Consider the following 72,089-nt stretch of genomic DNA (forward strand, 5'->3'; position numbering starts at 1 on the left):
GCCCTAATTAAGAGATCGAGCTCCAGTAGTGCTCGGCCTCAAAGAACTCTCTCTTCGAGGTAGGAATGGAGGTTGGCTGTGAGGTAGAAGGGGGCTTTGATGGTTCTCCCATTTGTGAAAATTGGAGGTCCCCCGGCTCGAAGGTGATTGTCACTCTAAGAGTGGGATCGATGGGAATTGGCCTGGGCTCGGAGTTTGGATCCGGGTATACGGCGACCCAAAGTCTCTTCCTCTTTCCCTCCTCGACCTCGTCGATTTGGCGCCGAAAATGATCTCGGGTGTCTTCTTATTCGCGCCTTAGTTGGTGCTACTGAATCAGATGCTGGTTCCGGGTGGAAGGTGATTCCAGGCTCATAGTCTTCGGCGAATAAGGAATTGTGAGCTTTGACCCCCACTGCTTTTTCGAGTTCTGCGGTATCTAGAAAGAGAAAAAAAGGGTGAGGGCCAGACGAACAAGCGGTTAAGAATGAAAATCAGAATGACCTAAGCTCGAATAATCGAGGCTACAAGGCAAACTCGGTCCAAAAGATGGGGCCAGTCTCAGAGCGTATATTTCACGAAAAGAAAGGAAGGTGGATTTATTTTGGAAGATCCCGATATTTCAGGGAAAAAAGTTGGCGGTAACTCAAAAAGTGACATTTTTGGGAAACGTGCAATTTACAAAACCCTAATTCTGTACCCAATAACTTGGTGTGCATGATATGTCATTCGAAATTCAAAAAACTCAGTAAAGGAACCATTTTTGGGCCTTCTACGCATGATCTGGGTTTGGAACTCGTGATATCAAAACTTAAGGCTAACATTTACTAAAACACTCTAATGTGCAAAATTAGTGAAGGGATCAATAGTTCAACAATACAAACATGCATGCATGAAAAATATACGGGCATACGAAGCTATGAACAAGGACTTACACATTGTAGTAGGTGAAAGCATGGAGATTGATGACCGAACAAGCAGTTTAAAAAACGCTCTCATGGAGTCGAAGAGGCCAACATTGCTCTGTTTTCTGGCTTGGAGAACATGCAAGAACTAGGGAAAATTTTCTGGTTTCTTCTTCTTTTCTCTCTACGAAAGCTTGAACATGAAAGTAAAATGGGGAAGACGAGTGAAGAAGTATTTATAGACCCATGGGAATGTAAAAAGCCAAATTAATCTGGACCATTGGCCAGGTTCTGTATTAGATCCGACGGTCAGGGACCTGTGAAGTGATAGTACCATAAAGAGTGGCAGGCGAATGAGCGTGGGCAGGTTTCCAAGGTACTCAAGTACTTTGATTGACCAATACCCGGTTGACGCGTGTCCACACTCAAGTGTTTTGATGGTATAGTTTCTAAGAGGAGCAGTTCAAAAGTTTCCTTCTCATAGGATTCAAACTGATACTTTTGAGGGGGCAAACTGTTACACCCAGATTTCGAGACCAGAGGCTATGACCTCAAAAACTGGATTCGTCAAGTGTGAGCTCGAAATGTATGAAACGTGTATGGTCTAGCTGTGAAATCTCTGAAGTAAAATAATGACCTCCAAGATGTGTAACCTCAGGAAGCTTTCTGAATTCGAAATAGTACGACGTTAGGATACATCAGTTATCGATTGTCTTCGGATTAAACAGTCCGAGCTTGGGAAGTGCAAGCTCGAGTGTGATAGCTTCGACAGTGTCTATCTATTCCGAGCATGTCCTGAAGTAGGGTGGCAAGGTCATAGCAGTACCATAAGTCTTGACAGCCACAAGGCCGATTGCTGATCTCGAAGATCCGATGGGTTGCCTGGGATATCCCGTTACGTACGAACACATTTATTGATGTATAATCCCAATATTTAAGTGATATCATTTAGTCTGTTATCCGTTCCCGATTCTTATGGGACGTTTCCATGTATATAGGAGATATTACATTTAATGTCATTATTTAATTTGATATATAGAATATCTTCTCGAAATATGTGAGAATGAACTCTGTAACCTCCCCTATAAATAGAGGAGGAATGCCCACTAGTAAATGATCGATTTATTTTGACCTGAGAGAAAGCTCTGGGTAATTCATCTTTGAAGAATTTCCAAAAATCTCTAAGTCTTAATAACATAGACTCGTGGACTAGGCAGAGTTAACTACTGAACCACGCAAAAACCCTCTTGGTTTTCTTTTTTATTCATTCGCTCCATAGTTTATGTTGTTTAATTGCTATACGATTTAAGTAGACGAAAAATGACGTCAACATTTTTTAATCAGTTTACCTTATTTAGATGACTTTAAAACTAACTGTGTTAGAAAATAATAGAAGAAAGTGGTAAATCTAATAGAAACCAACAATTTTCGTTAAACTCACATTTATAATATATAAATATTTTATTAGAGTGCATTCTTTAAAACAACACCAGTGATGCATTTTTTTAATGTTTTCGCCACTTCAATAATCACTACTGCAAAAAAGGCTTTTTAGGGCTCGCATGGCACGAGTCCTCTATTTGAGATCCTTAAAAAGTGAGGTTTTTTAAGACTCACGTTGTGAGCCTTAAACTGAAAGAATGTTTTTAAGGCTCGCATTGTGAGTCCTGAAATGTTTTATTTTTAATTTAAAAAAAATTAATTGGTAGCCAAAGCTCCCACGATGACGGTGGCGCTACCACCCCATGGTAGTGGTTCGATTCAATCCTTTAGTGGGTTTTGAAGCCCAAAGCAAAAGGACTGCAGTGGTGGTGGTCATTTGGCTTGGGGTGGCTCGAGGTGGTCGTAAAATCCCCAAAATGTTTAAGAAACCCACATGGTCACCGAACTTTGGAGGCTCCGTTGAGAGGGCTAGGGGGTGCGTGAGGCTAGGGGCTCGCGTGTCTGGGGGTTTCGGGGGTCGGGGAAGATGGTGGGCTGGCACGTGTAGGTGGTCAGGTGGCAAGAGATTCATCGTTCATGGCCTGGTAGCGGGCTTGTGTTAGAGAGAGAGAGAGAGAGAGAGAGAGAGAGAGAGAGAGAAGAGAAAGAAAGAGAAATGGGGGAAGAGAGAGGGAATCCAAGGAGAGAGAGAGAGAGAGAGAATGGGATTTTTTTTCTTTTGTGATTTAATATATAATAAAACTTTAGTTAAAAAATATTCAAACTTTTAGGACACATATAAGTTTTTAGGGCTCGTACTGCGTGTCCTAAAAGAAATTCTTTAAGTACTCTCAATGAGTTTCCTAAAAAGTCTAGGAACTTTTGTTAAAAATAAAAATTCAAATTTTTAGGACACACATCAGTTTTCAGGGCTCGCACCGCATGTCCTAAAAGAAATTCTATAAGGACTCTCAATATGTGTCCTAAAGAGAACATGAACTTTTGTTAAAAAACAAATTCAAACTTTTTGGACACACATCAATTTTTAGGGCTCGCACCGCGTTTCCTAAAAGAAATTATTTAAGGACTCTCAATGGATGTCCTAAAAAATACAGAAGATGTTTTAGGGCTCGCATCTAGGTGAGTGCCCTAAGAAATTGTTCTGAAAGCATGTTTTTGTAATAATGAATTATAATTATATATATAATAGTGTGCATTATATTTATTTAGAACTTCCCACAAATTTTTTAGAAATTCTAAATAATATATTGAGTAAAAAATAGTGTTCAAGCAACTTATTGCACACATGTTTTCTTATATGCATATGAAAAATATTATTTGAACCATCTCTTCGGTACAATAAATTATTCAGAAATTTTTGAAAATTTATGGGATGTTCTAAATAATTTCAATGTACACCATCATTTAAAAATGTTAGAACTATAATATCCAAGAGCCAAAAACAAAAAGGAATGCACCAGTACTATTTTTTTTTAATGAATGCAATATAATCGTCCCTTAAATATCCATAATTAATTAGAAGAATTCTCAATGGTTATGTAACCATGGCGGTTACATTTTTAACAACTTGCTATAATATTTCTATTTTAAAAATTAAATTAAATAATTTATTATTATAATAAATATGTAATTATAATTTATATAATTAAAAATTCATTAATTATTTTTACAAGTAAGCACCTTCAATTACTTTATATTTTATGTTTTTGTCCTATTCAAATAAATAAATAACTCTTACACCCCCATAAGACAAAGGCAAATTTTATGGTACATTTTAAAAAATGGGAGTACCCGTGCACCCTTAATAGACCAATTTTCTTGGTCACTCATATGAAACTTATGAAAGTTTACACTAGGCTGACTTTCTCATGTTTGCAACATTTATTTCAACTATTGTATATAGATTTATTCTTTTGTTTGTTCCAGTAACTTTTTATAAGCTTATTTGTTTCTGGTAGCTATTGAAGAAACAAATAGCATAAGCGAAACACTTGATTATTCATAGTAATTATATAGCTTTAAGTTTTCGAGTGAATTAAGTAATGTGTTGCAATTTTGATAAACTATTGGTTTGAATTGTGATTTCTGAACAAACCAATTGGATGATGAGATACTAATGTTTGAGCTCTTCAAATTTGAAGTATTTGTTTTGTGCACTCCAAGTGTATAATAAAAATGTTTTTTTTTTCAGGATATTTTATTATGCTCTTGGAAGACCGTACAGGACTATTAGGATCACATAAATATTTGGGAGGAAAATGCATAATGGTTAAAGAGTAATAATTTTTCAAAGTTTGCTGTAATAATGTGAAAATGAAATTTCTTTGCAGCAAACACTATCTAGATTGTCTTACATTTTAGAATGGGTTACCCTATCCTAAAAATTATGAAATTTTGAGGCAGACTAAATTAGATATGATTAAAGATCCTGGTAAGATTTTATGAAAAACTGGGCCACGGTGTAAGAGAAATAATTTTTGAAAAAACCCTAAAAATCTTAGAAAACCTCCCGGGCAGCAGGCATTGCCCATATTTCTTTAAATGGTTTAATGGGTTTTGCCTTCCCAAAAATTATGAAACTTGGTGAGATATTTATTAAGATAGTTATTAAGGCCTTAGTAAAATTTTAGATTTAAAATATGTCATGGTTTAAGAGTAGTAATTTTTCTAATTTACCTAAAAATGGGGCAAATTAGTAATTTTGAACCTTAACAAAAAGTGAGTTTTATGAGGTTAGTTCTCCTAAACTAAATTAAATTTTTGACGTGAGCCTTTGCCTAGTAACCGTCATTAGGACTCATAACACGTAAACGAAATTTTAAAGGGTTGTGGTTAGAGAACCTAACATTGAATATGAGCTTAAAAGCGAGATTTTTATCACGTTGAAATGAATAGTGAAAAAGTTAGGTTCAGAATTGGAAATGAAGTTGTTTTAAAAAATAACTAATGTTTTGGATATCTAAGATTGTTGAGAATTATTTTTACCATTTTCTAAACACAGGGTCCAATTGCCCTTTCTTTTCGAAAATGACGTAATAGAGATCCTAGGTTATGGATTAAAGATTGTAAAATGGGAGTTAGGTTTTATAAAACCGTAAATCGAAAAGTATTATCCTTAACGGATAATAAAATGTAAAAGGTCAAAACGCGGTATTTTTGGGTAAAGAATGGAAAACGGTAAACTCCGTACTTGAGTAGAAAGTGAGTGGTTTTCTAAGATTAAGAGTCATTTAAAACATCCTTTTATAAGTAACCAAAATACGCGTAATACGGTTGAGAGAGTTTTCTAGAGATAGAATATTAAAGTGCACAGCACGGAGAGCATGTTCGGTATGGAAGATTTTTCTTAGGAAACCATAAATTGATTTAAAGCGGAATATGGTCTTATACTGTTACACCCAAATTTAGAGAATAGAAATTTTGACCTCGAAAGTGAGGCTCATAAAGTGTAAGCATGAAAATATGCAAGCTGGTTATGAGAATAACATTAATGAGAAACAAGTTGATAGTCTCGTTCAGTATTAAAACGACGATGTCGTAATTGGTAAGCTCGGAACCACATGATCTCGAGGTGTTTCGAGGTTACGAGACAAGCTCGAAGCTACAGTTACAAGGGTTCGACACTTGTTTCATTTTCCAGGTCTATTTGTATTAGCATCAGTCAAGAAGGTTCGAGCCTGGGCAATGCAAGCTCGTAAGAGACGACCTCGATAAAGTTACTTAATAAGACCGAGGGAAGCCGAGCTAGCAAGCTCGTGATGATTGCTGATCTCGAAGACATGTAAGTCGAAAGTTCGAGATCGATAGCCAAATGTGGATGCGGTTAGTGTTTAAGAATCCCTATATCTAAGGGATTGGTTGTAAACTGTTGATAAATCCCGAATATCATGGGATTTATACGCGCATTATATATTCATATGCATTTAATTGTATTTATTTTGAGATTTGAATAATAACTCCCCAAAATGTGAGAGGAGATATTATGTAAACTAGTCTATAAATAGATTGGAGAAATTCATTTGTAGACACACTAAAATGGTACTGGGAATACTCTACTGAATTTCTTTCTAAAAAACTTTAAGAGAATTCCATAGATGAATAGCATCGACTCGTGGACTAGGCAGATTTTAACTGCTGACCCACGTAAAAAATCGTGTTTTCTATTGTTTGTTTCTTTTGGTATTGTGTTTAAGTGCTCTCCATTTCTAAGTTGATGAAAATGACATCAATAGTTTGGTTCTTTCATTGAGAGCCATTAAACAAGGCACTAGCCGGTTTAATCAGAAAACCTGCTGAATCATCTATGGCCGCCGCAAACAATCCCAACACTGGTGGGCGACCATTGCCCCAGATACCAGAGGAGCAAACTCCTCATACTAAAGACTATCCGCGACGACCTGGAAAGTAGCCCATGGCTGACCCAGAACCTGAAGAAGGAAGTGATTTGTCTAATTGTCAGGGGCTTCCAGCTCCCAGGCCTGATGAGGATCTTTACTACAATCCTGAAAGGTATGTCCCTATCGTGGAACTCGAAAATCGCCAATTGTGAAAGCAGTAGGCAGAGGCGACAAAGCATAATGAGGAATTAGCCAGGTAGGCTGCTGAAGTCTAGGCACCTCCTCGGAGGCCTAGAGGACGTCCACGTGGGAGCACGACTGCCTGGAGGGCGGAACAAGCATCACAGCCGAATCAGTTGTGGCCCCGGAGAAGTACCTGGGCTGAGGCCACTACCAACCCGACTGCAGAATTATCAACAGGTTGGGGACCCGAATCCTGAAACTGCAAGAAACAACACGGAGCCTGTCCAGGAAAACTTCGGGCCATCCAGGTCCGACAATGGGAGACAGTCGTCGTCGCCCATAAGGCATCCATCGTCACCAATAAGGCACCCCTCACCAGTCCGAGAGGTCCCCCGTTCTGCACCACGAAGACCATCTCGCAGTGGCAGTCAGGATGGAAACTGACAGGCCATGCGTGGACGAGGAAATGAAAGGGAGGCTACCCCAGAGCATAGAGCTCCTCAACCTTCGAGAAGCCAAATTTCAAGATCACAATCTACTGAGGTAGGGAGACCAGCTGGGGACCCACGTCGTAATTATCGAGCCTAGCATCCAGAAAGGGCTACACGTTATGCAAGGAGAAGTTCAGACTACACTCGGTCCGTAAGCATTTATAATACTGAACCAAGGCATATGGGGAATCGGGGGAACCACCCTGATCTGCGGGATCATCTGAACCATAATCGGGGGCGAGCTAATCCCCCTAACCCTGATCTGCGAGACCATCTAAATGGTCGTAAGAAGTTGGCAGATAACCCTATACCAAGATAAGGAGCTGGGGTTTTTATTAACGATAACCAGCCCCCTCAAATCTAGGCTCCACCTCCAGTGGATCTGGTCCAGGAAAGGATTGATCAGTTGGAAAGAGCCTTCAGGCTCCTACAAGACGAGCGAAGCAGCGATAAGGCTGAAGAGTCCGACAAGGAGCTCGAGCCTTTTGCCCCACGTATATCTCTAACAATCTATTTCCCCAAGGATTCAAAATACCTCATGTAGCACTTTTCGGTGGAAACTCAGACCCGTAAAATCATCTGAGCAACTTTAATACCATTATGCAAGCCATCAATGTTGGCTACGAGCTCAAGTGTGTTCTGTTTCCAGCTACTCTCACGGGACCAGCAAAAAACTTGTTTTAAAAGTTTCGAAGACATTCGATCTCGTCCTGGGATCAATTAGCAAGAGAATATAAAAAGCAATTCAAGGCTATGGTTGGCGTTAGGCCTGAAGCTTCGACCTTAACCAATGTCCGACAACAGCAAGACGAGTCAGTAAAGAGTTACCTTACGAGGTTTAACCTAGAAGTGGCCCGAGCCCGAAATGTCGATGATAGTGGCCACCTGATGGGCGTTAGAGCTGATATTTTACCAGGGAGTCCCCTTTGGGATGATTTACAAATAAAACCTATTAGGTCACTAACCGAGTTCAATCGGATGGCCCAGAGGTTTGTTAATGTAGAAGAGGCGAGGTTAGCACTAAACCTGACTTCTCAGCCCATAACTACAATGACAAACATGAACTCTGCCTCGACCTCGGCAGCCCAATTGACTTCAAAACCCTCTTGGGATAACCATTGTAGGGGAAACAAAGGAATAAAAACAAAGGGAATAACCCCGAGGCTGATGGAGGGGAAAATAAGAAAGGAGATAAATATTTCTCTGTTTACATGATATATACTGAGGTCAACGAGGCTCGAGAAAAAATATTTTATACCATTGAAAATCAGGTCCCGTTCAGACGACCTGATCCCATGCGAAATCAAAAGGCGAAGAGTAATTCAAATAAATATTGTAGATTCCACAAGGGCATCGGCCATACAATCGATGATTGTCGACAATTGAAGGATGAGATCAAGGGCTTGATTTTAAGAGGATATCTCGGGCAGTATGTTAGAAACTGAAATTCCAATCAAGCCTCAATAAGCCAAAGGGCAGCAGCTACACATCCTGCCCAAAATCATAACTCCCGAGTTCGAGAGGATGAGCGACCCCCTCCGATTGATGGAGAGGATGTAGTAACCATCTCGGGGGGACCTCATAATGTAAGTTTGGGTAGGAATGCCCAAAAGAGATATGTAAACGAGCTCAAGACTGGAGACAGTTCTCCCTATGAACCCAAACTACGAGCTCCAAAACAGAAGAGGGTTGAGACTCAGCCCATTACATTTACTGAAGAGGACACGTCACACGTCCAATTTCCTCACAATGATCCCCTAGTCGTTATTTTCCAGCTCACGAATAGGAGGGTACGTCGAGTCCTAATTGGTAACGGGAGCTCGGTGAATATCCTTTACAAAGCCACTCTAGAAAAGATGGGACTTGAGCTTCGCAATCTGAAAGTGTGTGCAACGACATTGTACGATTTCTCAGGAGAAGGGATTGCCTGTACGGGATCCATTGAACTCCCCGTGACCTTGGGAGACTATCCAGTCTCAGTAACCAAGATGACGGAGTTTGTAGTGGTGGACCTCCCATCGCCTATAACGTATTGTTCGGAAGACCTGCCCTGATTAGGCTGGGGGCAGTGTCGTCTGTCAGGAACTTGGCCATCAAGTTCCTGAATTCTAGAGGCATCGGGACGTTGAAGGGAGACCAGCTCGCAGGAAGGGAGTGCTACAACATTTCCATAAGAGGATAAAATCAAACGAGTGGTCCCGTCTTTGAGAGAGATGAGGAAATCGACCCCAGAGTAGAAGAAAGGATCGAACTCGAACCTCTGGAAGAGCTTGAGGAAGTAATGCTCGAAGGAACGGATGCCGCAAAGATGGTAAAAGTGGGGAAGAATCTTTCTGAAAAGGCGAAATAGCAATTAATATGCTTCTTAAAACAAAAGCAGGACGTGTTCGCATGGTCACACTCGGACATGGTAGGAATTAGTTCAAGTTTCATAAGCCATACATTAAACATTGACAAAATCTTCCCCCCGAAGCAGCAAAAACGAAGGCTCCTAGACGACGACAGAAAGAAAGCCCTCAAAGAAGAAGTTGATAGGTTAAAAGCAAATTGATTTATACAAGATGCCTTTTATCTAGATTGGATCGCCAACCCAGTGTTGGTCCCAAAGCCTAATGACAAATGGAAAACTTGTATCAACTGCTCAGATCTTAACAAGGCGTGCCCAAAAGACTATTTCCCCTTACCTCGGATAGATCAGCTCGTAGATGCCACTACAGGTCATGGCATCATGTCATTCATGGATGCTTATTCTTGATATAACCAGATCGCCATGCATGCACTAGATTAGGAACAAACGAGCTTCGTAACCGACAAAGGGTTATGCTGTAACAATGTCATACCTTTTGGGCTCAAAAACGCGGAAGCCACGTACCAAAGGTTGGTGAACAGGATGTTTGCCGAGCAGATAGGAAATAACATGGAAGTTTATGTTGACGACATGTTGGTGAAGTCTAAACATAACAATAACCATGTGGATGATCTCGCAGAGTGTTTTGCTATGCTTCAGAAATACAACATGAAACTTAACCCACAAAAGTGCTCATTTGGAATGTCTTCGGGAAAATTTCTTGGATTCATAGTAAATGCACGGGGAATAGAGGTGAATCCAGACAAGGTTAAGGCATTAATCGATATGCCTTCACCTTGAAAACATAAGGATGTCCAAAGCCTAACTGGATGAATGTCAGCTTTAAGTAGGTTTATCTTGGAATCTACATATCGATGCCTCCCATTCTTTAATCTTTTGAGAGGGAGCGAAAAATTTTGATGTACAGAGGAGTGCGAGCTCACATTTCAGAATCTTAAGAAGCACCTCGCCGAGCCACCAATCTTGTCCAAGCTGATCACATGAGAGATTTTGTATATATACCTCACTATAACCGAGCATGCCATTAGTGCAGTACTAGTGTGAGAAGAGAAGAAAATACAAAAACCTGTGTATTACGTCAGCGAAAGATTACTGGGGGCAGAATCGAGATATCCATCAATGGAAAAAAATGGCTTTGATCCTGATACATGCATATCAAAAGCTCTGAGCTTACTTCTAGGCACACCCTATTCATGTGTCGACCGATCAGCCATTGCGACAAGTTTTGTCCAAGCCAGAGGCGTCTGGAAGATTGCTAAAGTGGGTTGTCGATCTCGGGCAATTCGAGATCACATCTCACCCAAGAATAACTATCAAAGGGCAGGCCCTGGCAGATTTCATTGTTGAATGTACTGGGATCTCAGATGACGAAGTTGTAACCCCAGCCCACGAGTTGTGGAAACTTTATGTCGATGGATCCTCTAATGAAAACAGATCGGCGGTATGCATCATCTTGATTACCCTGAAGGGAAACTGATTCCACTCGGCCTTAAGGTTCAGCTTCGAAGCGTCAAACAACGAGGCTGAATACGAGGCATTGCTAGCAGCACTTCGAATAGCCAGAGAGCTTAAAGCAAAGGCTATAGATTGCTATAGTGACTCACAGCTAGTGGTTAACCAAGTCTTGGGCGAATATCAGGCTCGTGGCATAAAATTGGCTGTGTACCTGGAAAAGGAAAAAACTGCACTCGAATAGTTCGAATTCTACACTATAGAGAAAGTCCCCTAAGAACAGAATTCAAATGTAGACGCATTGGCCAAGCTTTCCACAACTAACGAGGCCGACACACTGAATGTGTTTCTAGTAGAGTTTCTACTAACCCCGTGTATTAGCGAGCCTGACGATGAAGACATATGCATGATTGACTCACAACCAACCTGGATGACCCCAATAGTTGACTACCTCGAAACCGGAAGCCTCCCAAAACACCAGAACGACGCTAGAAAGCTGATGTATCAGATCCCAAGATACACTATTGTGGAAGGAAGGTTGTATAAAAGAGGGTACTCTATGCCATTGCTTCGATGTGTCACTCCTTCCGAGGCAAAGAAAATCTTGTATGAAATCCATGAAGGATTGTGTGGAGACCACACTGGGGGGCATAGTCTATCAATAAAGGTGATAAGACAGGGTTATTTCTGGCCCACGGTTAAGGCAGACTCGTTTGAATATGTCAAACGATGTGATAAATGCCAATGGTTTGCCATAGTTCCACGAGCCCCACCTATCGAACTAACCATGATGAGCTCCCTATGGCCATTCACCGTATGGGGAATTGACCTCATAGGATCATTGCCAACAGGAAAGGGGCAGAGTAAGATATGTTGCTGTCACAATTGACTACTTCACGAAATGGACCGAAGCTAAACCATTGGCCACTATTACCTCTAAACAATTCTCAGAATTCGTTGTGAAGAACATCGTTTGTCGTTACAGGATGCCCAGAAAAATAGTATTAGATAATGGAACTTAGTTCGACAGTGATCTTTTTACCCATTTCTGTAAAAAAAATGGGATAATAAAAAGTTTCTCCTCCATGGCCCATCCCCAATCAAACGGCCAGGTTGAAGCGGTGAATAAAACCTTAAACATCTCCATAAAGAAAAGGCTGGAAGTGGAAAAAGGGAAGTGGCCCAACGAATTGCCTCAAGTCTTGTGGGCTTATAGAACCACCGCACAGACTTCAATAGGGCATACTCCCTTCTCCCTAGCTTATGGATGCGAGGCCATGTTACCTATTGAGGTGGAAATACCTACAATATTGAGCCATGCATATAATCAGGCCTCAAACCAATCTTAGCTCGAAGAAAGTCTAGACCTCCTCGAAGAAAGACAAAATGAAGCCCAATTGAAAAATGCTGCATACTAGCAACGGGCTACTAGATACTTCAACAAAAGGCTTCGAGATAGAAAATTCGGATTGGGAGACCTAGCACTAAGGTGTGTATTATGAGCTACACGAGATCCATCCGCAGGGGTACTCGGACTTAACTGGGAAGGACATTACCAGATCGAGTCTATCGTTCGACCTGGAGTGTACAAATTGGCAAGGTTAAATGAAGAGTTGGTGTCGCGAGCTTGGAATAGCAGACATCTATGACCTTATTATTAATAATGTAGGAATGATGTTTTCATTGTAACCAAGCATGTTTATTTTTTTCAGCTTTTACTCAATAAAATTCAAAGTTGTCTTAAAAAGTTGTATTCTCTTTTAATGCTATATTTTTTGCAAACTCTCTTAATTTAATATCCTATGATCACGCTCATAGGATATTAAGGGGGAATAAGTGGTATACGATCATCCCATAGGTTTAAAAAAAAAAAATAACATAAACCAAAAATGTCTGGATCATTAACACAACATGAAAGTTTATAAGTGTACACACTAGCAAATGTCTGGATCATTAACCCGACATGAAAGTTTATAAGTGTACACACGAGCAAACGTCTGGACTGGACTTAACCTGATGTTAAAATTTTCAAATGTCTGGACTTAACCCGACGTTAAAATTTTCAAGTGTATGGGTCATTAATTAGACACGAGCTAAATTATTTTGGAACAAATCAACCTAAGCGACAGATAAAAGAACTTGGAATTTAAGACCAACTGTGAATTAAAGTCGATCTTAAGGTTGAATTTTTTTTTCAAAATAAGTCTTGACTTTGTAACCTCGAGGATATATTCGAGGATGAGAAAAAGGGACTAAAAAAGCAAGAAATAACTAAACTACCAAAATTACAAGCCAATTAAGTACTTTCGAGTACATGGTAAAAGTAAGGTTCGACCTTGACATTAACGAAGTCGAACATGGAAATTTTAAATAAACCGTGCATGAATGCATTGAAATTCGAGCCTAAATCCAACAGATGTATTTGTACAAATAAACAAATATAAAAGCAAGTCTTTAATATAACACACTCGAAATATTTCGACCCAGAAATGTAAAGAATATATTAAGGCACGAAGCTAAAAATAAAATCAAATGCATAAAAGACTTTCGAGTCAGAAAACTGTATGAATACAAATTACATGTTAATACTTAATAAAAATAGCTCTAAATTGAGCAATGTATTGTCTTCGCCCCAAGGGCACATATAAAATAAATAATATATTACAAAAGTTTAGTGGGATGCAGCCCATGATCTCGCCCTCACGAGGTAGACGCCTCCCACCGGCAGTGCCGGGTGCGTCTGCCGTCTTCTCAGCTTCGAGCTTGTCCTCCTCTTCCTCTAACCGAGCTTGCCATTTTTCAATGAACTTGGCCTCTAATTTTTCCAAGAAGTTGGTGTTGAGGTCAGGGTTGTTGACCCAGATTCGATACATCGCCATGTCTACGTCGTAATCTTTCTTGGTCTTGAACTCCTCAAGTAGACAGGCTTTCTCACCTTTGATTATCTTGAAGGTTGCTTTCTTATCCTCCTCCAACATGGCATTCAACTCCTGATCTCAAATCTGATAATCAAATGTGAGACACTTTATCGATCAGGAGGCCTACCTTGATCAGGAGGCCCGCATTGATTTTGGAGTCCTTCTCCTTGATCTCGGAGTTTTTGGCCTCAACTTCTTTCAAAGTCACTGCCATTGTTGACTCGAGGTCAGACACTTTCTGGGCGGACTCCAGGGCAGCCTCCAGCTTCGTAGCAAGTTCGAACACCTTCAGCGTTTCTACTTTGAGCTCGTCCGCAAGCTTTAACTGGAGGTTCTTGGCCTCTTAAGCATGGGCCCAACTCACAAAAACCTCGTTGTTCAACTTAAAATTATGTTGAAGAAATGAAGCAATTGCCTGTACACAAATAAAATACGAGTTATTAAACATGCAGGGTAAGTCTGTATAAGCAAGGTTATAGTACAAAATGACTTATCGAGGTTAGAAGCTCGCTACCTTTGTCGAAGAAAGTATTTGTGTCACGAAAGGAGGTGAGGACCTCCCATTGAGGGGCGCCAAGATTGTTGAGACTTTGGCCAACTCGAGATAGGACATCCGAGCCTAGACTAACTCCATAAGACCTTGCAGAAATATTAAGCACGTACTCAGGGACGTGAGTCGAAATTGATAAAAGACGTTCCCGTGTGGGGACTTGTCTCTTTGGGGCAGCAACGGATTGTTGGGAGACCCGGACAGGGGGAGGAGGCAGGGGGTCTGTGGGTGGCACCAGCTTGATTTCAGGAGTGACCCTATTCTCGGGATTAGGGTCGGCGGCCTGGCTCGAGCCTTGAATAGCCGAGACTGGGGGGGTCGCCTCAGATTTCTTGGATACTTTGGAGGGACGCCCCTCTCTTTGAGACACCCTTGGACATTTGCTTCCCTTGGCCACCGAGGGACGATTGATCACGTTATCAAGGTTAGAGTCCATATAGCCTGCGGATAAAGCTAAGGATACTAAAAGAAGCAAGACTAAGGATGAAAGAATCCTAACTTGTACTCTCAGCCGAGCTTGAGCTCGGCGACCAAGAAATTCCCATATCTTCTGAGGATGCTGGGGGAGCCTCATCTCTATAAGTAGGAGATAGCCTCGAGAGGTCTCTATAAATGTTGGTTTTGTATTGGCCTAACCAGCTATCGAACCTACGAACCCTATAATCTACCCAAGACCAAACATAAAAATTATCCCTAGGATCCAGAAAGAGGATCAGACGTCGGATTTGTACTTAAGCAAAGGGGGCGACCACATGGAGGAGTTGAGCATTACTTTACCTCCATCATGTAAAATGCCCTCATCTAGTACTTTATAAAACATTCTCATACTAATGGATTTATAAGAGAAAAGACGCTTATTATAAATTCTCAGTGGGGTTTTGCTAAAAACATGCAAGGTGGGCCCAATAGTTTAAAAAGAAAATAGTAGTTTTCATGAAAAGTTCTTAAAACAACCAAAGTTCAAGTCCCACTGATAAGTTTAGAAAGTCCAAATTAACATAACATTATTTTAGAAAATGGCGTTTAAACTGATCGTTTCTCGTCCATAGGATGCCCCCACGCTATACACACCACGACGATAGAATTCCATACATCAGCACGCATGCCATAGAGAAACCTATTTGCTACCTGGAAGGGAAAGTAAGGGGGTGAGCTAAAAGCCCACTAAGGAAGTACAATAGCACACAAGTAAATCACAACAAATCATAATCGTATCATACATCGTCACACATCATAGCATCATTATCATAACAACATCAACACCATAAACATAAACATAATCATAATCATAATCATAACAACATATGCAAAGTCATCATCATCAGAACATCATATCCTTGTGATCATGACCCGCTAACTTGTCCATGTCACCCTTTGAGGTAAACAAGATCTCTGGTCCTTGAATAACCTCGGCGCATCCGCCCATTGAGCTACATCTTCGTATCCTTAGTAACTCGGGTTACGTTTTCATATCCTTAGCAACCCCTTTTTGATGTGTCACATTTATCACGCTAACATCCATTCATATCATACAACATTCAAAATGACATACAATCCAGTCACATCATTAAAATAAAGTATTTCATAATTCATAACACATAAATCATTACATTCTCATTCATACAAACGATCTGACCATTCAGAGCATAAACAAACAAAATTCTATCTAACTTCCTTACCTCAGGTCCAAGCAAGGTAAAATGACAACTTCACTACAAGAAAAAATGCTCTTAATAACACCAAAAATGTGTTATCAAAACATACCATAACATGATGTGTTAAGACCGACTATGTTATCGTAGGTCAGGGTACTTTACATAACACTTTATCATTGTTATACAGATGTGTTATTATACTGTCAACGATAACACACTTTCTGTGTTATTTTAATAAATAGATAAGTGTTTAATTATATTATTTATAGTCAATTATATAACACATTTTTTGTGTTATACTACATTTTAGTATAACACATTTTTTGTGTTATATAATGAAGTTTGCATAACAAAGTTCTTTACTTATAAAAAGTGTTATTGTAATATATATTATAACACATTTTTCGTTATTATTTTAATATTTAGATAAGTTTAAATTCTCATAATATATTCATTTAGATAACACTAATTTATTCTATTATATTTTTATTTTTTATTTATATAATTAAAATTAGTTTTCTAATATATACTAGCATCATCAAATGAACTTGATTTTCACATAACAAAAAGTAAAAAGCATTCAACATTGTATTAACAATTCACAAATTAGTTTAAAACATTCAACACTGTCATCAAATTATATTATAGCTCTCAGGGGACAAAGACTCGAAAACTTAAACCAATAAATCTTAAATCACATGGTAAAACTAACATGCTATACAATTTCCAACCAACATACAAGACAATGAGTATCTATCCTAATAACCACCAATCTAGTGCCAAATATTCGATACTGTTGACTTCCCCAAATATCAGATTTATCCAGATAATGAGATTTTAGGCAACATTGCACCCATGGTGGATATCTAGCATCTTCCTCCACTTGCTTTCCATCATCATTTGTAGCCACTCCAAGCAATGCATTTCGCTTCTAAATCAGTACATCAATGGCAGGTTGATCACCAAAAAACTTGTGAAGCCACAAGTTGAAAATAATACAATCAATTGAAGATAACAATGGTAAGGGTGTAAAATAAGAGTAATGCAGGTGACATTTTACATAATAATAATAAAATTGCACAGCCATCCATATGACTTCAAATGACATGTTCTATTTCAAAAAGGAAATATATATATATATATGCAACATTATGTGGTGCAAGATTTTGGTATGAAACATGTGTCCCTAGCAAATTCCAGAAAATAAATAAATAAATAAAATAACATAGAATGCAGTGTGACAAAGAGAAGAATAAGTTTTTCTAATGGAAAAATCATTTTTCAATGCACTAGAAGTTCCAAATTTTATTTTGTCAGTCTGCTGGAGGAGAGCATAATGTAGTTCAAACATGTTCCATGTGTATTTTTAATAGAACAATTTCTCTATAGCCAAAAGAAAAGAGCAGAAGAAAGTATAACAGGGGACAACATCAATGGTTCAGTTAACATCATTGTTATAAAAAAAGTATTAAGATTAAAAAGAAAGGCTAAAAGAAGTATCATTGAAAAATACAGGACCCAGATTAAGAGTAGAATTATAAATTATAAAACAGAAAATTTACAACACAAAGTCTGTAAATTTGTATAACCTGAGACTACTGACCAGGGATCTTATAAAGTGCATTCACTTTCTGTATCTACATGACAGGTACCATATCAAGAAAATATACTAATGTAAGCTCTCCCATGAGTTATGAGGACATTACCAGGCTTGTGTAGGTTGCCAACAGAAATATCTTAATGAATTATTCCGGATCAATTTCAGAATTTCTTTTTGCAGTTCCAACAGTGTTTAAAATACATTTTTTAATCAAACATTATGAAGTTCAAAATTGATATTGCTACTATAACCCACGAAATAATTGTTGCTAAAAAAAATTAGCATCTAATTCATTACATACAGAAAGAAATATCAAGTATGCAGCCAGAAAAAACTGGTGCATACAGGGTGGCATGCTTACTAGACTATATGCAACAGAGACAAGAAATCTAGGACCCAGATAAGAGCCAACACAATTTTAAGTTTCATGTTCTCAGGACATTCCTAGCTTTTTTTTAAGAGGCATTAACATCATGAGTTCTACGTTTTCTTAACCAATCTCAAGCTTTTGTCAAAATACAAGAGCCACCTAACTGAAAATATTATATTGTAATTTAATCTAATATTTTGTATCCATTCATGATAAGCAACCAATTAATGAATAAACTACATTTATACAAAGAAAAAAGAAAAAGACTCACATCTAGAACAACAATCTAAGCATTAAAGTTCTCAATCAGTGGGGCATTGTATGAAAAGCTTCGATTTCCAGCACTGGCAATGAACTGTGGCTGCTTATAATTCGAACCTGTCACTGCCATTGAAAAATAATTCATGCCAGTAAAACACAAAGATTAAAATGAGGTTTTAATTCAGGGAAAAGACATGAACGAGTCTTGATAGAACTAGCTACATGCCACTTCCCAACTGAAACTGAAAACAAAAGACTTTCTTCCTCTACATATTTATATTTAAATATTGCAAACAAATTCTGTTTTGTATTGTTTGTATATGTATAGAAAGAGAAAATAATAAACTATAATAATAAAAAAAAAACAGAGGAAGTGGGTCAAACAAAAGTTGTCACAGTATAAACAATAGATAGTAAGTTTTGGGAAAAACTCACTGGGTTTTACGAATTCTGTTAACTGTGACATAAATTGCTGACCCATTGCTAAGGCATTGCTGTAGCAACTGGAACGAACAGAGGGGAATTAACCACCCAGATCTATTTTCTCATATTTGAAATTTGCACAGAATTACTTCATTTGGTCTCTGATTTTTAGCTTAATTAAATTTGCTTATTTACAATTAATTCCAGAATTAATTACACAACCTTTCTCTTGATTTGGTTACTGTATTATAAACTATTTTTGGTTGATTTTACATTAATTTAGTTGAAAAGTCCCTGTGGAGACGAACTTTGATACATTGTCACTGTATTACTTGTTGTCGATTGTGTATACTTGCGCATATTTTAATCATTAGAAAATTCACAACAAGTTTTTGGCGCCGTTGCCGGGGATTTTAAAATTAAATTCTGTTTTATCAACTATTTGACAATTTATTTTCGTTGTTTTTAACCTTGTTGGTTCGGGTTGTGCAATCTCAGGTACCTACAGTGTATGAACCAGCAAGAGGACAGTGAACTTGCTCCTATTGACCCCGAGATCGAACGAACTTTCAGAAAAAGGAGAAAGGATCAAAAGGCTAAAAGCTGAGGCACTATGGCTGAACGTGTTGATGATGAGGGGGATGGCCAGCAAGTCACTAATCCCATTGTTTTGGCGGATGACAGAGCCAGAGCAATATGGGAATACGCTGCCCCTATGTTTAATGAGCTAAATCCAGGCATTGTGAGCCCAAAAATACAAGCAGCTCAATTCGAGCTCAAGCCAGTGATGTTTCAAATGCTCCAAACTGTGGGGCAGTTCAGCGGGATGCCAACGGAGGATCCTCATCTCCACCTTCGTTCATTCTTGGAGGTGAGCGATTCCTTTAAGCTACAAGGAGTGAGTGAAGAAGCATTGAGGCTGAAGCTATTTTCGTTCTCTTTAAGGGACCGAGCTAGATCATGGCTCAACACTTTGCCCCCTGATTCCGTCACAAATTGGAATGATCTTGCTGAAAAGTTTCTGCGCAAATATTTCCCTCCCACCAGAAATGCAAAATTTCGAAGTGAAATCATGTCATTCCAGCAGCTTGAAGATGAGTCCACTAGTGACGCGTGGGAAAGATTCAAAGAGCTTTTAAGAAAATGTCCACACCACGGCATCCCGCACTGTATACAGATGGAGACCTTCTATAATGGCCTCAATGCAGCTTCTAGAATGGTGTTAGATGCCTCGGCCAATGGTGCTATCTTGTCCAAGTCTTATAATGAAGCATTCGAAATTTTGGAGAGAATTGCCAATAATAATTATCAATGGTCCAACACAAGAGCTCCAACAAGTAGAAAAGTGGCGGGGGTTCTGGAAGTAGATGCATTGACTGCTTTGACAACCCAAATGGCTTCCATGACTAATATTCTGAAAAATATGAGTTTAGGGAACAACATTCAGCCAGCTGCTGCCATCCAAAGTGGGGACATTTCCTGTGTATATTGTGGAGATGGGCACATGTTTGAGAATTGCCCTTCCAATCCAGCAGCAGTTTGTTATGTGGGAAACCAGAATTTTAACCGAAACAGTGGCCCATACTCAAATTCGTACAACCCAGCTTGGAGGCAACATCCGAATCTATCTTGGGGGGGGGGGGGGGGGGGGGTCAAGGAGCAAGTTCCAGCAGTGTACCAGCACAAGGGAAGCAAGCTTATCCACCAGGTTTTTCTCAGCAGCCAAGGGCTCCACAACCGCAACACCCTCAAGGCTCTCAATCCAATTCTTTGGAGAGTCTAATGAGGGACTATATGGCAAAGAATGATGCAGTGATACAAAGTCAGGCAGCATCCCTTCGTAATCTTGAAATGCAGCTGGGACAATTAGCCAATGATCTGAAAAATAGGCCTCAAGGTTCTTTGCCTAGTGACACGGAGAATCCAAGGAGGGATGGGAAGGAACATTGCAAGGCTATCAATCTAAGGAGTGGAAAAAATTCTGGAAAATTCTGAGAAGGAAATAAGGGGCAGTGGGGAGCCCACTTCAATCCAAACTGAAGGTGAATCTAGTAGAAAACCAGCAAAAGAAGTTACTGAAACTGGCCCAGTTGATACAGCATCGGGTCAGCAATCTGTTCCAGTGAAATCTGCACCAAAGCCACCCCCACCATTTCCTCAGCGATTTCATAAACAGCAGCAAGATGGGCAGTTCAGGAAGTTTCTGGATGTGTTAAAGCAGCTTCATATTAACATTCCCTTGGTGGAAGCCTTGGAGCAAATGCCAAACTACGTCAAATTTTTGAAAGATATTTTGACGAAAAAGAGAAGGCTGGGGGAGTTCGAAACTGTTGCTCTTACAGAGGGTTGCAGCGCTATGCTGAAGAGTAAAATCCCTCCAAAATTGAAGGACCCTGGCAGTTTTACGATCCCTTGTTCTATTGGGGGACGGGATGTTGGAAGGGCATTGTGTGATTTGGGCGCTAGCATTAATCTTATGCCGATGTCGATTTTTAAGAAGCTTGGTATTGGTGAAGCGAGGCCTACAACTGTTACATTGCAGCTGGCGGATAGATCTATGGCCCATCCTGAAGGAAAAATTGAGGATGTTTTAGTGCAGGTTGACAAATTTATTTTCCCAGCCGACATTTATTATCTTGGATTATGAAGCTGACAGAGAAGTGCCAATTATATTGGGGCGGCCGTTCCTTGCTACGGGGCGAACATTAATTGATGTACAGAATGGGGAACTCACTATGAGAGTCAATGATCAGCAAGTTACATTCAGTGTATTCAAGGCTATGAAATTTCCTGATGAAATCGAAGAATGTTCAAGTGTGGATGTGATTGAGACGCTTGTGGCTGAGCAGTTTAATACGAAGGTTGATATGGCTGAGTTGGGAGTTCAGATTTTTGAAGATTCTGAAGATTCTAGCAGCGAAGAAGAACCTCAAGTTACTTGGGTAGACTCATGTAAACCAGCCAGAAAATTCAGTAAATATTTTGAAGCATTAAATCTGCCTGAAGGACATTTTAAGCCGCCAAAATCGTCCATTCAAGAACCACCTCAATTAGAATTAAAGCCGCTGCCCAGCCATTTAAAATATGCTTATTTGGGGGACAATGACACACTTCCAGTAATTATCTCTTCCTGTTTAGAGGTTGATGCTGAGGGGTCTTTGCTGGAGTTATTGAGAAGACATAAGAAGGCTATCGGCTGGACTATGGCTGATATACAAGGAATTAGCCCAGCTTTGTGCATGCATAAAATCTTGTTGGAATCTGGCTGTAGCAACTCTGTGGAGCAGCAAAGGAGGTTAAATCCAGTGATGAAAGATGTAGTCCGAAAAGAAGTAATCAAGTGGCTAGACTATGGTATTATCTACCCTATTTCAGACAGCTCATGGGTAAGCCCAGTGCAGTGCGTGCCTAAAAAGGGAGGGGTTACAGTGGTGACAAATGATAATAACGAGTTGATTCCTACTCGAACAGTGACCGGTTGGAGAGTGTGTATGGATTACAGGAAACTTAACAAAGCCACACGGAAGGATCATTTTCTGCTGCCGTTTATTGATCAAATGTTAGACCGCTTGGCTGGGAAAGAATTTTTCTGTTTTCTCGATGGTTATTCAGGTTATAACCAGATTTCCATAGCCCCGGAAGACCAGGAGAAAACCACATTCACATGCCCCTACGGGACGTTCGCCTTTAGATGTATGCCATTTGGTTTATGTAACGCACCAGCCACCTTTCAAAGGTGCATGATGGCAATCTTTTCGGACATGGCAGAGAATATTTTGGAGATTTTTATGGATGATTTTTCAGTCTATGGCGATTCTTTTGTGAGATGTTTAACTAATTTGGAGAAGGTTTTGGCAAGGTGTGAAGAAACCCATTTGGTACTAAATTGGGAAAAGTGCCATTTTATGGTGCAGGAAGGTATCGTGTTGGGTCACAAAGTGTCTAAAAAGGGGATTGAAGTCGATAAGGCAAAGCTGGAAGTGATTGAGAAGTTACCAGCCCCCACTACAGTAAAAGGGATAAGGAGTTTTCTGGGGCACGCTGGTTTCTATAGGCGTTTAATCAAGGACTTCTCCAAGGTGTCCAAGCCGTTGTGTACGTTGCTGGAACAGAACCGCCCCTTTGATTTCACTGCTGAGTGTCAGGAAGCATTTTTGAAGTTGAAAAAAGCATTAATAACGGCTCCAGTGATTGTGGCTCCTGATTGGTCTTTACCATTTGAACTCATGTGCGACGCCAGCGATTTTGCTATTGGAGCAGTCCTTAGGCAGCGAAGAGGAAAGATTTTCCATTCAATTTATTATGCAAGCAAGACGTTGGTTGATGCTCAAATAAACTACTCCACCACTGAAAAGGAACTGTTGGCTGTGGTATTTGCCTTCGAGAAATTCAGATCTTACTTAGTGGGCACAAAGGTTATAGTCTACACTGACCATTCAGCAATAAAATATTTAATAGCCAAGAAGGAGTCCAAACCAAGGCTCATTCGCTGGGTCTTATTGCTGCAAGAATTTGATCTTGAAATACGCGACAGGAAGGGTACTGAAAACCAAGTGGCGGATCACTTGTCGCGGCTGGAAACCAGCATTAATAGCAGCGCTACTAGTGAGGTAACACCCCAGATTCACGATTCTTTTCCAGATGAGCAACTGTTGGTTTTAGACCAGGAAAGTGTCCCATGGTACGCCGATGTTGTGAACTATTTAGTAAGTGGAGTACAGCCACCTGACTTCAGCAAACAGCAACTCAAAAAGTTCTTCCACGACATCAGATTTTATTACTGGGATGAACCGTACCTTTACAAGCAGTGCCCCGACCAGATACTGAGGCATTGTGTTCCTGAAAATGAAGTGTCCAGCATCTTAGAGCACTGCCATTCAGCCCCATATGGTGGCCATTTTGGTGGACAGAGGACAGCAGCTAAAGTGTTCCAATCCGGATATTATTGGCCATCCATTTTTAAAGACGCTCATGAGTTTGCCAAGAAGTGTGACCGCTGTCAGCGTGTAGGCAACATTTCAGCAAGGAATGAGATGCCGTTGAACTGTATTTTGGAGGTGGAACTATTTGACGTCTGGGGAATCGATTTCATGGGGCCATTCCCACAGTCCTTTGGGAACTTATACATTCTGGTGGCTGTTGACTACGTGTCAAAATGGATAGAGGCAGTGGCTAGCCCCACAAATGATGCTAAAGTAGTGATGAAGTTTCTGCATAAGCATGTGTTTACAAGGTTTGGGACTCCGAGGGCTTTGATCAGTGATGAGGGAACCCACTTTGTAAACAAAATATTGGCTGCCTTGCTAGCCAAGTACAGCGTCAAACACAAGATAGCCACAGCCTACCACCCTCAGACTAACGGGCAGGCAGAAATTTTGAATAGAGAGATAAAAGGGATCCTAGAAAAGGTGGTGAACCCAAGCCGCAAGGACTGGTCACAGCGGCTGGATGATGCACTTTGGGCGTATAGGACAGCTTTTAAGACTCCTCTAGGCATGTCACCTTATCGCTTAGTCTTCGGGAAGGCGTGTCATCTTCCTGTGGAGTTAGAACATAAGGCATTTTGGGCACTGAAGAAGTTGAATATGGATCTTGTAGTTGCTGGAGAAGCAAGAAAATTGCAGCTAAATGAACTGGCCGAGATGCGGCTATTTGCCTATGAAAATGCCAAGCTGTACAAGGAAAAGACTAAGCGGTGGCATGATCAGAAAATTCAAGAGCGAGTGTTTGAGAAAGGCCAGAAAGTACTGCTGTTTAACTCAAGGTTGAAGTTGTTCCCTGGGAAGCTCAAGTCCCGCTGGTCTGGTCCCTTTACAGTGGCTGAAGTCTACCCTTTCGGAGCTGTTTTAGTTCGAGAAGATCAATCCGGGAGGGAGTTCAAAGTTAATGGGCAGAGGCTGAAGCACTACTGGGGTGGGGAGGTCGACAGAGACAAGACCTCCGTCAGTCTGAAGGATGATTGAAGGAGAAAGACTATGGGTTGCCCTGCATTTCTTGTATCACACTTGGGCAGCCCATGAGTGAAAGAGGCAGTTTGTAATTAAATAATGGATGTAACTAAGTTTGGGGTGTATAACCCCTTGAAAAAAAAAAGAAAAAAGAGAGGAGCATAAAGAAGCAGGTCAGCCAGGAGTTGATAAAGCTGGGAATAAGCTGAAAATAGAAGTCTGGGCAAAGGCGTTATTTTTCTGGAATGGTGGATTGCTGGATCATTGCTGCAGCATTTAGTAGGGTCGCAGGGAAAGAGTTGCTGCTCCGTTGCTATAGCACCCAGTCAGCAACACTGGGCATCAACTACATGAAGCTGGGTCCAAGAGAAACATATCGGGGCTTAGCACGGGATGGCTTGGTTCGAAAAGAACAATCGCACGTGTTTGAAGAGACAAAGAAAAAAAAAAAAGTGCAGCAAATGATTAAGGAATTGAATGGGCAATCATTGGGGCGTTTTACATTTTTCAGACCAAGTAATGGTATTATTTTGTCTATCTGTGGACCCAGCAGGCCTGTTGTTTTCAAACCAAAGAAAAAGGGTCTATTTGACCCTATTACTTTATTGGGCTAATTGAGTAAGTCAACTGGGCTTATTGACTCGGTCAGCCCACCACCCAGCATTAGCCCACCAAACTACAACCCTACCCCATTTTTCCACCATCACTTTCATCTTCCATTTCTCCAAACCGCCGTCTGCCACCACTTCACCTCCACCACTTCATCTTCCATTTCTCATCACATCAATAATGGTGCACTTTTTTTTTATATATATATCTCTTTATAGCTAAAAACAAAAACCCATTTTATATATAAAAAAAAAACAAAAAAACAAAACAGAGTGTACTTTATTATTTCGGTTATATATATTTTATATATTTACTGTATTGTTATTTTACTTTTTCTTTTATTATATATCTATATATATATAGTTAGTGCACCCTCAATGAATCACCCAAGCACCTCATCGACCACAGCCGCCTCTGCCACCAGAAATCCCTCTGCAAACCACCTTCGAGCCCATACATCCCCCACAACCCGACCACTAACCCACGGCCACTTTCGGCAAATTAGACGGACACAGCCCAGTAATCGCTCCGCCTCTTCCCCTCGCACCGACCCCAGGCGGCCCTTCCAGTGCGCCCGAGAGTCCCTGCCTCCATTGTGGTCCAACGAGACCCGCGCCGAACTTTCAGACCCAGCCCCCAGCCGAAGCTCTTCTCCTTTGCCCGAGCCCTCACCGTCCGCCTCGATCGTGTCCCGCAATGCCGAGAATTAAACTGGTAGCGCATAAGGTACGGAGACCTTTAAATGAAGTCCAGAAGTTTTATTGTAACACGGCAGAGGCCAAATACCACAACACTGTAGCCACCAGAGATTTCTACATGGAGAGGGGGTTGGTCACCAATGCCGCTGGGATTGAGGAGCTACCCGAGTGGGTGAGCACCATGGTTCGCGATCGTCACTGGGAACATTTTGTTGTGCAACCCGAGCCCGCTGTCATGGAGATTGTGCGAGAGTTCTACGCCAATTTTCTTTCTCATGAATGGCCAACCGAGGTCATTGTACGGCAGGTTGTGGTCTCATTCTCGGCTGCAGCCATCAACAGTCTGTTTGCATTGGAAGCAGTTCAGTGCAATGTTACACCTAGAAAAGGGCAAGTGCCCGATGATGAATTAGAAGAAGTTATGCCAGTAGTAGCCCACCCCGACTCTGTTTGGGATTTGGATGACCAGGGCAATCTGCGTTTTCGGAGGACTGAGCTGGAGCATGATATGAAATGCTTATACTCCTTTGTCCAAACAACTCTCTGCCCCACATCGCATGATTCTACCGTGAGTCGTGATCGTGCATACATGCTCTTCTGCCTGCAGCGAGGACTCCCTATTGATGTTGGGACCGTCTTGGCCCACGAGATCTTTGACTGTGCACACCGAGGCAAGGGGAAGCTGTTCTTACCTGCCACAGTCACTGCCCTTTGCCGTGACGCTGGAGTTCTCGTTTGGCCCGAGGAGGGGTTGCTGCATCTAAAGGGGCCCGTCAGTTTTGGCCTTTCAAGAGCTCCCAAGGCAACTCGAGCCTCAGCCTCCACCTCTGCTTCCGCTTCTGCCTCGGCTAGTGATCCCCTCCTGGAGCGCTTCACTTAGTTCGAACAGATGCAGCAACAAATGCATCTGCGGCAGGAGGAAATGTGTGGCCGATTGCAGTCTTGGTGGTCGTATGAACAGCAGCGTGATGTGATCCTGGAGCGTACGTTGAAGAAATCAACACCCCGAGTGGTTCCCCAATTCCCTCAGTTCCCCCAGCAGATACGCCACCCGTGGACAGATTCATCGGTTCCAAATGCGGATGATCCTCAAGAGGACTCCGAGTAACAGGGGGTTTCCTTTCCCTAACTCTATTTTTTTTTTATTTTTTTTTATTTTTTTAGTTCTGTACTGTGTTTTGTATTTTTTTTTTTATTCTGTCTGTTAGTTGTTAGTATCTAGTGTCCAGTAACTGTTTTTGTGGTTCTGTTTGTGTGTGTTGTCCAAATGTGTCTTTGAGAGATTTGTTGATTTAGTCTGGCTTAGTGTACTGCTCGATGATGAATTTATTTCCGCTCACTCCATTTGTGTTTGCTGCCTGCATTTTTTATGTTGTTTATGCTTGATGATTTGCTAGGATATCATTGATGCTTCCTCTTAGTCTCTAATCAATAGTGATGTACTTTTGTTATCCTACCTTGTTTTGAGTTTTTCAAATGACTGCTGTTTGTGAAATTTTAAGCATCTAGAATTGGTTAGTGCACCCCTTGAGGAGAAATCCTAGCTAATCTTATCCCTTAGAAATGATCTAGGCCATCTTTGGACGCTTGAGCCTTTCTAGCCTCCCTTATATAACAAATTCCCTTAGTGACCCCGTCTTTGAGCCTATAAGCCTATTTTTCTTGTTTATCCCGATCCTACATGCTACATATCCCCTCCTAAACATGAACCTTCCACACACCTCCCAACCTAGTTGCGTTCACTTGTCAAGAATTAATTCTTCCCACTAAGTTTGGGGTGAGTGAGGTGAGTGTAGCTTTGTGGTGAGCTAATCCGAAATTTCAATATCAGCCACATTGGGGACAATGTTGGGATGTAAGTTTGGGGTGGGGGAATTAGCTCACAAGACAAACACATATATACAATCAAACCAATTCTCTTGCTATATGTTATACAGTATTTTACTTTTCTTTAGTGTTTTAATGCATATAAAAAAAAAAGAAAAGAAAAAGAAAATAGAAGCAATAAAAGAAAAAAAAAAACAAAAAGAGAAAGAAAAAAAAACAACAACAACAAAAATACAGTAGAAAAGTTCAGAAATAATAGCAAGAGAAGTACATTAGAGCAATATGTCTTTGTGAGTATAAAAGAAATGTTGGGGAAGTGAGTTTGAGAGATATGAATCATAATAAGGAGGCTCGGTTCTTGACAAGTGAGGTGGTTAGGTTATGAGCTAGTTAAATGACATACTTTACCGTACCCTAACCCAAGCCTTACATTACAAGCTTAATAAAGTCCTTTTGATCGAGGGGATAAGATTAGACTACATTAGTGGAGAGGAGTGCACTAATTCAACTTATGGGAGCAATAGTTAATTTTGAGGATCAAGGGGCAGTTGTTAGAGGAATTCAAGGTGTAGGTGGGAAGCTTTTGTACATACTATTGGCTAGGTGACTTTAGGGAGGTATTACTGATATCCTAGGTACTGAAATTGAGAAAAACAGCATATAAAGTCAAGGCATAAACACTGCATCATTTCATTCCATTCCACCTTTCTGAGAGCAACTTGTTCACTAAGCCATATTGAATTATTTAGATCTCTCTCTCATGTTTTGTGTGTGTGTTTATTTATTTATGTTTTTATCATTACTCGAGGGCGAGCAATAGGTCAAGTTTGGGGTGTTGATAACTCTAGAATTTAGAGTTATTTTTATAATCTTTGAACTTGCTTTTCAAAATTAAAAAGAGTAATGAGTCTTGTTTTCATGTAATTTTGTCAGTGTTAGTGTGTTATTCTAGGTAGTGAGTCTGGGTAGAGTTAAGTTTTGTATTGTAATATTTTTCAGTGTTTTTTATGTAAATTTCTGTGTTGTATTAATCAGGAAAGGAAACTTGCAAAATTTGTGAAAGGGAACTTTGGAATCAAAAATGGAACAACGAATTCTGAAAGGGGCTTGATGCTGCTTCAATGCTGTAGCATCACCGTAGCATCGGGCAGAGCCAGGAAGGAAACGTGACAACTGCGAGCTGGACTTAATGAGGCATAAGTGGCACTGAGGTGGCGAGAGTATTGTACAATTAAGTCAGCTAGGTGATGTGGCACGTGGAGGACAAGGTGGGAATTGACTTGCTAATTAGGGTAAACCAAGTACCCTAAAAAGAAAAGTACCAGCCGAAAAAGAGGTAGCCCCCCATTCTGAGAGACAGCTGATTTTCTGAGACCATTTTTGGAGAGAAAACAGAAGAAAAGAAAACAGAGAGAGTACAGAGGAAGAAGAGGACCACGAGCTGACAACTAGGGGGATTGAGCACAACAATTCCTTCTAACTTCTTCTTCTCCCTTCTTCATTTTGTATTGTATTTTCTCTCTATCTAATTTTTGAACAAACTCCACGGATTTGCTAAAGGCTACTGGTTTTGTATTTCTATTATTAAACATGAACTAAGCTTTTGAGGATTTGGGTGGTTATGAACCCTTTGTATGGATCAATATTTTGAATGCATGGTGAAGTTGTTTATGTCATAGTTCAATTGAATGTGCTGTAATGTTAATTGAATGTTAATTACTGGCCATATTTAGCATTTATTAAGTTAGATCTAACTTGGAAAAGGGAAGTCTAGCTGAACCCATTCAATTGATGCAAGAAACTTACCTAGTTTTAGGTGATTTTTAGTAGTGGAATAGGACTATTTTGCTGCCTTGCATAACCTAAAGATTTGGTGCTTGATGGATTGTTTATTGTCTGTTTTTAATACAGGAATGTATTGAGGGAGGTTATAAACAATAGATAGTAAGTTTTGGGAAAAACTCACTGGGTTTTACGAATTCTGTTAACTGTGACATAAATTGCTGACCCATTGCTGAGGCATTGCTGTAGCAACTGGAACGAACAGAGGGGAATTAACCACCCAGATCTATTTTCTCATATTTGAAATTTGCACAGAATTACTTCATTTGGTCTCTGATTTTTAGCTTAATTAAATTTTCTTATTTACAATTAATTCCAGAATTAATTACACAACCTTTCTCTTGATTTGGTTACTGTATTATAAACTATTTTTGGTTGATTTTACATTAATTTAGTTGAAAAGTCCCTGTGGAGACGAACTTTGATACATTGTCACTGTATTACTTGTTGTCGATTGTGTATACTTGCGCATATTTTAATCATTAGAAAATTCACAACATTCCTGAAGTAAATTGACAGGGAAATTTACACATAATCACACCAAGCCAACACACTTTTATCTTAACTATTTTAACAGACTTCAAATGTAACATTAACAAAAACCGCAAGTGCATCAGATGAGGTCTGGACTTAACAGAGCAGCAATGTGTACTACTAGGAAGGATGAAGCAATGTATTAAAGAAAATACAAGTCATTCAGGAATTTAATCAAACAGATTCTATGCACACATTATCACATCAAGAGAATAAAAAAAAACTTCATAGATTATTATGCAAACATGTGTTTATGAAAAAACACACATACATTTGTATAAAAATATGCAGTAAATTCAAAATAAAAGATTTAACATACTCAACCATAGATAAATCTTTAAAAATAATTAGTAAACTCAAAACAGAAAGAAATATGAAACACACAAGTTATTCTCAAAAGTAAAATAATCAAATTTACAAACCCATATTTAAATGAAAATAAAATCTTATCTCGGCATCACTCAACAACCCAGACATTGATAGACATTGATATGAAGAAGACACCACCACCACCATCACTCCTACAAACCTGCATAACGCCACAAAAGAAAAATAATTAGAATAGCTCGTCCACAACCAAGAACCATCGTCAACCCAGAGGAGGAAAAAGAGAAAAGCAGATAGAATCAAACTTAGTGACTGAATTAATAGAATCAATTCTCATTAAAGAAGTAATGATACAAAAGAGTATATACACAGAAAAGACCAAAACTAATAAAGTAACTAATTTAAAAAAATAATAATAATTAGTTACAATGAACAACTAACTAACCAAAACAGTTAGTGTTGTTGGGAAAGGATTATATGGGCATAATTGTTGTAATGTGATATTTTAGTGTAATATATGGGCATAATTGTTGTAGTGTTGGCATAATGCAAAACAGAATTTCTAATAAATGGTCAGAATACAAGCGGATTTACAGAAACATAAATAACAAAATTTAAAGCATTAAAGGGATTTCTCTTTGACCAAACACCTTAACTACAGCCACTATATAACCAAAATAAACGCCTATCCAACTTTGTTTGGAAAAAATAATATCCTTAACAATTCAGACAACTTAAATATGTGGTGAATGAGAATTGCTGATGAACTATACAAAACCAGTATGATAAGGATGTACACTGTAACTGTATGTATAATTATATATATATTTGGGAGTGAGACTGATAGCAACACTCTTCTTCCTAATCTCTCTCTCTCTCTCTCTCTATTTCTCTCTCTCGTTTCTTAGCATGTAGAAAAAAAAAGTTAGTATCCTAATACTAAATTATACTGAGCCCCCTATTATTATTGTTATTATTCTCAATATACTGAGCCCCCTATTATTATTGTTATTATTTTCAGTAGTTACATCGTTTGATTGATAATAGTTGCAGAGTAACATACCATGTCCAAACTTGATGCAAATGAGAAGCTCTACTATGCAAATAGCTAAGGAAAGCCAATAGAATGCGCCGACAATCTGAACAACAATCTAAGAATTTGAAGTAGATGACTCTAGAGTGAATCAAAAGAAGGCTACTCCAAACATTTTTATTTTTTGGAGAAAAGGATCACTATAGAGAGAGGAAAGAGAAGAGTTGACCTGAAAAAGAAAAAATGTGAGAGCAACAAGGTAAACAACAGCCATGCCATGAACTAAGCGCCAAATTGCTGGATGCAGTCAGATCAGAATCCTGTATGAATTTTTGTCAGAAAACAACATACAGGATTCAAATGAATACCCCTTGAAACTTTAGCATAAACCAGACATAAAATAGTTCACATGTTTTATGCTAATTGTTTTACAAAGAACCAAGCAAAAACCACTCAAACTCTCTTCTATTCATTCTCTTTACATGTACAATCATCCTAGAGATCCAACTCCATCTAGACCATTTTATCCCAATGCCCTTCTCTGAAAATAAGAAAAATCCTAGTGAACTATGAAACTCATATTTTATATAACAATCATTATTAAAGATCCATAATATATTATCGTTATTCTGTACAGCGTAACTAGTTACACGGAAAGGTGACTAAATTAAAGACTTCCCAAAAAAAGGACTTTTTTTAAACTACGGCTACTAGTCACTCTTCTCTTCATGATTAATATTATTAAGCATGCCAATCAAACATTTATCAATAGATTACAAATGGCAACTATCAAAGGTAGGCAAAATAAACGTTGAAGGAAGATAACTTAGTCTGACAAAAAACCAAAATTCTATCTTGAAATCAAGGTAGCTGAGTACAATGATATGCTAGAAGAACAGAATAACAGAACCAATTAGGCAATTGTACAAAGCAAAAAGTTTGTTCAGAACAAAATATATCAAAGGACTTACGATGATGGGGCTTGCAGCAAGCAATAAGCGAGAAAAACTGCTATCATTGCCCATATGACCCTATATGAAAGAGTAGACATAGAGTTTTAAAACAAAGTACACCAACTATTAAAGTAGAAACTACATAAATTGGTAAACGAAAATAACAAATAAGAGCCTACCTTTTAACTGATGTAAAAACATCTCTAGATGCACTGCCTTCTGGATCCCAGACCTCTCTTACCCAACTGGTAAATACATCAAGAAAAAAAAAAGCAAAAACAATCTCTTAGTACTTGATGAGAATGATCAAGAAACAAAAATACTGTATCATTATTTTGCAACTTCAGAAGTTCAATCTTCCAACTTCTAGATAGCCATAAGTTATCCACCACCCAGTGAAATACCCATCCTAAGAGAAACCAGTAAAATCCAGTAATAAAAAAGATAGAAGCAACTAGCAACGATTGCAGAAGACATAAAACTCCTAAAAGGAACACAACCTTTTGTTCAGGTAAAAATATAGTGATCAACCTGAAAGATAATAGTAAAGGTGAAGAACATTTAAGTCACGATCTACCATCAGTGTAATCTTCCACAAATGTATTGCAGCACTATTTAATTTGCAAAGAATTGCATAATTGGTATATAAAAAAAAAATCACTATCAACATGGGAAATCTTAAATGACAGAACTCTCACATGAGAAAGCATGCACCGATAAGTAACATCGAAATGGTCCGAGGCTTGTATGCCCATGCTGTCCATGAATCAAGGTCATCAGTAGCACTAAAATGATTAACATCAACATTTTCTCGACTACTATGATGGTTTGCCCGTAATCTCCTATCACCATTAGGCTCATGGGCTGACCGTCAGAGAAGTTCAGCTCCCTACAAATTTAGCATAAAAATACAGCATGAGAAAGGTAAAGTTTGCATTAAATGAAAATGAATTATCCAATAAAGAAAAAGATAGGGATGAAATGAGAGTGGAATCAGTGGATGACCATAAAAATCTGAAAACAAGAAACATAGAGAAAGTTGTAATAATTTGTTCAATTTTCAAGGCCCCATTTGTAGATAACAGTTCAGTACTTTGAACGCTATGACAATTACATTTAATGCCTACAATATAATACCACTAAGGCCTACATGTTTGAAACATATATTCCATGAAAACATGAGAGATTAGTCAGGCCATAAATCAAATCTAGCTTGCTCGACATGTAGGTACAGTCCCTACAAGTTGTATTGAGGACCATGCTAAAATCAAACACCATTCTCTATAAAGTCACAACCACTTCAACACTAAATTCCACAATCCTACATATATTAGCATACCAATCATCGTGTCATCTATCACACTCTTTTAGATAAAGTAAACCCACTTCTATACTAAATTCCACCTGGAAAAAGTGCATTTATATGATCGAAAATACTTTTCCAAGTAAAAATAACAAATCCCAAAAAACTCTCCTTAAATTTCACCCTCGATTAAAACCAGCTCATATAAAACCAGACCATAAAGATAAAATTCTGGCGCACTAACAAGAAACAATCATTGGGACATGTTTCACAGCCTCCTATACTATCCAACACATCTATAAATTAAGGCCATGTTTACTTCAACTATAATAAACTATGACAACCTGAAAATATAATTAGTATCTCAGTTAACTCTTCTAATTATATATCCCAAACACTACAAAAAACTTCATACAATAAATAAAAGAAGTCTATAAAAAGGCACCTACATGCTGTTATATATATAATATAACGGATTATACATGGCTATTCGCTATATTGATGAATAAAAGTACCCTTACCCGGAAACAAATCACACACAAACCCACCAAGCTAATAAAATTAAGAATTAAATCTCACATGCATATATAGCACAAGAACCAAATACTACCATAGAGATATATAATTCGAAAATTTCATTGAACTAATTCACCTAGAGTAAAAGCATTGTAATCCAAAACTGACTTAACAATTAAGCTAAAAACATATAAGAGGAAAAAGAATAAGAGAACATCAAACTAATTAAAGCAAAAAAGCTATGAAATCTTCACACGTGCAACTACGAATTAATCTTTTCAATCAAAGAAAGAACCCATTACAAAAGTCATCATCATACAATTGATCAAAAGTTAAAACCATTGCATGTAATAACAATACAGCAGGATCGTAATGATTCTAATAATGATAATTAGATATAAATAAAGCATGATTATTAAACTTTAGCATGAATGAAATAAAAAGAATCCCCAAAAATAAGAAGAAAGAAATACATACGGAAAATGATTCACAGATTGATATACACACATATATACATATATAGAGAGACAGAAAGAGAGAAGGGGGAGGGGGGGAGAGGGGAATATAGAGAAAAAGGAATGTAGAGTGAGATAGAGATACTTACGTGAAGATGGAGAAAGAAGAAGAGGTGAGACTGACAACGAAATCCTGGGCGTACGATTAGAGGGACCAGGAGATCCTGAGCCGTCGGATCAGAAGCTTGAGAAATTCCCAACCAAAATCGCAGTCGAAGAGAGAGTGAGAGAAAGAAAAGAGTTATTATCAATGGAGAAGATGACCGATAAACACTCCAAGTTGAATATTTTTCTTCTTTCTCTTTAAAATTTCAAAAATGGGTATTGAGAAAATGGAATCCTTAATTCCTATATAGACAGCAAGGGATTGACATCGGAGACACCGTGGCCGAAGAAGAAAACGAGTGGCCAAAGCCGAAGCAGGGGATTGACTTCTTCTTCTGAAAACGAAGAAGGAATTAGTCTGAAAAAATATAACTTTTACAAGTGGCGGGCACCCAAAATAAATTACCGCCTCTTTTTTCTATTACTTTGCTAGTTATATATAAGTATATCATAATACTTTTTCATTAGTATTATATTCATGTGTTATGGAAATGGGTATTTGGTGTAGTGATATGCACCCAATACAACCCTTCAATCCCAACATCAAAAGAGTCAAAAATCAACATACCCATTCATATAAACCATCAATACATAAAGACAAAATGCTAAGGGTTCATTACCTTTACTGATTGATAGAATCAAGAACACAAGGTGACCAATACCCACAACTATAATCACCCCTTGCTCAAGCCTAGGGTTTTCGAAACCCCATGAAGAGAGGAAAACAACAACCATCCAAGAGAAGAAAACAAGGTTTTAGTCATCAAGAAAACTCTAGGTTTGTGTTCTTGATCCTCTTTGTAATTTTATTCAAGACCTTCTTCTTTCTCTTCTTCTTCCTTCTCTCTCCCTAGCTCACGCCACTTCCTCTCTCTCTCTTTAGAATTCGGCAGCCCAAGAGCATATTACTCTCTTCTCCAATTTCCTTCCCCTTTATTGTAATTCTCTCATAATGGTCTAATAAAATAAAAAGGGTAAGTTTCCTATTTTCTATTTATTTTCTCTTAATTTTTATTTATTTTGATTTTTCTTAATTGGAGGAAAATAAAGATGATAGCATCCTTGCCTGTTTTATCTAAAATCTCCCAATAAAGAAAATGGTAAATTCTCTCATCCTTTCCCACTATGCTACACGTCCAAGACTCTCTTTCCCTTTTCTTTTTTATTTTTTTTAAATAATTAAATCTAATAAAAGGAAACCACAAGTGTGTAGAAAATTCTACACATGTGCACCATGCTACCATGAACTTGCACACACTCAATAACTAGGGTGCATCACTACCTACCATGCACCTTAGTGCATTCAACCAAAACCCACATAATCACATTTTTAAAATAAATTAATAAATTCACAAAATTCTACCAAAAAATTCTAACAATTAAATAAAATTATTCACAACACTTCACAATTAAATAAAACAAAACAAAAAAATTTTAATAACTAATTTTTTTTTTTGTTGCACTACAATATACCCTCCTTAAAAGGTATTTCGTCCCAAAATTCTTTCTTACCAAATAATGCAGGGTATCTTTCTTTCATGTCTTCCTCCAACTCCCATGTTGCTTCTCGTTCCATACTATTCTTCCACAAGAGCTCAACTAGTGGAATTCTTTTGGATCTCAGTTCCTTGACTCCCTTTTCAATATCGCGCTTAGGCTGTTCATCATAACTCAGGTCCTGCTTCAGCTGTAACGGCTCATAACTTAAAACATGAGAGGGGTCTGACACATACTTTCGCAACATCATGATGTGAAAAATGTTATGCATTTTAGCTAATGCTAGGGGCAGAGCTTAACGGTAAGCAACTAGCCCGACTAAGTCTGAAATCTCTAATGGACCTATATATCTAGGGCTTCACTTCCATTTCTTTCCAAGCACATAACACCTTTCATTGGCAAGACATTCAGGAAAACAAACTCGTCCACTAAAAACTCGATGTCCCTTGTCTTAAGGTCAGCGTAGCTCTTTTGCCTACTCTGTGCGGTAAGCATCCTTTGGCGAATCTTCTCGATCGCCTCACTAGCTTCCCTAACTGCCTCAAGGCCTAAAATCTACTTCTCCCCAACTTTATCCCAGTGCAAAGGAGATATACACTTACGCCCATAAATAATCTCATAGGGAGCCATCCCAATAGTGGATTGGTTACTGTTATTATAAGAGAACTCCATTAGGGCTAAGTATCGGTTCCAAGACTCTGAAAAGTCCAAAGCATAGCACCTCAACATATCCTCTAAAATCTGTATAGTCCGTTCAGACTGCCCATCGGTCTGAGGATGAAATGTGGTGCTAAACTTTAGTCTTGATCCCATAGCTCTCTGTAGCCCTTTCCAAAAGTTCGATGTGAAAACCCACCCAGGATAAAAAATTATTGACTTTGGCACCCTATGAAGTCTCACTAACTCACTTACATACAATTCTTCATATTGGTCAGCCGAGTATGTGGTCTTGACTGGCAGAAAATGGGCAAACTTAGGGAGTCTATCTATTATAACCCACACAGAGTTGTGCTGCCTAGTGGTTCTGGGTAACCCTACCAAAAAATCCATTGCTATATCCTTCCATTTCCATTATGGAATGTAGAGCAGTTGAAGCAACCCTCCTGGCCTTTGGTGTTTTTCTTTGACTTGCTGGCATGTCAAACATCTAGCGACAAATTCAGCAATATCCCTCTTCATTCCATGCCACCAATATAACGCCTTAAGGTCTTGGTACATTTTTGTAGACCCTGGGTGTAAGGAATAAGGTGTTGTGTGCACTTCTTTCATAATACTTTCCTTAATTCCAGCAATGCCAAGCACACATATCCTATCCTTATATTTCAACAATCCACCATTAGATATTGTGAAATCATTGTTGCCACCTTCTTGTACCAAAGCCTCTTGTTTCACTAATGCTTCATCCAACTTCTGTCCTTCTCGAATTTGTTCTAGTAGGGAGGATTGCAATATGAGGTTCGCTAAACTTCCCGTCACAATTTCGATGCCGGCATTTATGATCTCTTTCTGAAGAGGCATCTCTATCGTATGTAGTGCTGAGACATTCCCATATCCCCACCTACTCAAAGCATCTGCAACCACATTGGCCTTGCCTGGGTGGTATAGAATCTCACAATCGTAGTCCTTCACTAATTCCAACCACTTTCACTGTCTTATATTCAGTTCCTTTTCCGTGAAAAAGTACTTCAGACTTTTGTGGTCGGTGTATATCTCACACTTGTCTCCGTACAGGTGATGTCTCCATATCTTTAGTGAGAACACTACTGCTGCCAATTCAAGGTCATGAGTGGGATACTGTTGCTCATAATCCTTGAGTTGTCTGGAAGCATAAGTTACCACCTTCCCATCTTGCATCAACACGCATCCCAAGCCGTTCTTTGATGCATCACAATAGACCAAAAATTTCCCTCCCTCAGTGGGAACACAAAGAATCGGCGCAGAAATCAACTTATCCTTCATGGTCTGGAAGCTCTCTTCACATTTTTCAGTCCATGCAAACTTCTAATGTTTGCGAGATAAGTTGGCCAATGGGGTGGCGATCTTCGAGAAACCCTTGACAAACTTCCTATAGTAACCCGCTAATCCTAAGAAGCTTCGAACTTCTGAGGCATTCTTTGGCTGGGGCCAGTCTCTAATCGCCTCGATCTTTGATGGGTCTACTGCTATCCCATTCTTTGACACTATATGCCCTAGGAAAGTTACCTGTTCCAACAAAAACTCACATTTAGAGAACTTAGCATATAACGGATGTTCTCGTAGTCTTTTCAGGGTCAACCTCAAATGCTCCTCGTGCTCCTCCTTGGTTTTCGAGTAAAATAAGGATATCATCTATGAACACTACCAGAAACTTGTCCAAGAAATCCTTAAATACCCTGTTCATCATATCCATAAATGCTGCTGGGGCGTTCGAGAGTCGAAAAGACATCACTAAGAATTCATAGTGCCGTAGCGAGTTCTGAAAGCTGTCTTCGGAATGTCTCCCTCTTTCACTTTCAACTGATGGTACCCGGATCGCAGATCAATCTTCGAGAATACTGTTGCCCCTTACAGTTGATAAAAAAGGTCGTCTATCCTAGGCAAATGATATTTATTCTTAATGGTGACCTTATTGAGTTCTCGATAATCAATGCACATCCTCATACACCTATCCTTCTTTTTCACAAATAGGACTAGTGCTCCCCATGGCGAATGGATAAGTCCTATGAACCCTTTGTCCAAACACTCATGTAGCTGGTTCTTAAGTTCCTTTAACTCTGCCATCACCATTCGATAGGGTACTTTAGAGATCGGTGCTATTTCTGGTGCAAGCTCGATTACAAACTTGATTTCTCTGTCCTGGGGTAATCCTGGTAATTCCTCGGGAAACACCTCCGGGAACTCACAAACAATACGTACATTTTCTGGCTTTAGTTCTGACTCCTTGGACTTATCCATCACACTGGCCAGGAACGCCGAACTTCCATGTTGCATCATATTCCATGCTTCTAGTGCAAATATTATGGGTGTTCGAATACCCGTTACTTCGCCTCTAAAGGAAAAGACCTCTCCTTCATTTTGTCTGAACTCTACGGTCTTCTTCCGACAGTCTATCGTAGCCCCATGTTTGGATAACCAATCCATGCCAAGTATGAGGTCATAATCTGGTATACTTAGTTCTATAAGATCAGCTGGGCACTCCCTGCCCTCTACCATTACAGGTGTTGACGGTAACCAATTATTTGACAACATCATATCTCCTGACGACAACATTGTACTAAAGTTATGTTCATTAAGCTTATAAGGAATATTCAGTATATCAATCACATTCATGGAAACATAAGAATGTATCGCTCTAGAATCAATTAGGATTCTACACATCGTACCAGATATAGGGATCTGACCTATAACTATGGTGTTGTTGTTGGCTGCTTTATTATGGGTTAAGGCAAAAACTGTTGCTGGCACAAGATTGTTGTTGTTATTCTGTCCCGCCTTCCATTGTGGGCAATTCTTCCTTAAATTTCCTGCCTGACCGCACTTGAAACATTTATTGGCACCATCTTGGCATTCTCCTGGGTGTCTTTTCGAGCATTTAGGATAGATAGGATGCTCTACTTGGTTGCCGATTCTAGTCATTGAAGCGATTGTTGCAGTTGCTGTGGTTCTGAGGGTTGTGATTGTTGCTATTTGTGATCGGAGGTCTGGGTCTCTTATCAGTGCCACTGTTCTGCCCTTCATTAGCCTTTCTTTTGTTGCCCTCTATGAAGCCCTTGTTTCAATATTTCTATCTTTTGGCGACATTATCCTTCCATATCCGTTGTTCAAAATATTAAGCTTCAAGTGCTTTATCCAGTACTTTTGCATAACAGACCACTTCAGCATTGGTCATCATAATGTCCCTCGTGATCATCGGTTAGACTCCCCTTACGAACCTTTGGACTCACAAAGTTTCAGTTGGCACATCTTAAGGAGAAAATTTCGCCAACCTATCAAACTTCTGTGTATAGTCAATGACAAATAGGTTCGCTTGTACCAGAGTTACGAACTCGTAAACCTTGGTTGCTAGCACGGCTACACTGTAATACTTCTTACTGAAAGCCTGGACGAATTCTTCCTAAGTCATGGTATTCAGGTCACAGGTCAGTTTAAACACATCCTACCAAATCCGTGCATCCATCTTAAGTAAATAAACTGCACAGGAAACTCTTTGGCGATCATTCGACTCCATATGATTGAAAATAGCCTCAATCCTCTACTGCCATTGGATTAGCTTTCCCTTCAAAGGTTGGTGGGGCTTTTTTTCCGAAACGTTCATACACTAGCTCGAACCCATAGGTTACTAGTAGTGGTGCAGGTGGTGGTGTTGGCAGCTGAGGTTGCGCCAATGGTACTTGAGGTACTTGGGGCGTTTGTGGTGCTTGTCTAGCATGTGCTAATTCCTCATCTCTTAGCCTCAACTGTTCTCTTAACCTTGCTACCTCTGCGGCCAGGTCCACAGATGGTGCTGCTAAAGCTACAGGTTGAACTGATGGCATTTCTACGTCAGGGGTTTTCGTGGTTTCAGACCTTGTGGAGACAACCTTTCCTCTGCCTCTTCCCTTTCCTTCTCTTCCTATAGTCAACGTAATGAGATTCTAAGGCAATCAAGGGAAGATCATAAGGAAGGGATAGTTGTATGATGGATTGATAGAAATTTGCAAAGTCATACATTCAATCCACATTATCTAGAATTTACAGCAAAATAAACCATATCATTCAAAATGTTCAAATTATTCCAAAATTTAAACTATTCCAAAAAGTGTTTAATGACCAAAACATAAATCCCTTAAGGTCTTAGAAAATATCCCATCTAATTTATTAGCATCCCATGTAATGATTACTTAATGGACTGTAGTCCTCAATGGTGGACTCGTCCCCTGAACTGTAATCAAAGACGTTTTCTGGGATGTGGAAATAGCCGGGAGCGCTCGCCATTATCTCCATCCTAGCAGTCAGACGTGGCATAGCTCAAATTACTTCCTCAATTGCCAATTCTCCTTCCACAGCGTGTACCCTCTCCACACGCTCCTCTAATTCTCCATCATCCGTCTTCACTACCACCAGCTCGAGACGACTAAAATTGTAATTTGCCAGAAGATCACGAATTACGAACTCCATGGTACTAAACTCTAGGTAATCTTGCTCAACGTCATTCCATGCTCGAGCCAATTGATGAAGGGCCTCCGAGTACATTGACAATGCTTCCCTCAAAACCCAATATTGCTCTATGGGTCTTAGCAAGGCTCCTCTTTTGTTCATGATCCTCTGAATGCGATCACAAGCCACCTTTGTTGATTTCAAAACTGCTATTTACCAATCGTAGGGATCCTCCTTAAGCTGGACCTTGGGTATTGCGCAGATCTCCTTAAGTAGTTGTTTCTTAGTAGTTTTCAAAATAGGAGGCATCTTACTATACTTCAGTTTAACGAAACTATAAAATAAAATAAAACAGAAACAAGTAATAACACATAAACAAATACTTATGACGTGGTGAGGTGAGATTTTCCTATCTTTAGTGTGTATGGAAATGGTCCTTGGAAATATGGATGACAATCTCTGATACCATTTGTAAAATGCCATAATCTAGTACTTTATAAAACATTCGCATACTCATGAATTTATAAGAGAAAAGACACTTATTATAAAATCTCAGTTGGGTCTTGCTAAAAACATGCAAGTTGGGCCCAATAGTTTAAAAAGAAAATAGTAGTTTTCATGCAAAGTTTTTAAAACAACCAAAGTTCAAGTCCCATTGTTAAGTTTAGAAAGTTCAAATTAACATAACATTATTTTATAAAATGGCGTTTAAACTGATCCTTTCTCGTCCATAGGATGCCTCCACGCCATACACACCATGATGATAGAATTCCCCACATCACCACGCGTGCCATAGAAATACATATTTGCTACCTAGAAGGGAAAGTAAGGGAGTGAGCTAAAAGCCTAGTAAGGAAGTACAACAGCACACAAGTAAATCACAACAAATCATAAATGTATCATACATCGTCAAACATCATAACATCATTATCGTAATAACATCAACACCATAAACATAAACATAATCATAATCATAACATCATATGCAAAGTCATCATCATCATAACATCATATCATAAATATCATATCCTTGTGATCATGGCCCGCTAACTTGTCCATGTCACCCTCTGAGGTAAACAGGATCTTTGGTCCTTGAATAACCTCGGTGCATCCGCCCTTTAAGCTACGTCTTCATATCCTTAGTAACTCGGGTTACGTCTTCATATCCTCAACAGCTCCTTTTTGATGTGTTGCGTTCATCACGCTAACATCCATTCATATCATACATCATTCAAAATGACATACAATCCAGTCACATCATCAAATAAAGCATTTCATAATTCATAAAACATAAATCATTACATTTCATTCATACAAACGATCTTACCATTCACAGCATAAACAAACCAAATTCTGTCTAACTTCCTTACCTCAGGTCCAAGCAAGGTAAAATGACAACTTAACAATGAGCCTATACCACATAATCAAAATAACCTTCCTTAGCATCACATAAACTCTATTTTTCCCACTCATATAACCCATGTGTGCATGGGCCATGCACACATGGTGAAAGTTATTCAGAACATCCAAACATGGTATATTTACACATAAGGTCATAAGAGAATATGCACATCCTACCTATATTGCATACATGGTCCTGCTATAAAAACTATATGGTTGCATAGTAGACATATTTTTTAGCATAAAAGTGAAATTGCATGCGACATACAGACGTGGGAACGTTGTTGAAAATCGGAGTTAAAAACGATAATTCCTACGCGCTTATTTCTATCGTTTTTTAAAATAATGAAATTGTAACATGCTTTGATTGCCATTGTTTATCTTCTTAAAATTACTAGGTTGATTAAATCTCTCAAGACATTTTTTATTTCATAAAATAATTTATTTAATCATTTAAAATATAATAACTCCATTGCTTATGTACGCCCTGATTTTCCCACGGGCTGATTAGCAAGCCGAGCAACAGCCTAACCATGATTACCTCATGATCATCCCCAGGGCTGGAGCTTCTATTGTAATGTCATACCTTCTTAGCTCGAGGAAGCCCCAAGAGCTCGCCTTCACCGCCCAAGGCCGGGGCAGGGATTCCGAAGGCCGAAGACCGAGCTAAGTATGAAGCTCGTGGTACGAGCTGGATATGGAGGCTGTGACCCTTTGTGAAGTCAACACACGCAAGGTAAATGTGCATATATCAGGCATCACGTGTCTGATATCCCCTTGACTTCTCGGACACGCAGCAGGAACGTGCGTGTTCAGACACCCACGATTGGGTTGGGCCGTGCGGCCCATTACCTCCTTACCTATTGATTTGACCACACTTATGTGTCAGCTTTAGGAATTAATCATGAATGTCACAGAATTGATACGACAAGTAAGAAGGTCACGGGATGACCTTCTTACCAACTTCCATGTGCCTTCTCCTATAAATATGGAGACCCTGGGAGTTGATAGTGGTTGGAGAAATAATCTCTTGTAAGAAATTCTCTGTAATCAAATACTCATTATAGATCAATAATATTGACTAGTGGAGTAGAAGGATTTTAACCTTTGAACCACTTAAAAAACGTGTCTTGAGTCACCTCTTTCATTCTCTAAGATCATATATATATTTCGGTTCACCTTTAGCACTAATCCCTTTCTTTTCTTCTTTTAATTACCTGTTGGCGAAGAACCGCGTCAACAGTCACTACAAGAAAAAACAGTATTCATAACACTTAAAAACTGCTAACCGGGACTATTGATAGCACTTCTGAAAATGCTAACATAGCCCCTGTTATTAAAAGTCCAGTATTTTCTATAACAGTTTTTGAATGTTATGTTCGGTGTTATCGTAAACTATTCAATAACACATTTTTAGGTGCTATAATATTCAAATAATAACATTTAGATAGAGTTTTTGGTTATAAATTTGAAGTTTAATCTTGCACTTTTTTGATAAAACTTTTCAACTGTTACATTTGATTATTTTGATAACATTTTTAGTTTGTTATATTATATAAACCATAACGATTTTACGCTTATAATATGTTTTTAAATCATAACATATAGTAATAAAATTTTAAAATTTATTTTGATAAGTATACTCATATGGTTTTTTTTTAATTAAAAGATTTTCATTATTGTATTTTGATAAAAAAAATTCAAAATTAATTATAAAATGTAATTCTCAATAGATTGATAAACCATAAGTATTACATTAAACAATAACTAATTCAAACCATGAATGTGTCTACTTCATGAGATCTTAGTTCTAACTTAAGTTTGAAAGCATAACATAATAAAGTTTTATAATCTTGAACAATTTTTACTTCAAAAATGAAAAATAGAAACATTACAAGATACACAAAAGTAAACCATGCGTGAAACTTGCTCCATCCTTCAATTCATCATCCTTTGTGCACTTGTCTTTGTTGTGAGTCCATTTGTTTAGCTACAACAAAATTTAAATAAGTAATGCTTCAACTTAAAGTTATAGTAAACTAAAAGAGTACATAAAAAAAGTTAATTACCTAATTATAACTTTATCAGCTGGCCATGCAATTATACTACAAGCAAAATCTGCTCTATAAAATGATAATATTAGGGCCTTCTCACCTTAAAGAATGCAACCGTCCAACAACAGCAGACTTCTCATGCCAAAAAAATGGTGTGGGTTTAACATGCTTCTTGAGGATAGACTCCATAACCATAATACCAAAAATCAGCTTGACCTAAATTATATATTTGTGTTTGTGTGTGTGTGTATTATATACATGAGTTTATAATCAAAGCAAGAGAAACTGGGAGCATCAAATAAAGTAAGTTTTCTCATTGAAAAGTTTCCATCAACACTTTGTCTCAAATTAAAAGGTAGGTGTAAAAATTGGGTCATTTAAAAGTTAAAAGGTGCCATTGGTGCTCAAAACCAAATGTTTGTTTTCCAATCCAATCACACAATTTAATTGGAAAAGCTGAGATGCCAGGCATCATTAATGCCACACAAACAATTACTCTAGAGTCCAGACTAAAACTAACAAACAAGGTTAATAAACTGATTCATAAACACAAAAATAAATCATTGGTGATGAAAGTTACTACCACCAATTTTTTTTTTTTAACTAGGCTCTCCACCTAAAAAATTTGAACAAGAAACCATAGCAATTGCTATGTAGGTGCCCAGGAAAAATTTGAACAACAGATCTTGTTGGAGTAAATTACATGCCTCACCGTTTGATCTACCCCTCTTGAGTTACTACCACCAAATTAACTAGTTCAGATTAAAATATTTTCAAAGGTTTCCTTACCAAAATTTATTTTCATTAGTTCTAATGAGAATTGTTTGGAAGCACATGCTATAGAAGAAAGTTGTATATCCTTATCTAGTAAAATTTTAGAACTCTTTTCAAGTCCCGCATAGAATTATGTTGCATTAAACTTCCAAGATTTAGAATATTAACTGCTATAAAAAATACAAACCATTGTACTTTATTTGGATAATGAACTCCATTTGGTGGTCTAGGAATGTTTACATGGAAGGCTGGACACTTGTAGAACACTGACCTAAATAAACAGAAACAAAGATTTATCAAATATGATAGCAAAGATTCTCATTTGTATACGTCCAGACGTGATGAGGAAGTGACATGCAACTTAGAAGACTTTATTATCAACAATCATATCCATGCCACTAATTGGTGAATCTATTTGCGCAGGCTGCACTGGTCTATTAGAAACAAAAATGTAACCATCCATCCCACCACTGCAAGATTACGGATATACAGCAAGATTAGCACTAAAATTGTGAAAAGCTCACACGAAAGAACTAATTCAAAATTGCTTGTCATCTTGTAAAAAATGACTTCTGATTTACAGAAAAGATTTTTCATGTTCACAGAAGATGTCTATGTGGAAACCTCTACATTTTCACCAAATCTTGAAAATAAAAAAGAAACAACGGACAAAATACCTGGATTCTGGATCAATGTCTTGTTTAACTTGAGTACTGATCAAGTTCGGATGATCAATATTACTTCTATAGAAAGAAACTATCTTTTTTGCTAAAGGATAAGTCACATGAACAAATAGCACATCCATACCCAATTTGTTCCTCTGACTCTCCTCATCCTACATACAGAGATACCCAATAAGAAACCTCAGAAGACAAAACCCATCACATACTTATATAGGAAAATAAAATGAGAAAGTGGTGAAATAGTTAACTTTATACGGTTATAGTCCTAACAGGTAAGCACCTTTCTTTTTATATGGCACTTGATGACCTAGATTAGTTCGTAAAGAAACAATAGTGTTGCAATTTAAAAGAATACCGTCAATGTGTTTTCTACTCTGGCAACTTCTGAGAGAAGGCTGGTTTCTTCGATAAATGGAAGTTTGCAGATAGCCTGAGTTCCAAGCAATACAAAGTCATCATATTGTTAGCACAAGCTCAACCTATAGAATTGCCATTTATGAAACTAAAATATATTTTAACTCAAAAATATACATTTTAAGATGATTAAAGAAAACAGTTTTCAAAAACAGGTAAAAAGAAAAAATTGTTTCTTATTCCTTTAGCCTTTTACAGGTAAAAAAAGGTCAAAGGCAAAAGGTATAGAAAACAGTTTCAAAAATGGGCAAAAGAACTGTTTTCTATAAACATCTTAAAAAGGAATAAACAAACAAGAACATATTAATAGAGGCATCTTATCAAAGAAGTTCCATATCAGTGATGTAATCAACCACCACTTCACCATATATACATGAATTGAACATCAACTACCCAAAAATATAATCAATATCTGCAAGTTACATAAAAAAATTATGATAAAACTTCGTTTATTATTTGATCATGACAAGATACAAAATTTATCTTATACTCAGATATAAAGAATTCAGAATTGAACATACTTGCCAAGAAAACCGTTTCCCATTCATATCCAGCTCAACATCTGCAAGAATATTCTTCATTTAAATGACAAATTACAAAATTTAACAATAAATCCAAAAGATAAAGCTTACTTCAATTTTTAATTACCTGTGGGATAGAAAGTCAACAAAGGTGATAATGCATCAGTCATAAGCTTCCTATAAGACACTGGAAGAGCGTGTGCACTGTACATGCACAAGAGGGTAAATATCATATGACTAATATATGAAAGCCAAAATGCATAAATACAAACACAGTTTAATAATATTTACCTTAAAGCTATTAATATTTACCTTCAAGTTGGCTCCTTCTAGTATAGCTCCTTCTAAATTGGCATTAGTAAGATCGGCATTCTGAGAGAGGAAAAATAAAAATAAATAAAACCCCAAAAAGAAAACTTTAAACATTTTTCTTGGTTTTAGGATGATCTTCTCCATGTCATTTTACTTTCATTGATTACTTATAGGCTAAAGTAAACTTAAAAAGAATACCTAGGAAGCTCTTCTATTATAAAATTCTCTCATTCATCAATATATAGTTGAGATGGTAAAAACAACAAGGATAATGGATTATATTAGCAGCTAGCTCGAGTAGTTGGGTGGATGAGTGTGCGAATGATACCGAGTTCAAGTATCTTGTAGATGCATCTTATAAAAGAAAAAGAGAAAAAAAAATGAAGAAGTAATATAATTTAAAATCTTATACCTGTAAGTGTGCAGATCGGAGGTCAGCCTGGCAGAAACTACTACCAATTAAACATGCATCTGCAAAAGAAAACTCTACAAACTTAGATAAACTATGCAATTAAAATTAAAATAACTAAAAAAGAAAACTATTCAAACAAAAAAGTTGGCAAGGAGTACTAAAAAAATTGATAGTACTACTTAGGATAGGAAATTAACAATCATAAAAAGAAGGCAAATGAAGTAGGACAAATCCTCCACATCTTTTATATCAAAGAAAATTATCATCTTTTAAATAAATTGTGAACACTTTTTTAGAAGTGACACAAGATGTTTATAGTTACTCTGACCCAAGATCAATATAAAGAATATAATAAACAATGGAGAGATCTATAATAGTATTAAGCCAAAGGATAGCTGAAATCTGATGTTGTGGTGTTTTCACTTTCATCACCATCCTATTTGATAGTTGAAAACTGATGCAGTGAAATTGGAAATAAAAGATAAAATCAAGCTAAATCCATGGCCAAAGGAGAGAAATAAAACCAAATAAAATGGTAACAAGGTAAGGGATTTTCAAGATTATTCTTATCACAGTAAGAAAAAAGGTGGATCTGTATGAAAGTAGAGTTTACATTAAAAAGACATGCAATTACCAAGAAATACAAGATGATGCAACAGGAAAATACATGAGTGGAGCCAAATTGTATATATGACATTTTTGGTTTTTGATAAGAAACGAAACTTTGTTTAAGATCAAGATGATGTGTCTAATGACAGTTACTTAATGATTATCAGAGTGTAGAGAGTTTGCCTTGTAGGTTTGCACTCTTAAGATTAGCACCAGCTAATAAAGCTCCGCGCAGATTGGCCCCTGTAAATTCACATCTTTTCAAAAGAAAATAAGATCATTTAATTTTTTTTTGGTTTTTTTTTCTTTAGTAAAATAGATATGAGAATAAGGAACTGAAAGAGAGTAGCTCTTTAACTTTCTTACTCTTGCAAAATTGCATTATGAAAGATCGCACCCTCAGCATCCACATTCTAAGGAAAAATTAGATACCATCCCAAAAAGCAATACAAAATAAGAAGATCAGAATAAAAATTTCAAGTGGTCATGGAAATTAATAATCTGTTTTCAAGACAGACATAAACAAGCTTTAATCCTTTATTATTTATTAATTTTTCAAAAGAAACAAACTTGTATTTATTGTAAAGCTAATACAAGGAAAATGTGGTATGAATAAGCACAATATGCAAAACACTTGGGGATTGTAAATTAACAAATTACAAAACACAATTCCAATCCCTGGCAAAACCAGAGAACAATACTACCTTAAACTTTTAACATTATACACCAATTTTGCTACCCAAAATTCAAACTTAACCCAAAGAGTTTCCCTGGTAGCTTCAACATCCTAAAAAAACTTCTAATTCATTTCCAGCAATATCTTGTGTACTGAATTAGTACACAGCAATAATGTAATATTATTAATGTTTCAGAAACTATTATATTGTAAATAGATGCATTAGTTTAAAGCAATACCTACCCGGAACTTGGCACACCGTAGGTTTGCACGTGAGAAGAATACATCTCTAAGACAAGCATGGGTGAAGTCCACATAAGACAAATCCTACAATTCCACAGAAACATATTAAGTGAAACTTCAAAAACAAAGAAAGCAAGAGTGTTGTCTTTATTAAATGAAGCTTTCCTTCTTTCAATGAAGAAATATTGCTCTAGAAACCATATCTTGGCTAACCAAAATGTGAAATTCTACTGCAAGGCTTTCATTATTTTTCTTATAAAACCAAAACTGTTGTTGCAAGCACAAGGTTGTGAAAAATTACCAGTTTTGAAAGATCAAGGCCAGAAAGTTTAACACCTCGAAATCTAACTTTTTCCGACTGTATACATTTGATGATATCAATTCGTGTTAGTTCATTAGTTAAATCTTCTTCATCCTCCTTTCTACTTAAGACAACATTGATTTCCTCCATAAGTCCCTGCAATCAATAATTTATGGTTGGCCAGCAGTCACTTATGATGAGTAACAAGAAGATGAAACATGGAAAATCAGATATATTATATCATCTTACATAAGTAAACACACGAAGCTCCTGCATTAGCTAAACTTAGTAGTTCAACAATTTATGTACGACCAAAAAAAAAATCATTTATAAGTTTTCAATCAAGAATTATCTAGCTGATATTTGAAAATAAAAAACAAATTGATGAAACAATAATGTAATATAAATACCAAAAAAAAAAAAACAACAATGCCGCCCTCCAAAGAATTGTCCTATTTCTATTTTCGTTATGGTAACTTTGTTTATGCTGTTTGATTGTTCTTTGTCCATGATTATGGCTGCAAGCTACAAACATTTAGTAGAGCATAAAATCTTTGTCCTATCAGTTTTTCATAAATTTAACGCATTTAACAAACATTTAATGCTTAATAATGTTTCAAGCTTTTCAATTTACTAACTTCTTAAAAGCCATATTTTCAAGATCTGTGGTGTTCTGGGAAAATAGCTGTGACATATCATTCTACAACATTCAGCCAACAGTTATCAATATTTTAAAGATCTGTGGTGTTCTTTCACAACAGTTATCTTCCTCAAATTTCAGCTCTTATTCTGTCAACAACTCTTAGAAAGTTCTTTCACAACAGTTATCTTGCATATCAATCTAGTTTCTATCAAAGATGGGTTTTTTATCATATCAATCTACAACATTCAGCCAACCATTTATATTATCAGGGATGAGAGAAACGAACCTGAGACAGTGGGCGTGAGGCAGAGAACTCGTGAGGCAGAGAAGCTCCACTATGGAGCGTGACTTCATGAGGCGGAGAAAGAGCTCGACTCTGGAGCGAGTCTTCGTGAAGCAGAGATGAGTTGAGAGCAGAGAGACTTTGTGAGGGTAGAGAGACTTCGTGAGGGTGGTGAGGCAGAGATGAGTTGAGGGCGGAGAGACTTTGTGAGGGCGGTGAGGCAGAGATGAGTTGAGGGCGGAGAGACCTCGTGAGGGCGGTGAGTCTTCGTGAGGGCGGAGAGGGCTTCGTGAGTGAGAGATGGAGGCTGAGAGAAAGGGTAACTTAGAGAAAGGCTGAGAGAAAGGGAATTTGGAAGAAATTCATTTTGGCGCCTGAGTTTTTAGTCATATGGCGCCAAAATCAGACCCGTGGGTTTTTAATCCCCACAATTCAGATCCGTGTGTTTTAATCTCCCACTTAATAATAGCACTTCTAAATATATGCTATTCTTTAATGTAATATATACTAGATATTGTTGTAGTGAGTTTGGTGCTTTCATTGAGAGGGAGTTCGATTAGTGCTGCTGCAAACATCCAACTATGGTGACTACTCGGTCCAGGCATGGTAACGAGACAGAACAACATCATGGGCAGGAGGCTCATCATACTACCATCTCTGATGAACAAGTTCCTGAAGTCCAGCAGCGGCCAGGAAAACAACCGGTGGGCCAAGATGATACCGAAAGTTCGGCGCCTCGGCCACCTAATCCGAACCCATGTTATTATACTGCGGTGGAGATGGAGAACGCTCAACTGAGGAGCCAGTTAGCAACAGCTAGCCAGCAAATCCAGGATATCCTGGCCCGACTACCCCTCTCACAACCGGCGTTAACGTCGGAGAGAGGCAAGGCGAGGCTTCTAAGTCTCGCCGGGGTAACCGGTCCAGGCATAGCCGTTCGGATAGACTTTCGGCAGCCAACTCCACCCCTTCATCACACCATCGAGAGGCAAACTTCGAGGAAATGCTTAGGACCGGACAACGGCAATACAACCATTCGGTCAGGACGTCGACTCCTAGCTCTCAACCATCCTCGAGAACGCCCAGGGGAGCTCGAGGAAATTCCCGAAGGAGATCCGGGGAGGGCTCGCGACGTCAGCCCGTCCCCGACTACCGTCCTGCGCCTTGTCTAGATCGCCCGGCGCGGGACCAGCAGGTTGGCAGGGCCGAAAGGCCCCCACCAAACTTGATCCGTCCAGACGGAACTAGGATCGCCTCCCCAGTCAGGCATCCTCCATCTCCGATAAGATATTCGTCTCCTCCTCGGCTCGTCCGGGACATCCCAGCCTATGGGAGTAGTAGGAGAAACCCGCCATCAGCTGGACCTTCCCGGCGTAGCAGGGCGCCAGGGGAAAGCTCAGGTCGTCACCACCAAAGGCGGACTCCGAGCCTATCCAGCAGGAGCCGCTGGATCCGCAATCGTCGGAGTGATCTCTCTGGGGGAGACCTTCGTCAGCGTTTAAGTTCGGCACAAAGTCACCAGACCACCCAGGGAGGTGACCTGCGAGATCGCCTCAACTCTCATAGAGATGGCAGAGCAGGAGGAGATGGCCAGGCTTGCTCAGGGGGGGCCCTGTCCGAAGTATGCAACGGAGGGAATGTCCCAAATATCCTATCTCAAGATAGGAGGGGCAATAACCCACCTAATGTGTACAATGGATCCGGAGCTGTTGAACAGCCCCGGAATAACCAATGACATCAGGACGAAACCCTCGAGCGCCTGACTCAGATGGAGGAGCTGATGAGGAAGCTCCTATCAGAAAAAGAAAAAGACGAATATGATTCAGGGGATGAGATGGAACTCTTCGCCCCCAATATAGCATCAACGGCATACCCATCTGGTTTCTGTATGCCTCACTTGTCAAAGTTCAAAGGGGACGGAGACCCATCGGACCATTTAGGCATGTTCAACACCCTAATGATGGCCCATAACATTGGCCCGGAGCTGCGATGCTTAATCTTCCCTTCCACACTGACTGGACCTGCCAGACAGTGGTTCAAGAAAAGTAAAAGATAGTCAATCAGTTCCTGGAAGACCTTCTCAGCCGACTTCAAAAGGGCATTCCGAGCCTCCCAGGCCTCCCATGTTCAGGCCGACTCCCTGGCTAACGTGAGACAGCAGCCCGGTGAGACTCTGAAGGCCTACCTGAGCAGATTCGCGAACGTCGCTGCTCAGGCTAGAGACGCGGATGATAGCTCCAAGCTCATGGCCATGAGAACCGGAATCCTTGTTGGAGGAGACCTATGGAAGGATATACAGAGGAAGGGAGTCAGCTCAGTCAACGAATTCCTTAACAAGGCCCAAGAATGGGTAAACTTGGAAGAAGCCGAAGCCTCAGTTGCGGGAACCAATCAGGTTCCCGATCAGCCCGCGGGAGTAGGGACGGAGGTCGTGGCAGCGACCCCAAACGTCGCACAGAGCAACCAGCCCGGTGGAGGCAAAAGAAAAGGCAATGGCGAAAACAGTCAGCACGGCCAAAAGAAGAATAAGTTCGTAGATAAGTTTAAGCCCGTTTTCACAATGTATACTGAGCTCACGCAGTCCAGAGAGAGTATCTTCTTGGCCAACTCTACTCGGGTCCCCTGGAAGAGGCTAGAGCCACTAAAGCACCACAAGGGAAAGATAGACACTTCCAAATTTTGCCGTTTTCATAACGACGTCAGCCACAATACCGATGATTGTAGACAATTAAAAGATGAGATCGAGACTCTCATCCGAGCCTGCCCCTTGGCTCAATACTCTCGGAACAGGGTTCCGGCGAGTAGACCTTCTCCAGAAGCCCCAGTCAGTCAGCCCAGGTCCCGGGTAGATCAGGATGTCCCTTCTCCCGTGGTCGGAGGAGAGATATCCACCATCTCTGGAGGTCCACACATGGCTGGCACAAGCAGAGGTGCCCAGAAGAGATACATGAATGAACTAAAGGCTGATAACGAAGTGGAGTTCGTCCCGGAGCAGCGTCAGTCAAAGCAGCAGCGATTGGAGAGGCAACCAATCATTTTTACGGAGGAAGATGCAGGCCATGTCCAGTTCCCTCACAATGACCCCTTGGTTGTAGCAGTCCAGCTCGCCAACTGGAGAGTGAGGAGGGTACTAATAGACAACGGGAGTTCGGTAAACCTCCTATTCTGATCCAGCTTAGAGAAGATGGGTTTGACTGTCGCCGATCTGAAGGCAACCTCCATGATGCTGTATGGTTTCTCGGGAGAAGGATCAGCAGCGATAGGGACGATCGAGCTGGTGATCACCCTAGGTGAAGAATCTCGGACAGTATCAAAACTACTCGAGTTCATGGTCATAGACTGCTCCACTGCTTACAATGCCATTTTGGGCTGACCTACGCTCATAGCTTTTGAGGCTATCACTTCCATTCGACACCTCGCCATGAAGTTCCCTACTTCAACATCTGCACTATCCAGAGCGATCAGCTCGCTGCCAGGGAATGCTACAGCATTTCCATGAAGGGAAAATCTAAACCAAGGCAGCTGGCTATGGCCATTCTGAGTGAAGAGGAATCTCAGGAACCCTCAGCGGACCCTGAGATTGAAAAACCTCAAAGCGCCAAAGGGGGAAATGTCGCTTTAAGCGAGGATATTGACCCCCGAATAGGCGAAGACAGATCCGAGCTCCAGGCTATTGAGGAGCTCGAGGAAGTGAACCATGATCCACAGAATCCGTCACGGAGGGTCAGGCTCGGGAAAAACCTTTACGGCAAGAGGAAGGCGGAGCTGACTACGTTTGCGGGCTAGCTTAGACGTATTTGCCTAGTCCCACGAGGACATGGTGGGGATTAGCCCGAGTGTCATCATGCACACACTTCATCTGGATAAAAGCATTCCTGCCAAGTCTTAGAAGCAAAGACGTTTAGGAACAACCCGGGCTGAAGCCTTAGAAGAAGAAGTAGCCCGGCTAAAAAAATGTGGCTTTATCCGTGAAGCCAAGTTTCCAATTTGGGTCGCCAACCCCGTGCTACTTCCAAAGCCCAACGGGAAATGGCGAACCTGCATCGACTTCTCCGACCTGAATAAAGCCTATCCCAAGGATTGTTTTCCATTGCCAAGGATTGACCAGCTGGTGGATGCCACAGTGGGGCACGAGCTCATGTCCTTTATGGACGCGTACTCAGGCTACAATCAGATCGCGATTAATCCGGCGGACCAGGAACACACCAGCTTCATGACCCCAACTAATGTCTATTACTATAAGGTCATGCCGTTCGGTCTGAAGAACTCCAGAGCTACCTACCAAAGACTAGTAAATAGAATGTTCGAGGACCAGATCGGAAAGAACATGGAAGTGTACGTTGATGACATGCTAGTCAAGTCAAAGACTGCCGATAACCATGTTTCTGACCTGGAAGAATGTTTTAAAATACTACGAGAATACGGCATGAGGCTCAATCACCAGAAATGCACTTTTGGAGTCGCGTCAGGGAAATTCTTGGGGTTCATAGTCAATACCTGAGGAATTGAGGCAAACCCCGGTAAGATCAGGTCACTGCTCGAGCTTCCTTCGCCCAGGTCGCGGAAAGATGTCCAAGGCTTAACAGGAAGAGTGGCAGCGCTCAACCGGTTTATTTCCAAGTCAACCGATAAGTGTTTGCCCTTCTACAACCTGCTCCGAGGAAACAAGAAGTTTGAATGGACAGTAGAATGCGAAAGCGCATTCGTCGACCTGAAGGCACATCTGGCTGAACCACCCGTGCTATCCAAACCCAAGGCAGGAGAGCCTCTTTTTCTCTACCTGGCTGTTGCTGAGGATGCAGCGAGTGCCGTACTGGTACGAGAAGAGGACCAAGTTCAGAAGCCAGTCTACTACATCAGCAAGAGACTTCTCGGGGCAGAATCACAATATCCGCTGATGGAAAAATTAGCGTTCTGCCTAATCAAGGCCTCGTGAAAGCCTAGGCCGTACCTCCAATCTCACTCAGTACACGTCATGACCGATCAGCCTCTAAGGCAGGTTTTGCAAAAACCTGAAGCATCGGGACGTTTGTTAAAGTGGGCGGTCGAACTCAGTCAGTTCGAGATTTTCTACACTCCACGAACTGCTATAAAGAGTAAGGTCCTCGCCGATTTTGTGGCAGAATGCACGGGATTCCAGGAGAATCCAGCAGAGGGCTCACCCCAAGTCACCTCGCCCCAATCGTTGTGGAGGATCTTTGTGGATGGTTCATCCAACGAGAACGGCTCCGGGGCCGGAATCATTTTGATATCCCCCGAGGGACATAGATTCCACTCAGCGCTAAGGTTCGAATTCAAGGCCTCCAACAACGAGGCAGAGTACGAAGCTTTATTGGCCGGGCTGAGGATAGCCAAGGAGTTAAAGGCGAGCTCCGTCCAGTGCTTCAGTGACTCCCAGCTCGTGGTAAACTAAGTTCTGGGCGAATATCAGGCGCGGGGACCCAAGATGGCCGCCTATCTGGCAAAGGTAAAAGCTAAGCTGTCCACATTTGAGTGAGGATTGATCGAACAGATACCTCGGGAATAGAACGCTAACGCAGATGCTCTTGCCGCTCGCCACCTCAGGAGAGACGGAGACCTTGGGGTTGGTGCCAATAGAATTCTTTGAAGAACCAAGTATAGAAGGAGTACGGGCAGAGGTCGAGATGGTCGACGCCAGGCCGACCTGGATGACCCCCATTCTTGAATATCTCGTCGAGGGCAAGCTGCCTGAAGGACGTAACGATGCACGGCGAATCCTGTATCAAGCTCCTAGATATACGATAGTCGATGGTGTGTTGTACCGACGTGGGCATTCCCTTCCTCTCCTCCGGTGCGTTCTTCCAAGTGAAGCGAAGGCCATCCTGCAGGAAATTCATGAAGGATTTTGCGGAGACCACGCCGGGGGGCAGAGCTTGGCCTTAAAGGTTCTCAGGCAAGGGTATTACTGGCCAACTCTGTCCAAAGACTCGATCTCGTACGTGAAGAAGTGCGACAAGTGCCAGCGATTCGCTGTAGTTGCTCGAGCTCCTCCAGTCGAGCTGAAGATGATCTCGTCCCCATGGCCGTTTGCTGTTTGGGGGATAGACTTGGTTGGCGCCCTCCCCACTGGAAAAGGCGGGGTCCGTTACACCGTGGTTGCCATCGACTAGTTTACTAAGTGGGCTGAGGCAGAGCCGTTGGCAATGATAACGTCCAAAAAGGTGCTTGACTTCGTGGTTAAAAGCATCATCTGTCGCTTAGGCCTGCCCAAGAAGATCGTCTCCGATAACGGCACTCAGTTCGACAGCGACCTGTTCACCGAATTCTGTGAAAGACATGGGATTGTAAAAAGTTTCTCCTCCGTGGCCTATCCTCAGGCTATTGGCCAGGTCGAAGCTATCAACAAGACCCTAAAGGCGAGCCTCAAGAAAATATTAGATGAAGCGAAGGGGTCTGGCCAGAATAGCTCCCCCAGGTCCTATGGGCATACCGGAGCTCGCATCGGACTCCTACGAGTCATACTCCCTTTTCCCTATCCTTTGGGAGTGAGGCAGTCCTCCCCGTGGAGATAAAGGTTCTTTCGCATAGAGTCCAGTCTTACGACCAAGATCGAAACCATGAGCTCCTGTGCCATTCCCTCGATCTGGTTGAGGAAAAGCGAAAGGACTCGCAACTCCAGCTCGCCCATTATCAGCAGAAAATCACCCGCTACTTCAACACAAGGGTCAAAAAACGCGCCTTTAGCATGGGCGACTTGGTCCTGAGGAGAGCTTTCCTCGCCGGAAATGATCCCAAAGATGGAGTTTTGGGACCGAACTGGGAAGGACCATACCAGGTCATCGAAGTCATCAAGGAGGGAACTTATAAGTTAGCTCGACTTGATGGAGGGGCGGTCCCACAGACTTGGAACGCCATCCACTTAAAGAAATATTATCAATGATCCACTTGTAAGCCCTGGAAGGCCACTTTTTATGTATTAATGAAAATCAGATTTTTACGCATATTTGCAAGTGTAATCTTAAAGTAACCGCGAAAGACCCTTTCCCAGTTACTTGGGGGGGCATTTGGTACCTGGATATAACAAGGTCTCCTTAACGACTTAGATGTTGATTCTTATCGATGGACCGTTGTTTTCTTAAAAACGCGAGATATTGATAAGGGTTAACGCTGACTAAGTCCTATCCTGGTTTTAACCGGGTCATAAAACTTAGAAGTTGATTTAAATCTATTGATCGTTGTTCTTCTTAAAGAGCTCGAGATATGGATAAAAGTTAACACGAACTAAGTTTTCAAATTATGTTCCTGGTTTTAACCGGGTCATAAAACTTAGAAGTTGATTTAAATCTATTGATCGATGTCCTTCCTAAAAGAGCTCGAGATATGGATAAAAGTTAACGCGAACTAAGTTTCTCAAAAAAAAAATTATTGTAACCAAAGCGCGAAAAGGCATGAAAAAGCGTAAATTAAAAGCGTCGAAGCAAATTTTCTCAAGGTGAAAACACCTCATGCAAAGGTTACATAAAAAAATACTTAAAAATATTCAAGGGTAAAAGAGAAAAAACGCCCTAAGCTCCATCAGATGGCCCCTGGGAGGTCGCTGTCTCACCCTGCTCCGCCGCGCCAGAGCTTTCCCCAGTCTCCGAAGGCGGCGCCTCTTTGTCAAGGCGAGCTTGGAACTTCACCAGCAAGCGTGCCCAGAGACTCGGTGACATGAAGGAAAAGTCAGCCTCCGAATTGTAGACCCAGCAGTGATAGAACAAATCTTCCATGGACTGCTCCGAAGTGGTCCGTTCGGCCTCCAAGGCGGCTTGGATCTTAGTCTTCGCGGCCTCGAGGTCTGTCCGAGAGATGGCAAAGGAGGTCTCGAGCTCTTGAACCTTCGAGCGGGTCTTCTCCAACTCGGCCTTCGAGGTCGCCAAGGCATCCTTAGTCGCCTTAGCCTCCTGAAGAGAGGCCTGGTGCTCGGTCCTCATATATTCGAGCTGAGTTTTGGCCCTGATGATGCTCCGGTGAAGAACGATGACGCCCTGTGAGAAATGAAAGATAAATTGCCTTAGGGGAAAAATAGGGCAAAGTTTAATGGTAAAAGCTTTAAAAAAAAAAAAAAACAGGGCAGCTTACCGTTAGGGTCATGCTCATTGAAGACTCCATTACGCCAACCGGGCTCATTGTCTCAATGGCCCGGAGTTCCTTCTTAGTGAACTTGTATATATGGCTGAAGGCCTCTGGGATCTTCTCCAGGTCCAGGGGATTAACTGGGATGCGTACATCGGAGGCCACTACGGCCGAAGTCCCGAGCTCCGTTCCTACGTCCTGGGTGGCAGCTGGAGCTCGCGGAGGTGGTGGAGGCATTTGGCCTGCTCCTGCAGGAGGAAGAATTGCTCCCGCGACCTGGGCTGCCGGGGTTTCATCTTCTCCTTTGCCGGAGACTTAGTGGAGACCCTAGCGGCGCTCCTGGACGCCCGGAGCCTTTTCAGTCGTGGCCCGACTGAGGGGTTCCCCCCGAAGACTGCGCCTCGCAAGCTCTCCTCGGGCTGAGACATCTCTTCTGTCTAAACAAAAACATGGTTAGTACAAGTTATCAACCATACAGAGACAAAGACAAAGGGTTAAAGGTAAAAAGTATACGAATACTAAGGGAGCCCTCCCCCCCGAGCTGGAAGAACCTAAGACGATTACTTCCCGAACTGGCGCAAGTTCTGGGTCCGGGTCCGACTCAGGGCTAGATTCTCCTACATACTGCCTAAGCCTCAGAGCTAAGATACCCCTCCAGAATGATGGCCATGTGTGGAGGTTGGTCCCATACTCCTCGAATAGGATCGACCTAAGGGCTAGGGGGTTGTCTAATGCTACGAGCCGGTCGACACAATGGAGCACGATTGTGTTCAGGTCCGGATCGCTTCGGTGACGATGGACGAGCTGCCTAGGGTTGAACCTAGCCAACCGGGGGTCTGCAGTGGCCCTATCTAGATTCCTAAACATGTAAGGGTTACCTTGGCCAGAAGGACCCGCGGCTGCTCCAGATTGGATCCTCTCCTCGCCCATCCTCTGGGCGACTTCCAAGGTCCTCTTCCTATTCCTCATGAGCGGAAATTCGTCGCCCTCGTCCTCCTCACATTCATCTCCCACGACCTCCTCCACTTTGATTGGTCTGGTGTCACGAGCTGGGGGCAGCCCCCGGGGCCTCTTTAGGTTCAGGGTCTGATATGGAAAAATCATCTTGCAGGCCACCATCGTCTCGTTCGTCACGAGCACGCGATAATCCTTCTCAATGGGGGGCAAGCCCGCTAGCGTTTTATATTGGGCCCCGAGGGTCACAGATTTCTCTGTCCTCGCGAAGATGGCTACAAGATTAGTCCGAGTCAGAACGGGGTGCGGGAGGAGCTAAAATGACACCTAAAGTACGAGCTAAGGTCGGAGAAAACTTACGAGGACGATTGAAGTAGTGGTGCTCGCAATTCCGGAACCCAGTTGACATGAAGAACTAGTCCTTAAAGTCATTAGGGTGGCTGGGCAGCTCGATGATCGCCGCCGTATTGGGAAACCGGGTTAGATAGTAAAACCCGTCGCCTCGCCCCCGCTGGTCCGGGCTGGCTTTGAGGTAGAAGAAATATAAAATGTCTGCAGGAGTGGGGACCTCCCACTCGTGCTTCTGGAACAAATACCTCAACCCTGCCAGCAGACGGTAGGAGTTGGGGGGGAGCTGAAACGGGGCCAACCCCACGTAGTTGAGGAAATCAGCAAAATACTGATCCAGTGGAAGGAAGGCCTCTGCTTTAAAATGTTCACCGCTCCAGGCCGCGAATGACTCGTCGAGCGGTGCACAGCTCCGCTCACCATCTGAAGCAGGTCGAGCCACTATGGATGCTTTCCCCAGGGCGATGTTGTGGGAAATGAAGATTTTGTTAATCTTCACCTGGTCGGTTATCTTTGAGACGATCCTCTCCGCCTCAAAGAATGCATCAGGGGCCACCTCGACCTCCTTCTCCATTGCCGGCCCGAAGCGGGGGATCGGGGAGCTAGGCATCACCGCCTTTCCTCTGTCCTGATGGGAGGCCGAGCTGCTGACGTTCTTCTGTGGGAGATTCCTCTTTGGAGCCATTTGGTCGCCTAACGAAAAAAGAAAACATTTCAGAAAAGGCGACCCAAGCATGAAGAAAATGCAATTATTATTTGCACGGGCTGAGGTAAGCCCAGCCCGTGGAGAGTGGGACCACGCGGTTCGATGAACACGTGCCTGTGCTCCCAACAGATCCCCGATTACTCGGGATTCGTGTGTCAGGAGGGTCAGGATAGAATTTTCCTTGGGGGGAAAGTTTCAGTAGGCAAAAAATTGCAAAACCGCTTGTGAGGCGTGTTCCCTAAGCTACCTGGTTTTGCACCCAAAATTCCCAAAAGTCCTACCCAGAAAATTTTCCCCAGAGAAAGCACCCTAAGACCCATACTCTTAAATGATTTCCTACAGCAGGGATTTCCCTAACCTAAAAACCCAGTAAACCCTTGCATGCGGCTACAGTAAATTTTTTACCTATGCTACAGTGGCATGTATTTTCAAAACGCACATGGTCAAGAAACTTACAGTGTGTGGCTGGGAGGTGGATGGAGGTGTCGCCTTGGCAAAAGCTTCGTCGGTGTATTGGCTTCCAAAACTTTGAAGAAATCCGTGAGCCTAAGCTTCTTGAACGCTGAAAGTAGCAGTAACAGAGTAGAAGGTTTGTTCTTCTGAAATTAAGAGAGAAGAAGAAGAGAAGTTTGAAGTTTGAAAAATTTCGAATGAAAGGGTGGCCCATGCGTAGGGTGGCCACCCCTTTTTATATGCGTAAAGGATCACGTGTAGAGGGCCGTTGGATGGCCCTGATGAGGGATCCGAGGCCCTCCACTCAAAATACGAAACGACGGTTGGGCATAGGCTAGGCCATTAAATGCGGTTCTCGTAAGACGTACCGTCGCCACCCACGATGTTCCACGTATCAGACGCCTGCGTAAAAAGTGGAATATGAAGAGTTCATGGGGAAGTCCAAAAGCCCCTACTGTGGTCTTATATACGACGTAATATACCACGAGCAGGAGCTTGGGGGCAGATGTACGCCCTGATTTTCCCACGGGCTGATTAGCAAGCCGAGCTGCGGCCTAACCATGATTACCTCATGATCATCCCCAGGGCTGGAGCTTCTGTCGTAATGTCGTACCTTCTTAGCTCGAGGAAGCCCCAAGAGCTCGCCTTCACCGCCCAAGGCCGGGGCAGGGATTCCGAAGGCCGAAGACCGAGCTAAGTATGAAGCTCGTGGTATGAGATGGATATGGAGGCTGTGACCCTTTGTGAAGTCAACACACGCAAGGTAAACGTGCATGTATCAGGCATCACGTGTCTGATATCCCCCTGAATTCTCGGACACGTAGCAAGAACGTGCGTGTTCAGACACCCACGATTGGGTTGGGCCGTGCGGCCCATTACCTCCTTACCTATTGATTTGACCACACTTATGTGTCAGCTTTAGGAATTAATCATGAATGTCACAGAATTGATACGACAAGTAAGAAGGTCACGGGATGACCTTCTTACCAACTTCCAGGTGCCTTCTCCTATAAATATGGAGACCCTGGGAGTCGATAGTGGTTGGAAAAATAATCTCTTGTAAGAAATTCTCTGTAATCAAATACTCAGTATAGATCAATAATATTGACTAGTGGAGTAGAAGGATTTTAACCTTTGAACCACTTAAAAAACGTGTCTTGAGTCACCTCTTTCATCCTCTAAGATCATATATATTTCGGTTCACCTTTAGCACTAATCCCTTTCTCTTCTTCTTTTAATTACCTGTTGGCGAAGAACCGCATCAACAACTTACTTTTAAATTCCATAAAATAACCAAGACTAAAAATTATGAAAAAAACTCATAATTTGACATGTTTATTTAAAAAAATAACATTATAATCCAATTAATAAATTTATAAATATAATGTGAGAAAAATCTAATTTAGATGTGGATAAAATATATTTTTGACTTGTGCTATTTTTAAGATCAAAATTTTAAAATAAAATAAATTCATATGTGAAAATCACAAGTAAAATAAATTCACCATTTTTCTTAATTAAAATAAAGAAAATCATAACTTTTAATCTAAACTCTCATAGTCATAATAGAAATACTATCTTTAATATTTTCATGGGCTAGGGTGTTGATTTATTTCACCATATACACAAAACTCCTTTTATTTTAAAATACAACTTCACATTTTTATTAAAATTCCAGCAACTAACTATATACTCAAAATCACCATTTTTAAGTTTTAAACTCACATTTTCTTAAAAAATAAAGAAAAAAAATCTGTAGGTAATTAACTATGCAAAATATTATTTCAAGGCATCTTAAAATCCTCCATTTAATTTTTGGAAACATTAAAACACTTGCAAAAATTTATTTAAACATTCAAAAATATTTTTCATCACATACAACATTATTTCTACACAAAATCAGCAAGTATAACAATTCATAAAATTCTCCCTTTTCATAATATTTCACAAAATTCATACATATTTATTTAACAATATACCAACACAAACCCTAGCATGTTTCTACACCTCTTTACTCATTTTAATGTTATCATTAGCATATAATAATTCATCAAACACCTTGAAACATTCTCATAAGTCATAAACAAATAATCATCTTTGATCTTATCTTAAATACACTCTTAACATATTAATATCATGCAAGTATTCCTAAAGAAACAAAATCAACATATATCTATTTAAGATCTTACAACAACCTATCATGTTTCTAAGATCACAATTAACATTAAAACATACAAGGAAGACAAACATGCTAGAACATCACCCCTACATGCCTTTACATAAATCAATAGTTTCAAAAATGATCATAGCAACATAGACACAAAACACAACCTTCACATAAAACCTAGCATGTTTCTAACATGTATGTGACACAAGAAAAAAAAAACAACAAAATATACTCCAAACCACATAGGCCGAAACGCCATGCATCACAATTCCCACATGTTATCAATTTACCCAAAACTCATAGGCACATTTCAAGATCAAACATGCATATAACACACTACAAGACACCCTAGGGTCAGAACCTTTAATTGACAATCTACCCTTCTCAACTCATCACCAATGAACATATGAACATTATCATTCCAAAAATTGCCATACAAAATCGTAGCCATGCCTAGATCAAATGTCTCATATATGCACCCAATACAACCCTTCAATCCCAACATTAAAAGAGTAAAAAATCAACATGTTCATTCATATAAACCATCAATACATATAGACAAAAGGCGAAGGGTACATTACCTTTCTTGATTGATAGAATCAAGAACACAAGGTGACCAATACCCACAACTATAATCACCCCTTGCTCAAGCCTAGGCTTTTCGAAACTCCATGAAGAGAGGAAAACAACAACCATCCAAGGGAAGAAAACAAGGTTTTAGTCATCAAGAAAAGAAAACAGGAAGAGGTAGAGAATCAAATTACAAAGAGGATCAAGAACACAAACCTAGAGTTTTCTCAAGAACTTCTTCTTTCTCTTCTTCTTCCTTCTCTCTCCCTAGCTCGCGCCACTTCCTCTCTCTCTCTCTCTCTAGAATTTGGCAGCCCAAGAGCATAATGCTCTCTTCTCCAATTTCCTTCCCCCTTTATCCTAATTCTCTCACAATGGCCTAATAAAATAAAAAGGTAAGTTTCCTATTTTCTATTTATTTTCTCTTAGTTTTTATTTATTTTGATTTTTCTTAATTGGAGGAAACTAAAGATGATAGCATCCTTGCCTATTTTATCTAAAATCTCCCAATAAAGAAAATGGTGATTTCTCTCCTCCTTTCCCACTATGCTACACATCCAAGACTCTCTTTCCCTTTTTCTTAAATAATTAAATCTAATAAAAGGAAACCACAAGTGTGTAGAAAATTCTACAAATGTGCACCATACTACCATGCACTTACACACATTCAATAACTAGGGTGCATCACTACCTACCATGCACCTTAGTGCATTCAACCAAAACTCACATAATCACGTTTTTAAAATAATTAATAAATAACATTTAACAAATAAATTCACAAAATTCTACCAAACAATTCTAACAATTAATTTAAAAAAACAAACAATTAAATAAAATAATTCACAACACTTCAAAATTAAATAAAATAAAACACAAAAATTTTAATAACTAAAATTTTTTTTAGGTGCACTACACATCACCCGAGCATGGTGAGGCTTCATCTTGGGCTTTGTTGCCCGAGGAAGGCCGATGGTGATGGCGGACCACATGGGCATGAGCCTGCGAGCTCAAAGACCTCCGCCTGGGCGGGGGGGGGGGGGGGGGGGGGAGTTTGTCCCCAGGAAGCGACATGTGATCCCACCATGGGTACTTGCGATAAACCGAGTCATCCGTAGACTGGCCGTCTTCTAAGAGGCCGCAGGCTCGGAGCCGGTCTTCATGTAGAAGGTAGGACATCGAACTTCAGCTATAAGGAAATTGGAGAAAGGCAGCCCTATGCTCCACCATCGTTTCTAAGGGGGTGGGGCGATGGTAATTGGCTACAGGAACAACTAAGTATCAATATCCCGAGCCTAACTTTTTTTTTTAAAAAAAAAGTAGAAAGAGGAGGGAAATAGGGGATAAGTGTGGAAAGATACTTATAGATACATTGAAAGGAGTAGAATCTGGAAGGGGCGAGGCCGTACGTCCAGAAGAAGGCGAGCTTGGAGTTTGGGGGATGGTTCGGCATATCCTCGAATAGCCTTTTCTCCTTCGGGTAGGTCGATAAGTAGTAAAAGCCATGCCCTCTGCGAGCCCGAGATGGGTAGCTTTTAAGGCAAAAGATATATAATATCTCTTGAGGCAATCGCCCTTCCCACTTCAGCTCATGGTAGAGCGACCTAAGGGCTGATAACACCCTGAAAGAATATGTTTGGAGTTGGAAGGGGGCGAGCCTCACAAAATCCAGAAAATCTTTGAAGTACCATTTCAGGGGTAACAATGCCCCTTGTAATGACCCAACTATTTCTAAGACTTAGATCATTAACCCTACTAGACATAACTACAACTTTGAAGAGAACATACATGAGAAAAATTCATAAATTTATTGAAAACTTTAAAATAATATTTGTAATACATAAATGAGCTTATTTTTTAAAAATAAAACATAACTTTAAATGAAATTTTTTACAAAGCTAAATGCGGAAAATACATAAAAAAATGTAATTTAAAGAGACTAAAGAAAATAACGTCATCCTCGAATCGACACGCAGCCCATCCACTCCATTCACCTCAACACACACACCAAGCTTCCAAGAATCCGTCCGCATTTGTTTCTATTTTCCTGCATCACACTAAAAGTAAAGGAGTGAGCCTAATGCCCAGCAAGGAAAAACTACTAACAACATAAACATATACATAAATCATATCATAAAAATATACTATAAACATATGTCATATACTACTACAATGGCCATCATACCACTTAGGGCTTGTTAAATAAGCAAGTGGTATGATGCAGGAACCATACCACTTGCTGGGATGGTGCCTGCATCATACCACTTGCAAGATCTATCCTATTTTCTTGCAAGTGGTATGATGCAGGAAACATACCACTTGCAAGAAACATACTATAAATAATGTTAACCTACAACATAGGATAACATAACATACAAAATAACATATCATACAAACATACAAGATCTATCCTATTTTCCTTACCAAAATCGGGATAATTGAGAACAAATGCAGGACTTGAAACACTCCTAAAATAAACAATAAGAATGGTGAATATTTCTAAAGAGTAAAGAATAAATATGGAAACTAAACCTTCAAGAAGAAACTTACCAAGAAAGATCTTTAAGTTTCAAGAGCCTAATCAAAAACCAATATCAAAAGTTAGGATCTGAATAAAAGAACTAAAGAAAACTAAAGAGTTTTAAAGAATTGAACTTAAAGAATAAGAGTACCTTAGTTGACCTTACAGATTGGTCTAATTCCAATAACGAAATACACTAAACCTCACTTCCCAAGTATTTTATAAAGCTTAAGAATGGCAAAGCTTTTCCCCAACCCAAGTGTTTATCACTCTTATGGTCTCACTAGCACCTTGGAGTCTGATCACACTTGAAGAGTAAGTGGAAGGGCTGGCTACTAGGTCCTATTTATAGAGTTCTAGGAATAAATATCTTATTTTTATCTTTGAATAAGATTAATGAATTTAATTGAAAATATTTGAATATTCGTTAGTCAAAGGCTTAGGACTCGATCAAATCGTTCAGAGGTAGGTCTAAGGTGTCAAAGCTTGTTTTTAAAAATTAAAAACAAAAATAAAAAAAAATATGTTGCTAAGGGCGATATATCGGCTCTGCCCTAGTCCCGAGTCTTCGTTCGTCTGTTCGTGCAACGTCAACGTTATTTCCGTATTCTTCGTTAGGCGATATATCGGCTCCTAGCTACGATATATCGGCATACGTGAATATTTTAAACACGTAATTGCACTTTATCAACATAATTAAGGTTGGATTACTGCTTTGACTGAGTCAAACTACGACCCTAACAGTTTTTGGTGAAGACTAAAGCATATATTTCCTGATTTTATCGTTAAAATACTATTTCCTTAATAATCATGCTCATGACAAGTGTCATATTCCTATTGGCTCCATCTAAACGTTAGGTTATAATAAGAAATATATTTAGGACCAGCAATATTAATCAATCCTTATGTTATAATTAATATTATTAAATTATAGGTTAAACTTATAAAATCCATAATTGTTTCTAGGAGTTTCCAACTAAGTCCCGGTTTCAACCAAAATCCACGAAATCTAAAATTTTACAACTACTACTAGCTAGCTAACATTCTGGGACTATACAATTCTCCCTTACTACAAACAATTTCATCCCCGAAATTTACTTACCAAACAATTCCGAATACCGAGCTTGCATGTCCTCCTCCAACTCCCATGTTGCCTCCCGTTCAGGACTTTGACTATCAGAATACTGTTAGACTGTAATTCCTTCATCCATCTATCAAAGATTCTAACCGGTTGTTCCTCTTAACTAAAGTCTTTTTGGAGTGCTATCGTATCATACTTGAGGATGTCAGATGTGTCTAACACGCATCTACGCAGCATCGAGATGTGGAACACATTGTAACTATCTGCAAGAGCTGGCGGTAGGGCTAATCTATATGCCAGTGCTCCCACTTTGTCCAATATCTCAAAAGGACCTATAATCTTGGGACTAAGCTTGCCTTTCTTTCTAAACCGCTTCACACCTTTCATAGGATATATTCTTAAGAAGACTTGATCTCCGACTTTGAATTCCACTTCACGCCGATTGGCATCCGCATAACTTTTCTGACGACTCTGAGCAGCGAGCATACGCTTTCTAATCAGCGCTACTGCATCCTGAGCTTCTCTAACAGCTTCGGGTCCAAGTAGTTGCCTTTCTCCTACCTCATCCCAATGTAACGGCGATAACCACCTCCTTCCATAAAGTAGCTCGTAAGGTGCCATCCCGATCGTTGACTGGTAGCTATTATTATAGGAGAATTCTATCAGCGACAAGTACTTACTCCATGATCCTTCAAAATCAAGTACACAAGCGTGAAACATATCTTCTAAAATCTGTATGGTACGCTCGGACTGACCGTCTGTCTGAGGATGAAATGTTGTACTAAGACTTAACTTGGTGTCGATAGCTTGCTGCCAGCTTCTCCAAAATCTTGTTGTAAACACCGATCCTCTATCAGACACTATTGTCTTAGGGATTCCATGCAGTCTTACTATCTCTTGAACATAAATTTCTGCGTATTTTTTTGCCTTATATGAAGTCTTGACAGGCAGAAAATGAGCTGACTTGGTTAATCTATCTATTACTACCCAAGCCGAGTCGTGTTGTTTATTCGTTCGAGGCAAACCCGTCACGAAATCCATGGCTATGTCGTCCTATTTCCATTCTAGAATGCTAAGTGGTTGTAATAAACTTTCAGGCCGTTGATGTTCTGCTTTCACTTGTTGTCATACTAGACATTTAGACACGTATTCCGCTATATCTTTCTTCATTCTTGGCCACCAATACAGTGCTCTAAGATTGTGAGTCATCTTGGTCGACCTTGGGTGAACTGAGTATGGGGTATTGTGCGCTTCTTCTAAAATCTTCAACTTAATCCCTTGAACATTTGGCACGCATACCCGATCCGTATATCTTCTAACAGACTTGAAAGAATGGACAAGTTAGCCAGTTTACCAATGACTACTTCTATTTCAGCATTGATCAGCTCCTGCTTTAGCGACTTTTCTATTCTAGCTAACGCTGCTAGACTTCCATAATTCTTCCTACTTAGTGCATCAGCAACTACATTTGCCTTTCCCAGGTGGTATAAGATTCCGCACTCATAATCCTTCATTAGCTCTAACCACCTGCGCTGCCTCATGTTAAGCTCCTTTTGAGTGAAGAAATACTTTAAGCTTTTGTGGTTCATATAAATCTCACACTGTTCTCCATAAAGATAATTGTGCCAGATTTTCAACGCAAAAAGCACTGCTACCAACTCCATATCGTGTGTTGGATAGCGTTGCTCGTATTCCTTTAAATGCCTTGAGGCGTAGGCTATCACCTTGTCATTCTGCATCAGCACACAACCCAATCCTTGCTTAGACGCATCATAGTAGACTGCAAACTTGTCATTGGGTGCCGTTACACAAAGTACTGGTGCTGAGCATAACTTATCCATAAGCAACTGGAAGCTCTCTTCACATTTATCAGTCCAGTTGAACCTTTGCTGTTTCCAGGTTAGGTTGGTAAGCAGAGTGGCTACCTTAGAGAAACCCTCTGCAAACCTCTGATAATAACTCGCTAATCTTAGAAAACTTCTTACTTCTGATGCATTCTTTGGTCTTGGCCAATCCTTCACAGCCTCTACTTTAGATGGGTCTACAGCAATTCTGTCCTTGGATACTATATGGCCGAGAAATGCTACATGTGAAAGACAAAATTCGCACTTCTTGAACTTGACGTATAGCTGATGCTCCTTTAGTCGCAGCAAGATTAACCTTAAATGTTTCTCATGCTCGAATTTATTCTTTGAGTACACCAAGATATCGTCGATGAATACTACAACGAAGTTATCCAAGTAGTCCTTAATGACACTATTCATTAAATCCATAAACGCGGCTGGAGCGTTGGTAAGACTGAAAGACATAACTAAAAACTCGTAATGCCCATAACGAGTTCTAAACGCTATCTTGGGAATGTCTTCTTCCCGTACCTTGAGCTGATGATACCCGGACCATAAGTCAATCTTTGAGAACATGGTCGCTCCTTGGAATTGATCAAACAAGTCATCAATCTGGGGTAGCGGGTACTTGTTCTTAATTGTCACTTTATTCAGCTCACGGTAATCTATGCACATCTTCATACTCCCGTCCTTCTTCTTCACAAATAGAACTGGTGCTCCCCATGGCGAATGGTTTGGTCTAGTGAAACCCAAGTCTTGGAGTTCTTGTAGATGCGTCTTTAACTCCTTGAGTTCGGTAGGCACCATCCGATATGGTTCCTTGGAGATAGGCTCGGTGCCCGATACTAGTTCGATTGTGAAGTCAATTTCCCGAGTCGACGGCAATCCTGGCAAGTCGTCAGGAAATACCTCTGGAAATTCCTTTACAATGTGCACATCTCCAACCTTTAGTGGTGTTTCCTTGACCATATCTGTGACGCTAGCTAAGAATGTGTGACATCCTTTTTCTATCATCTTCTGAGCTTTGAGTGATTAAATAAGCGATGTGCGTAGACCTGAAACCTTTCCCATAAAACAAAGTCTATGGCCATCAGAAGTTTCGAACGTTATTTTCTTGTGTTTGCAGTCGATGGTTGCGCCATGCTTTGCTAGCCAGTCCATTCCAGTATCACGTCAAAGTCTTTAATCTCCATTTCTACCAGGTCTCCTTCTAATTCTATGTCCTCTATCTTGATCGGTACGCCTCGTACTATCCGTGATGATAGGACTACTTCGCCCGAAGGAAACTCGGTTACAAACCTAGTTCTAAATTTTTCACAAGGTTTGTCTAATTTCTCTATCATTCATAACGAGATATACGAATGAGTGGCTCCCGAATCAAATAATATAGAACATATATTATTGAGGATAGAAACCTGACCTGTAACCACTTTATTGATAGCGTCAGCTTCTCCTTGAGTTAAGGCAAATACCCTAGAAGGAACCATCTTGTCGTCCCTTTTTCCCTCTGGCTTGAGCTGGGGACATTCTCTCTTCCGGTGTCCTTCCTGACCACAGTTGTAACATCCCTTAGTGTTTTCATGGCATTCACCAGGATGTTTCTTTTGGCACTTAGCACATTACGAGTATTCAACATAACCCAGCCTATTACTTCCATTGTTCGTCCGTGCCCTTTTATCGTTATAAAACTACTTGTTGTCAGGATGCCATCTCTTCTGACCATTACTATTGTTATCGGATTGATTGTTGTTATTGTTCTGACCATTTTGAGGTTGACTTTGCTATTTAGGCTCAGGCTTACTACCTTCTCTTTGCTAACATTCACCTGAAGCCGTTCCACTTCTATTGCCGTTTTTATAACACCAGCATAGGTAGTATTTCCCGGGGTTGCTAGCTTAATCCCTAGCTCGATCTTTGGTTGAAGTCCTCTAACAAACTTGGTTACCCTCAGAAAGTCAGTTGGAACCAACTTTGGTGCAAACTTAGCTAATTTTTCGAACTACCGAGCATATTCTGCTACCATCAAGTTTCCCTGCTTTAGACTATCGAAATCCTTGACCCTTGAAGCGATGATAGCTGAGTTGAAGTACTTTTTGTTGAACAGCCCCACAAATCTAGTCCAAGTCATGGTGGAGACATCATGAGTCTGCTATACTAGGTCCCACCATATTCTTGCATCCTTCTTGAGCAGAGACGAAACATAAGATATGCGGTCCGCGTTGCCGAGGTTCATGTGTGATAGGATCGACTCTACATTTCCATTGGTGCGAGTAGACCTTCTGAGCGACA

At 40.1% G+C, this 72,089-nt stretch overlaps 4 protein-coding genes and 1 non-coding gene across 5 annotated transcripts; 2 read left to right on the forward strand and 3 right to left on the reverse strand.

Annotated features, from left to right (window-relative positions):
- Positions 1-19,548: 19,548 nt before the first annotated feature.
- On the forward strand, positions 19,549-20,718 carry LOC133814144 (uncharacterized). The gene has a single exon (XM_062247140.1). It carries the CDS (start codon positions 19,549-19,551, stop codon positions 20,716-20,718), a length of 1,170 nt encoding a protein of 389 aa, XP_062103124.1.
- LOC133820270 (small nucleolar RNA R71) lies at positions 19,990-20,096 on the reverse strand. Its single transcript, XR_009886691.1, has one exon. It is a non-coding gene; the product is annotated as a small nucleolar RNA R71 (small nucleolar RNA).
- Positions 20,719-20,729: 11 nt separating the features above from the next.
- On the forward strand, positions 20,730-21,582 carry LOC133814145 (uncharacterized). Its single transcript, XM_062247141.1, has 2 exons — positions 20,730-20,888; positions 20,935-21,582. Exons 1-2 carry the CDS (start codon positions 20,730-20,732, stop codon positions 21,580-21,582), a joined length of 807 nt encoding a protein of 268 aa, XP_062103125.1.
- Positions 21,583-46,347: 24,765 nt separating this feature from the next.
- On the reverse strand, positions 46,348-47,816 carry LOC133814146 (5'-3' exoribonuclease 4-like). The gene is made up of 5 exons (XM_062247142.1): positions 47,732-47,816; positions 47,605-47,645; positions 47,025-47,099; positions 46,664-46,821; positions 46,348-46,456 (listed from the first exon to the last, which is right to left on the reverse strand). The coding sequence occupies exons 1-5, from the start codon at positions 47,814-47,816 to the stop codon at positions 46,348-46,350; spliced, it is 468 nt and encodes a 155-aa protein (XP_062103126.1).
- On the reverse strand, positions 47,805-50,549 carry LOC133815970 (FH protein interacting protein FIP2-like). Its single transcript, XM_062248714.1, has 6 exons — positions 50,158-50,549; positions 49,857-49,940; positions 49,304-49,350; positions 49,121-49,194; positions 48,329-48,387; positions 47,805-47,976 (listed from the first exon to the last, which is right to left on the reverse strand). Exons 1-6 carry the CDS (start codon positions 50,305-50,307, stop codon positions 47,842-47,844), a joined length of 549 nt encoding a protein of 182 aa, XP_062104698.1. The 5' UTR covers positions 50,308-50,549; the 3' UTR covers positions 47,805-47,841.
- Between the last annotated feature and the right edge of the window lie 21,540 nt (positions 50,550-72,089).

Source organism: Humulus lupulus, chromosome 2 (assembly GCF_963169125.1).
Source record: "Humulus lupulus chromosome 2, drHumLupu1.1, whole genome shotgun sequence".
NCBI lineage: Eukaryota > Viridiplantae > Streptophyta > Magnoliopsida > Rosales > Cannabaceae > Humulus > Humulus lupulus.

Bases quoted from the DNA above. Each gene is read 5' to 3' on its own strand.
- LOC133814144 (XM_062247140.1), top strand. From the start codon at position 19,549: ATGGCTGAACGTGTTGATGATGAGGGGGATGGCCAGCAAGTCACTAAT.
- LOC133814145 (XM_062247141.1), top strand. From the start codon at position 20,730: ATGGCAAAGAATGATGCAGTGATACAAAGTCAGGCAGCATCCCTTCGT. The intron at 20,889-20,934 runs GCTATCAATCTA...AATTCTGAGAAG, and splicing joins ATGGGAAGGAACATTGCAAG to GAAATAAGGGGCAGTGGGGA.
- LOC133814146 (XM_062247142.1), bottom strand. From the start codon at position 47,816: ATGTACAGTGCACACGCTCTTCCAGTGTCTTATAGGAAGCTTATGACT. The intron at 47,100-47,604 runs GTATGTTCAATT...CTTGGAACTCAG, and splicing joins GGAAACGGTTTTCTTGGCAA to GCTATCTGCAAACTTCCATT. The intron at 46,822-47,024 runs GTATTCTTTTAA...CTCTGTATGTAG, and splicing joins GAGTAGAAAACACATTGACG to GATGAGGAGAGTCAGAGGAA.
- LOC133815970 (XM_062248714.1), bottom strand. From the start codon at position 50,307: ATGGAGGAAATCAATGTTGTCTTAAGTAGAAAGGAGGATGAAGAAGAT. The intron at 49,941-50,157 runs GTAATTTTTCAC...GTGGAATTGTAG, and splicing joins GCCTTGATCTTTCAAAACTG to GATTTGTCTTATGTGGACTT. The intron at 49,195-49,303 runs GTAAGAAAGTTA...TCTTTTGAAAAG, and splicing joins CATAATGCAATTTTGCAAGA to ATGTGAATTTACAGGGGCCA.